This window comes from Neltuma alba, unplaced genomic scaffold (assembly GCF_004799145.2).
Source record: "Neltuma alba isolate B1F8T4 unplaced genomic scaffold, ASM479914v2 tig00006675_pilon, whole genome shotgun sequence".
NCBI classification, from domain to species: Eukaryota; Viridiplantae; Streptophyta; class Magnoliopsida; order Fabales; family Fabaceae; genus Neltuma; species Neltuma alba.
Window position 1 is genome coordinate 14842 of NW_021634540.1, and position 72089 is coordinate 86930.

The 72089-nt window shown below is 31.9% G+C and overlaps 4 protein-coding genes and 1 long non-coding RNA gene across 6 annotated transcripts in view; 1 reads left to right on the forward strand and 4 right to left on the reverse strand.

Moving 5' to 3' along the window:
* Positions 1 to 3619: 3619 nt before the first annotated feature.
* Positions 3620 to 7091, reverse strand: LOC114750902 (putative receptor-like protein kinase At4g00960). Its single transcript, XM_028939541.1, has 7 exons — positions 5922 to 7091; positions 5471 to 5592; positions 5230 to 5351; positions 4921 to 5131; positions 4540 to 4777; positions 4222 to 4375; positions 3620 to 4124 (listed from the first exon to the last, which is right to left on the reverse strand). Exons 1-7 carry the CDS (start codon positions 6731 to 6733, stop codon positions 3822 to 3824), a joined length of 1962 nt encoding a protein of 653 aa, XP_028795374.1. The 5' UTR covers positions 6734 to 7091; the 3' UTR covers positions 3620 to 3821.
* An 8554-nt stretch (positions 7092 to 15645) lies between these two features.
* Positions 15646 to 27484, forward strand: LOC114750892 (uncharacterized). Of its 2 annotated transcripts, none has more exons than XR_003740695.1 (3): positions 15646 to 15679; positions 16490 to 16552; positions 27381 to 27484. It is a non-coding gene; the product is annotated as an uncharacterized LOC114750892 (long non-coding RNA). The 2 variants fall into 2 exon arrangements; XR_003740696.1 differs by having other exon boundaries at positions 27393 to 27484.
* Positions 27485 to 50921: 23437 nt separating this feature from the next.
* Positions 50922 to 52018, reverse strand: LOC114750900 (VQ motif-containing protein 4-like). The gene has a single exon (XM_028939538.1). The coding sequence runs from the start codon at positions 51956 to 51958 to the stop codon at positions 51254 to 51256; it is 705 nt and encodes a 234-aa protein (XP_028795371.1). The 5' UTR covers positions 51959 to 52018; the 3' UTR covers positions 50922 to 51253.
* Positions 52019 to 55859: 3841 nt separating this feature from the next.
* On the reverse strand, positions 55860 to 60573 carry LOC114750904 (eukaryotic translation initiation factor 3 subunit D-like). Its single transcript, XM_028939543.1, has 2 exons — positions 58749 to 60573; positions 55860 to 56283 (listed from the first exon to the last, which is right to left on the reverse strand). The coding sequence occupies exon 1, from the start codon at positions 60484 to 60486 to the stop codon at positions 58789 to 58791; it is 1698 nt and encodes a 565-aa protein (XP_028795376.1). The 5' UTR covers positions 60487 to 60573; the 3' UTR covers positions 55860 to 56283; positions 58749 to 58788.
* Positions 60574 to 71225: 10652 nt separating this feature from the next.
* LOC114750905 (transcription factor bHLH162-like) overlaps positions 71226 to 72089 on the reverse strand; it is a 1882-nt gene continuing 1018 nt past the window's right edge. The window contains exons 2-3 of the mRNA XM_028939545.1: positions 72070 to 72089; positions 71226 to 71360 (exon numbers count right to left, since the gene is read on the reverse strand). The exon at positions 72070 to 72089 is cut by the window's right edge and continues 328 nt beyond it. Coding sequence (XP_028795378.1) covers positions 71304 to 71360; positions 72070 to 72089 — 77 coding nt within the window. The 3' untranslated portion in view covers positions 71226 to 71303. The remainder of the gene's footprint in view (positions 71361 to 72069) is intronic.

Genomic DNA, 72089 nt, shown 5'->3' on the forward strand with positions numbered 1-72089 from the left:
CAAAACATTGAGTATGTGTGAGGCCTGATTAGAGAAAATCGAGGAATTTAGCTAGGGATAATTTAGTATTTATAAATTTATATTTTGATATTTAGTCCTTCTAAATAATTACAATTTGTAAGATCCTTTTCAATAAATATTAGTTTTTGTAGATCCTTCTCTTCAATTTTCCCAAATTCTTAACTCCCACCTTCATATTTACTAATCAAAATCAAGTTTGGTACCTAAACTTCACAATTTTTTCAAGGAAAAAAATTAGGAATAACTGAAATATCACATTTTTATAATGAAAGATTTTAGCCCTTCTATTTTTTAATTCGAAAGAACTCAAATCTGTATAATTCTATCACTTAATAAACTACAAAAATCAAGAGCTGTTTCGCGTCAAAGTCCATACTCCATAGACTTGATCAATAATTAAGAGAAAGTTTCTTTATTTAATTAGAGATTGCAACTTACATTTTCCCTTAAAATTAAGGTTAGGAAGGTATTTTAGTTTTTCAGTCTCACATTTATATTTTCCATTTATCCCTCTTAACAACATATATTTTCAACCATTAATTGTTACATCCATCCAAATTTTGAAAAAAGAAAAAGAAAAAGAAAAGGATTTTGTCTTCCGCTTCTGCCCCGACGTCCCTTGACGATAAGATGAAGAACTTTCAAAGATCAATTAACAAACACAATCCAAGTGCTAACATCTTTCAGCTATTATAACATTCCCTCTTCAGCCATCAAAATAGACTTTGTTAACTGCAAAACTAATTAATGTTCTTTTGCCTGCTTTCTCAATTATCCGTTGTTGAATAGTTCTATATCATCGTTTTCCGGAAAGAAAAAAGGCCCCCTAAGAGCTAGACTCTAATAAGAAACCAACCCGAAAGTGCCCCCAGCTTACGTAGCAAGGCTTTGCATCTGGATTTTCTTAAACCCAACAAAACCAATTTGGATGCACTTAATCACTTCATTATATGATCCAAATCCCTTTTTTATTTGAGTCCAACTATGAACAACTTTTCTTCGTTGCTTCCAAGCCTGCATAACAATATGCTTGAATCATCAGTTGTCATCCCTTTATTAACTTACGATATTGGTAAATAATCTTTTTCTCGTATATGAAGATGAAGAACTTTCAAAGATCAATTAACAAACGCAACCCTAAGTATTAACATTCCCTTTTCAGCCATCAAAATGAACTCTGCCAACTGCAAAAATAATTAACTTATACTCTACTGGTTTTATTTATAGGATAAAGAAAGAATGTATTTTTTGGTCCTATTTATAGAGCATTAAGAGAAATTATTTATTGGATGTACAATTTTACTTCTCATTTATTATCGTGTCAACTTTATTTACGTGAGATATAATGTATATTAAATAAGGATAAAGTTAGAAATTATTGAAGTTTAAATTAGATTTAACCAAATTTAAGATTTTTATTGGTTTGTGTGAAATATGCTGAAAATAACTAATTGGGGTCCAGATCCTCTCAGTGGGCATTTTCTCCTTTCATCATATCTATATGCAATTATACATGCATATCTTGAGCGACGAGCATACAGGCTTGAGGTATAATTGTAATATAAAGGAAGAATTGAGTTCAAACACCAAAAACATTCCATGTTTGAGCCCCCTCTATCTGTCTCATTTCAGATTCCTCGCAGCACAAAAGCAGTCAAATGCAAACAGGGAAAACGTAGATTTTACCTGGAATAGTACCTAAGCCATGAAAGTAATTTACTTTCAGTAAAATGTTCCTTTGGTAATTTTGTTTCTGATAAAGTTTGCAGAAGATCGACGTCATGTTCGCAATTAAGGGTTCAGTGCGTTTTAAAAGCAACAAAATTAGACAGCCACGATGTAGGAAAAGTTTGCATACAGGGTGCGTTTGGATCACTGTTTGGAGAAGGAAAAGTGCTTAGGAATATGTGAAACGACGGTTTGAAGTTTTTTTGAAGTAAACGTGTTGTTTGGATTGCTATTAAGTGCAAATAAACTTATGCTATAAATAAAAAGCTAAATAAATTATTTAATTATATTTTATATTACATGATTTCTCAAAAATACTTATGTGTATTATTAGACTACATATTAGTTTATAGGTCAAGCAAATTAATTTGAAGAAAAAGAAATATAAATATTTCAAAATAATTTATTTAAATTTCCTAATCTTCTCAAATTAATTATATGTATTTAATTATATTCTATGTATGTTCAAAATTTTCGCACCAACAGATATTTTTATTTTATGATTATAATTTTAATTATTTTTTTCACAATTATCATACTAATATCATATAATATAAAACATTAACATTCAATAAATTTCATGTCTTTTTTAGTCATTGTACATCTAAACTTACATTTTTATTAATCATTTAAACAATTTTTAACTTTTTCAATGGTCTTTTTATAAGCACCTCTCCAAACATAAATCGTATTACACTAACTGATTTTTATTCTAACTTTAGTTATAAAAGTCAGGTAGACTAGAAGTCAATTTTACCTAACGCCAATCCAAGCACACCCGTAATGAATTAATGGCTCAGATCAGCTTCTGAGGGATACTGAGAAAAATGAGACGAGAGAATCTGCTCCCAACCAACTGCTCTGAGACTCAGACATTTTGTTAGCTTTGATGGGAAGAGGGGCCCAGCGGTGGGGAAGCTTCCAGGTCGATTCAATCACAAAGTCATTTACGACACCTATAAATTTAATGTGCTTTTGCCTACTTTCTCAATTATGCGTTGAATGGTTCTATATCATCGTTTTCGAGAAAGAAAACAAGGCCCCCTAAAAGCGAGTCTCTAAGAAACCAACCTGAAAGTCCCCACTAGCTTACATCGCAGGGCTTTGCATTTGGATTTTCTCAAACCCAACAAAATCAATTTGGGTGCACTTAGTCACTTCATTGTATGATCCTAATCCTTTTTTCATGTGAGTCCAATTATGGACAAATTTTCTTCATTGCCACCAAGCCTGCATAACAATAAGCTTGAATCATCGGTTGTCATCTCTTTATTAACTTACGATCCATGTTTGTAAAATTTGACGGGGTTTTATATTAGCTATCGAGGGTCTAACACAACTTTCATCTTCTATTCGGGCTTGAAACCAGTTATACTATATAGACGGAGTTCTTTTATTAACTGACGATATTGGTAAATATTCTTTTCTCATATCTGAAGGCTGGGATATAATGATGATTGCATAAGAAATACTAATATGAAAGAAAATACTTTTTGTTACAACTCACATAGCTCAAGAGGCCATATTGTGATAAATTTTCAGAATTCGAACATTGCATATATATTCTGAATTATAACCAAGAATGAAAACAAATTAATATTATTAATAAATTTTTATCCAATCATAACAAGAACATCTGGCTGGGGTTCTGGACATTTAGGTCTTGATTCCATCGTAGGAAGGGAGTAATTGGCCGGGTATCAAGACTCCTAGCTGAAATTAAATCTGATTCTCTAGAGAATTTAAGTCATGTATCAAACATCTTCAACAAGGAATCGTTGTTCCATTCCATTCTCTGTGTCAAGATTCCCAAGTACCAAACGGAGAGCCTTAGGACTTTGTTATTGTGTCGAATAGAATAAAAACCGAATAAAAAATGATTAGAATAACATTATAAAAACTAACGTCATGCATGGAAAATATCACTTGTCCCTTTAAATAATTACGATGGAATAGTATGGATAAGCGTACATACAGTATAAATTGTAAATCTCAATTTTTGTGCGTAAAATAAGAATGCTCGTCTCTTGTAGAGTGTTGAAGAAAGAGAAGAAATGAAAGCATGGTCCTAATTAACGAGGAAAGAATTCACTCATAGACACTTCAATGGTCGAGCCTGATTCCTTACTTCCACTGGTACTGGGCCCAATTCTAACGTCTAGAAAGAATGCAGGTTCCTCTGGCAATGGGAGCTGAATGGAATCATTACTAAGATAGGAAACAACCGCAGCCATTGTGGGTCTTGTATCTGGATCTTCTTGAACACATAACAAGCCAATCTGGATGCACTTGATCACTTCATTATATGACCCAAATTCTTTTATATTCGAATCTAATATCTCCAGCAACTTTTCCTCCTTCCATTGCTTCCAGGCCTATGACAATCAAGGAGAGCTAATTATCACCATTTTACAAAGTTATAGAATATAGTTAAAATAATCTTTTATATATGGAAACATTATTATAACTTACACAGCTCAATAGGCCATCAGCATGCTGTGATTGGCTATGACGACTTGTATTCTTCTTTCCACTGATAATCTCTAACATTATAACTCCAAAACTAAAAACATCTGATTTTTCAGAATATTGTCCGTACATTGCATATTCTGGAGACATATAGCCACTGAAAAAAAAAATCAATAATAATGTTTTCATACAATACATAATAAGGACATTAGTTGAGATGTAAATTTTTCAATCTCAACTTAGGAACACTTATTTTTCTTTATTCAATTCAACTATATCAAAATAGATGTAGAGCTTAAAGAGAAAAGATTTAGAACTTACTATGTCCCAACTATTCTATTTGTACTTCCTTCATTTGTGTTGATAGCAACCATTTTAGCTAATCCAAAATCTGAGATTTTTGGATTCAATTCATCATCTAATAAAATATTGCTTGGTTTGAGATCACGATGTATAATTTTGAGACGAGAATATTCATGAAGATAAAGAATTCCTCGAGCAACTCCTCCAATGATTTTACAACGCTCAACCCAATTTAATACTTTGCCTTTTTGGGAACCTGTACATTAATTTGTTGTGAGTAACTATATATGTAGAGACAAAATAAAGGTAATCTAAGTATAGGCAATTAACTCTAACATACATCTGATAGCATGAACTACAAATTTCACTAAGAGTTAAAGAAGGTATAGATTGTCAAACCAAATAGAAAGTAGTCGAGGCTTTTGTTCGGAACATATTCATAAACGAGGATTTTCTCTTGTTCTTCTATGCAAAATCCAAGCAAGGCCACCAAATTTCTGTGTTGAAGTTTGGCAATCAATAAAACCTCATTCTTGAATTCTTCTCCACCTTGACAAGAATTTTTTGAAAGTCTCTTGACAGCTATTTCTTGACCATTTGAAAGAACACCCTAGAACCATTGATGATTAGATTAAAAGTTAGGAAACACGTATACATGTGTGCTTATGTGTGTCTATGTGTAACATTTATATTGATGACATGTATTACCTTGTAAACTTGTCCAAATCCACCTTGGCCTAAACATTTTTCATGCGAAAACTTATTTGTTGCAGCTTCAATAGTGGCCAAACTAAATTGTAGAGGCTCTAAATTATTGCCTTCATTTCCAACTAGACACATAAAAAATAGTAAATGATGCTGAAAGCGACAAAAGCATCGATACAAAAGCTGTTTGGACGAGCCAAATTTTGAGGAAATAAAAATTTGTTTGAGAACGAAAATTGCTTACAGTATTTTTGTCTGAGAAGAGCGCTGCGTCTCTTCTTGATTAGACTCTTTGAGAGATAGTAGGCGACACAAAAAAATATCCCCAGACCACCAACAAAAGAAACCACAACTATCACAATAGTGCTTGTTGACTGACCTTTCCCTTTTACTGCAAAAAGTCAAAAACATCATATGCTTCCACTTCTCAACGATGACATCATTGACTGTATCCCGTAAGACCAGGGGATCATATTCACATTCTGATTAGATTCAATTTTCCCCAGCTGTCATGTTATTTTTTAAAAATTTATTTTGATGCCGAGATCAGCATAATCTTTTTCTTTAATAGACTTACCCAAATACGCATTTTAAAAAAAATCAGAAAAGCGCATTAGTTGTTCAACAAACAATTAAAATTGTTTTTTAAGTTGAATTTACCTCGAGGATCTGGAGAATTTGTTGGAGGAGGGAGCGCAGGCGGTGTAGGAGTCGTCGCTTCTGGCTGATCATCAGAGTTATTATAGAAAGGATAGAACTCATAGCGAACGTTGCAGCTGGGATATAGAACTCTTCCTCCTTGTTTTCCCACACAGCACCATGAAAGGTCTCCAATCACAGCACTCAGACATTTTCTGCAATCTTGGGATGATAGGTCAGGCGTGCACTGAAGTAGAGAATACATAGTTCCGTACCCAGATATGCTTGCTTGCCTTGTGGCATATTTCTTAGCGTCGTTGGCTGCATCGTCTGCCGTAAAGTTAAGCGTGTCCCACAATAACTGTAAGAAGCTGGGCCGGGTGGCATTGCCGGTGTTCAAGAGGCCGAGTCTAGGCCTTGTGTCTACGGTGGCGAAGAAGGAACGGTTCGAATAGCGAACCATGCACTCGTCGTACCAGATGATTGCCTCCTTCGAAACTCTGCACTCGGAAGATAATCGTTGGGTGGCGTTCACGACGCATTGGTGGCATATCGAGAGGTTGACGTCACCCCGGCACATGAAGAGGCCATAGACGGTGTCGCCGCCACCGTTGACGGTGGCGTTGGAGAAGTCAGTGTTGGCAGAAGCTAAGGAAGAGAGGAGTTTGGTTCGGTCCGATTGAAAAGCACTATTGACAGTGAAGGTTTTGTTGGAAGAGCAGTTGTGGTAAAGATAAGTGACCTGTGCCTCAGTTGTAGGAGAAAAGAGGAAGCTGATAAGCAAGAGCAACAAAATTTTGTGGGAAGCCATGACCATGGACGTTATGGTAAGGGTGAAGAAGTTGTTAGCGGTGTTCGAATGAGACATCAGCTATAGCTTGTGGAGTTCTTATTCGGTATATTTCAATTCAACGGCGAGTGGGGGAGAATCTTTAATCTCATGAGGGAGAGAAGATATTGCAGTGGCTGCCAAAGAAAGAGATGGTTGATGATGGAGAAGATCGACTTAAGGCATTGAAATTTATTTGCGGAGACTTTTCAATTTCTTGTTGGAATCCAATGAGATCGAAGAAGATCCAAAATCTCATATCGAACTCAAACATTTACCATGGTAATGTTTGAGTTCGATATGGGGGAAAATACAATAGTAAAACGTATCAAATATACAGAATTTGGGGGAAAATACTCAAGATGCAAGGCAACGGAGGAAATGAGGTGGGACGAAATGCAAGGCAGATCTAAAGAAGCTTGAGGATGGATGAAGAGAAGCTCGTCCACGCAAGTCAATGAAACCGGGGAGAGCAAGTCAAGCTTTGCTTTTATTTATTGTTTCAATTTTCAGTTGAAAAAGGAACAAAACTCTTTTAAAGATTGGAAAAACCTACGGCGATGGGGCACGGGTTCTCTGTAGAGACTGCAAAGTCAATTTGCTTTGTAAGCTCTTGTTTATTTAATGTCCTTTTGTCTTGTTCCCAAAAGGAAAAAAAAAAAAGTCCTTTTACGCTATATGTACTTTAAGCTTTTGAAAATAATTAAAATTTAAATTTTGTATCTGACTTAATTGTTTAAATTTTAAAGATCTCGTTCCTTTAATTTTTTTAAGCTATGTGTTCAATAATTTATATTTATAGTGACCGCTGATTAACATATCATTATATCTGATCTTATCATTCATGTGACTAAATACATAAATTTTTTTTTTCTAGGTACATATATTTTCTTATTAGAAGTAATCTTATTTGAGGCACTATCGAGTACTAAATGTGGACACCTCTACTAGTAGGGATTCTAAATTTGATTTGCCATGTTGTGGGATTAACTCTTTTGGCTAAACTCAATCCCATTGGTGCATAAATTTCTAATTAAATAGATAAGCACTTGTCCAACCGAAATCTCTGATGCTCGCATACAAACATGCCCATATGACAAACTCAATTATTTTTACATATTTTGATATCTTTTATATGAGTTTTGTCAACTTAATTGGTTCCTTTTGGCCTTAATTGATTATTAATTGGTTTGATATGTTTTATTTTGAATTATTATTTTATAGGGGCAAAATTGTTATATTTTGGTTTAATTGTGACTAATTGATTTTTGAGGACAATTAATGCTACTTTATCTTTGAATTTTTACTTGAAGGTTTTTGGAAGATTTTGAAAATAAAAAAACAAAAAAAAAAAGAAAAAGAAAAAAACTAAAATAATAAAAGGGGGAGCAAAACGTTGCGTTTTGCCCTCTCCCCACTAAACCTATTATTCATATGATCTTCAACGCAGCGGCGCGGAGGGACCTGTGAGGCAGGAGAGGAGAGCAACGCACACGCGAGGGAGCTGGCGGCGAAAGAAAAAGAAAAGAGGACCAGCGGCGAGGAAGAGAGAACGAAGGACCATAGCTTCACGGCAAAATCACTCCTCCAGATTCCATCTTCATTGTTCTTCATGACTGAACCGAATTGGAATTTTGGTGGAGCTGTGGTGATGGTTAGGAGCAGCTAAATCCTTCCAATTCTCTAGAGCAATGGTTATGGCTTGAACTTAGAGCTTTAAAGGGGAGTTTCAACTCTTCTAATCTTTACTTCTTTCATTGTAATTATGATTTCTAGGTCTTAGAATGAATTTTATAATGTTTGAATGGGCTGTGATGATTTATATTTGTATTGAGATTGGTTGCAGTTGTTGGAATCTTTGATTATTATTTAACATTATGCTGTGATTAGCTTTAATTTCTTTATATTGTACTGGGTCAGACTATGTTTTGAAATTATTGTGAACATTTAGTGGTAATTCAAGGTGGCTTGGTTATGGGACTAAAAATGTTAATTGCTTTTCTTTGATTCTCTTTTTGGCTAATTGTGCTGAAACAGTTTAATTGTGAATAATTAATATGCAAGGTGGCTTGGTGTTGATTATTCTAATTAAACCAAGTCTAGGGGGTGGCCCTTAGAGTCTTTTGAATTTAGCTACTCCCAAATTAATTGAAGTAATGATAGCCTTAATTATTGTGCTAGAGGATTGCTTTTCCATTTGCTGTCACTTGTTTACTCACTTTGCTTATTTTATTCATATCCATTTCATAAACTAAAAATTCAAAAATTATTTATTCATTTTGCATCTTTTTAAATTTTGCCAATTAGTCAGTTAAAAAGAAAATCAATTCCTTTTCAAGTCAATTATTTATTTTTGATACTTAGTTTGCTTAGGATTTCAAATAAAGGCTTTTCAGAGTGAAACGACTCGAATTTTATACTATATTGCATTGCTTGGATTTATTTTTGATTGGGAACCCCAAGGCGAACGACAAAGGCTCTCATCACCATAAGATCTGCTAGCGGCTCAAATTAAATTTTGTGTGTTGTGATAATTATTATATTAAAATAGATATTATTACAAAGGGTTTTAAATTTGTAAAAGTTTTATATTATTGTTTATGACGATAATTTCGTGTCAGACATATATTTGAGTAACCTCGTTAAATAAAATACTTGTTAAGTTTTTCTCTATAATATAATATAATAATTAAAATATAGATGTGACGTGAGGCTTAGTGCGGGTGATATGTATTTTTAAAAAGAATAAGTGAGATTAATAATAATTATTATTGAGATATATAAACACTCCTCCCGTTCTTAATATAGGACCTAATTATTGAGTTAGTTTTGGTCCTAAATATAAGACCTATTTCTCATATTTATCAGTTTTCTCTAAATTACCTTTATGGATACTCCCTCAACCATAATCAAGTAAAAGAGGGAGAGAAGATATTAAAAAAGATTATTATGGTGTTTTAGGAAAAACATATCACATTTCTTATAATTAACTAACTTACCTAACTTTCTTGATCTAATCAAATTAGTTAAATGAGTCTTATATTAAGGACTAGAGGAGTATTACATTACCTAGCCCTTTTTATCTTTAATTTTTGTTCTAAAGATGCGAGCATCTTCTTTGATGCATTTAATGCTTTATGAAAAATGTTTGCATGTAACTGAATTAATTTAATTACAATAATTTTGACCATGTTTCATGCCAACAAGATACATAAAAAATACTACTCAAATTTTATATTTAAATTGAAAAAAAATTAGGTTTGTTATTATTGTACAAAGGGGAGGTAGGCAAATAAACAATCAGCTAGGAATTTTCCTTGTTTCATGCCGTATCTGTATAACGAATGAATCTGGCGGCTAAAAAGTACGGCATTATGTTTATTTGTCTTATTGATTTAATAATGTTGTCAAATTTATTATGATAATTATAAGTAAGTTTAATTTCATGCAACAAGAAGAGCAAGGAACTTTTGTTCTTAATATAAGAGTTTGTTTGATTTTTATTTTAGTTTTAAATATAAGATTCTAATTTATTTTATCTTTCATATTTATTCAATTTTTTTAAGATAATTTTTGTAGTAACGGTAATTATACATAATACACTTAATTAGTAAAGATATTTTAAAAAAATACCTATTTATTATAAATAATTAATTTAATAAATTTTTTAATTTATTCAAATTAGTTAACTAATTTCGGGATGTGTCTTTTTTTTTTTTGAGCCGGTGTTTTTGGATGGAAATAAGCCCCCAGCTTCTTCGGGACAAAAGTCTAAGCGAGTTGGTTTATATAGCCTTGATTTTTGAGAAACTCATTGTCAGATTATGAAAAACTGTTTGGACCCCCCAAAAAAATTATGAAAAACTGAAAACCTTTTTTAAGAAAACATGAAAAAAAAAAAGGTAAATCTTGAAACTAGTTAACTAATTTGAATAAATTAAAATTTTATTAAATTAATTATTTATAATAAATAGATATTATTCTGGAGACGTGTTTGCACCGTGTGGACCAATAATATAGGTTGACTCGTAGGCGGCCGTTTGACTCGCCGCGGGCCGCGGGTCACAACTTTGATAGGCTGGGCTCCAAATTCCACATCTTTATGGACCGACGTTTTAGAGGCGGGTTCATGAGTTAGGCTGCCAACCCATGTTTTTTGTAAAAAAAATTTACGTTTTCAAGTATTTGTTTTGAAGTCTTTAAATTAAATTGTGAACTTTAATTTAAATTATTTTTATGTCTAATAATTATATAATTAAATTAACCCCGAACTTGTGAATATAAACATATAATCTATTTTTATAACTATTTTATAAATGATAAGTCAATAAAGAAAGGGAGAAAAATAATTTCTTAACAATAATCAAAGCCACATTTAAATTAAATAAAAATAATAAATTTTATATTAAAATTAAAAGATTTTTTTAGATTTTTTTTTAAGAGGTTAGCATGCATGTGCAAGCTAAAAATATTTGTCTCAAAACTAGTTCATTCTGCTAATCCAACCCACTATTTTTAATGGATTGAGCTGGCGAACTCAATTTCTATATTTTCCATATTCCGTAGACTTTTTCAAATATCTATTGGAAAATACATGTTCATAGTTTTTGGGTAGGGACCACAAAAATATTTAAGGGTTAAAAAATTACACAGTGCGGACTGCGGAGACTCCGTTAAGAATGACTCTGCTTTTAAAAGAGACTAGAGATGGTGGAGATTAAAAGCATGTTAGCTGTTTTGGCCAAAAGAAAAAAAAAAAGCATGTTAGCTGTGGAAAGTAATTTTCAAAATAGAAGCGTGTTGGTCATGGAGATTTTATTATTAAAACCAAGCTATATATAGTAGTGGAAATTATATATTCTTATTATCTTATTTATAAGGCACTAAAAATCTTAAACTGTATTGACTTTCTATCAAATTATAATAACTTTTTAACTTTACCCTATTTAATAAATAAACTTTTTAAAAGAAATAACTGTTTAACCTATAATAAATAAAAGAGAAAATAGTACATTCATGTTAAAAATTTAATAAAGCAAATTACAAATAAGATCAAGAAAAACTTTCTCTCTCTATCTTATAAATAAGATCATAAAAATAATTAAAAGCGGTTTGGTTGTAAAAAAAACAAAAAAGAGGGAAGGTTGCCTAAAGTGGCTCCCATGGGATCCTGGCAACCATGAAATTTTGACTTGCTAGTCCATGAAATTGAGATGACCAAATCATGTGGGGGACTCTAATGCCCCGCTTCCCCAAATACTTATTTCTTTAAATTTGTTTCCTTTTAACAGTACGACTTTTATTTTTTACCCTTCTAATTTTAAATATAAGACTTATATGACAAAATGAATTTTATATTTAGAATCAGAGAAATAATTATTGATTAAAACAGACATTTGGTTCTATAAGTTTAGCTGAAATTTCGGTTTAACCCCTTCAGTTTAAAAAATATATTTTTGATCTTTTAACATTATCATTGTTAGTCTCATTTAATGAATAATGTTGACTAAATAGTGATCTTGCAATCAATATTGACGGAACATGCTCTAAATTAATTTTTTTTTCAATATAATTGTTTTTTATAGATGTTTAAAATTTTAAAATTTTATCAGATAGCTAATTTTTTAAATGCTTAAAATTACTTTAAAATATAAAAATAATCTATCTATCTAATATACTTATGAAATCTCGTAATCCCCATTAATACTTAAATAGGTCGGGTTGCAGATCCATATTTTGTTTCTTATCGAAAATTGTTTCAGCTTCATGCATCCCTGTGTCTCTTACATTAGTTTTGCATATAATTATAGTCAGTTATTAATAGTAATTCAATCCATTCAACTTTATACAGGTCTAATATTTTTATGGCAGAATAACCTAAATTTTTATGCCTATATGCTCTCTCTCTCTGTATGTGTGCCTTATTTTTATTATAAAAGTTCTATTTTTAAAATACACGGAAAAAGAAGAATATTTTGGGGTGGGGAGAAATGAGAATTTCTTGGAATAATTGGGGCCATGAATACAACCCATATGTATATGCCTTTTTTTTAATTATTTTACTTTATAAAAGAAATGCTATATTTTAAAAAATACACAAAAAACATGAAGTAAGAAAAACATATCCTAATTGTTTCAATAAGAAGTGGTGAAGAATACAAATAGAATAACATATTCTAATTAAATTAAGTATGTATTATACCTTATATAGATATTTTACTTATTTCAAATCTAATCATATCTAGTCACACATCACCTTGTGCATTGCATCAGAAGAAATTTCTGGTTAGATTAAAAAAATTAAAATTAAAAGTATGCCTTGTTAGTATTTAATTATAAGATTACCTTTTAAATCTGCTAAGTTAGCAGTTCTGTTAAATGAAACTCATAGCATTAATATTAGAGAACTTAAAAATATTTTTTTTAAATTTAAGGGCTTAAACCAAAACTTGAAGAAAATTTAAAAAACTAAACATATATCCCTACTAGTTAGTTCATTGGATTTACCAGAACCCATGCAGAAGAAGCATTGGGCAGGAAGATGGATATGCCATTTCTGAAAATGCCATTCTAGCATCTCCTTCTCAACGACTTCAATCTGACTTCTTCTGAAGTAGAAATCCTGGCTTACTATGACCGCAACTGCACAATTAATAAAAACTTCAGTTCTAATAGCCCCTACCTGTTCAACCCTAACACTCTTTTGAATTCTCACAAACAGAATAGCCTCAAATTGTCCCTACATTAATAAAGAGGCAATCTTCTGGTATGATCAGTGCTTCCTTCGCTATTCGCATCGTTCTTTCTTCTCCACCCTCCACCAACAGCCTACAGTTGACAGCATTATTATAACCGGCAGATGTAAAATTTGCACAATTAGAAGTCCAGAAAAGTCAGACGATGCAAACCCACGTGGAGAATTAAATAAGATGTTGAAAGAAGCAGCGGTGGAGGCAGGTACACCATCAGGACCTGCAGGCATCAAGAAATTTGCAACCAAAGAAGCAAATGTCAGTAGTTGGGGATCGCTGTGAACTCTTGTACAGTGCACGCCGGATCTGTCTCCACAATTCTGTAGCGATTATCTCAATGACATGATCTAACTTATTCCAATCCGCTATATTGCAATGCATGGAATTCTGAATCCGAGCTGCAATTTGAGATTCGAAATAGACTGATTTTATTATAAGGTCAACCAGCCTCCCTCCATTGTTTCTCCTGCTCAAGGTACATAGTGTCACCATTTTTTTCTCTTTTCCTTTCCTTTTGCCATGTTTAATTTGCACGACATGTGTGAGAAAAACCAAGAGGAGAAGACGAGGGTGAGGAGATTCCCTGCGTCGTCCACACATTTGATCTTGCCGAGATTTAAGATTTATGCATCTTATGTTTTTATTTCTATACTGATATACTTCTGGCTAATTTTGCCTATTTTTTAAATTGAAGACATCATTGAATTTTCAAGAAATAATTATCCAATGAAAGTAATTGTCAAAAAAAAAAAAAACCAAAGAAAAAAAATCGTTGAATTTCAAAAACACAAATAACAGTTTACTCATGGTTAACAATAATGTTTGTTTACCTATTGAAGGATTAATTCGGTATTTACGAATAGTTAAGGCCATGACATAATTATAAACATTTTGTTTCGTCTATTAAACAGGGCTTGGAAGTCCTACTCTTACAGACTGGAACTGCTCGGTCACTGAAATCTTTACTGCCAATGATCCCTACCTAAACAACCTCAAAAGCCTCACCTTCGAACTCTCCAAGTCATCCAACGACACCAAAAACAATGGATTCTGCAGAACCATCGTCGGAAACAAGGCCGACACCGTCTACGTCCTCTTCATGTGTGTGTCGTGCCCCTCAAGCTCTGCAATGAATATGTCAATGAGGGAATCGTGAAACTAAACGCTTTCGAAGGAGGCTATCATTGGGTATGATAAGTGCATGCTTCCCCATTCCAATCGCTCTTTCTTCTCAACCCCACACACACAACCTATATATACATAACCTGGTTGGGATATGCTTAGAATTTAAACACAGGGCTTCAATCGACTATTAGCGAATACATTGAATGGTTTAGTGGCGGCGACATCGACCTCATCAGCGCATGCAGGAGTGAAAAATTTTGCAACAAAAACAGAATGCAGCTCTTCAGAATTGACAACGTTGTATAGTCTTGCACAATGTACTCCAGTCCTGTCCAACCCAAAGTGCCAAAAATGTCCATAGGATGCTTGGCAACATATCATGTCATGTTCTCCTGGAATAAAAGGTGGACAAGTCATTAATCCTAGCTGCAACTTGAGGTTTGAATCGTACCGATTTTATAATGACAGTAAAAGTGCTGTTTTGGCGCCACCTGCGAATCCCCCATATATAATAGTGGTGTTTTAGAGCCGCCCTTGTATCCCCCAACTCCCAGAGTTTCAGGAAATACAGGTAAAGTAATTCAGGATCTAGTCATCTTTCATCTTTGTCACAGAGATATATCACTACATATAAATTGATATCCTTAACTGGCTCTCAATTTTGTGCATAAAAATCTTCTCCAGTTCTTATCTGGGGCATGTAAATGCATACTCATATTAATTTACGCAGGAAAAGAGATAACGACCACTCACTAACAATTATAATGGCAGTGTGTGTTATATCCTAAATTTTATTTTAGGATTTTTGTAAAAAAAAAATTCAAAAAAAAAATATTACTTTAATATTTTAAAAAAATGGTAACAGCTTTCCATAGAATTCGGTGAAAAGCTAAAACATTAAATGAGAAGGAAGACTTTGTGGGGGGGGGGGGATTTAATGCAAGAAGAAAAATTGAGAAAGGGGTTGGAGAAGATGGGGATAAAAGAGAGAGCAGAGGCAGAAGATGAGGGTCGTGAGAGAAAGAGGAAAAGAGAGAAAGAGAGCAGATAGCAAAGAGTAGAGTTGCGGTCCTCGTGAAGGAGAGGACAAATTTTGAAGATAATTTAGGTACATAAAATTATTTCTTTTCGTCAAACTTTCTTCATGAATATTTTCTATATATTTTATGCTTTCTAATAGTAGTATTACAATAGTGATTAGAGAAAATTTTAAGACTTATATATGATGTAAGTATTAAGTTTTGATAATAGATGATTATAGAAGTTTAGAGGTAAATGAGTAGTTAATTTTAATTAGTTTAGATTTGCATATTTGTTAGTATTTAATATTTAAATTAATTTGTTTAGTTGAAAAATCTATTATATATGGCATATATCATATTTTTACCGATTAAATTTAAGTTAAATCATTTATTTGAGTTGTTTGACATATTATTGAGATTTTGATTAGTTTACTTTTATTTATTAGATGACTGGAGGTTTTAAAATAATTATTTTAGCTAAAAAGTTTATTATGTATGGAAATATATATATATATATATATTTGTGTGTGTGATAGTTATACCATTAAAGTTTTGATTAGATTATTTATTTATAAATATTTGGGGTACTATTAAATTTTTGATAATTTAGTTTTGAGGTTTAAAATTTAAATGAGATTTTTAGAATATAAAATATAATAATTCCATATTTGAAAATTTTGAAAAAATTCTTTTATTCAAATAAATAATTTGGAAGATGTAAATAAATAATTTGGCTTGTTAGAAAATTATAAGTTAGTTAAAAAAAACTTAATTTTGGGTTATGAGAGTTGTGGGAATTTAGAATAAAAATTAAATTAAAAATTTAACTAATATATATAAGCTTAATTAATTAATTAATTAGCTTATATTAATATCTGGTTATATTAATTGTGTAGATTAATTATTGGTTGAGCAAAGGATTAACCTTATGGTAATCCTTTCTATTGCTTTGGCGAGAGGTAACTACTTTCTATTTGTTATATGTGCTAATATATTGTTTGTGAGTATTTTGTTATTTTTGAATAATGACGTGTTATTTAGAACTTAAGTAAATATGTTATATCTTTTGAGCAATAAAAATTATCTTATGAGATTTTTGAAATTGCGATTGAGAAGTTTGGAAAGATATATTATTTCTATTTTATGGATTATACTGAGAAAAGATTGAGATATATTTCGTTATATTATGAATGATTGATTGTTATTTGGATTTTGGATTGAGTCCTGTTCTATCATGTGGTAAGGCTGCCATTGGTGCATATTGGTTGGCTTCCTTCGTCCTCCATAGTGAGGGATGGGCCTATATGTTTGATTAATTCTCATAGTGAGGGATAAATTTATGTTACTTGTATGTTAGCCCCTATAGTGAGGGTTTGAATGATTGAAATTATATTTCTATGGATATATCTATATTTCTTGAGAATTAATAACTGTTCCGCTTGATAAATCGCAAGCACATGTTAGTATGCATAATGAGTTGGAAAGTTTGTTACTGAGGCTTTTGTCTCACATCATGGTTTTTCACTATCTTTAAATGATAGTTCAGGTAGTGGCCCATTGGGGAAGGCTCCTGAGGCATAGTGTACGGTTGTAGCTTGTATAGCCTCCCTGCTTTTGTTCTATGTGTTGATTTATTATATATTGTTACATAGGGCTCATCTACTCTAATATTGTAAACTAATACTTTTAATTACTACTATCAGATGTGATAAGGCTGTTAAAAGGCCAGAGACCTTTAAGACTCTGCATGTGACACTCTTTTGAAAGTTTTGACCTTTGACTAATTGTTTCTATAGCTTATATTAAAATGATTTATCAGTTTGTATGTTTACAAAATATAAGTTTAGTTTAGGCTAATGGTTGAATGATATTTCTGGGTTTTGAAAGTCCAAGGCCCAAGTTAATGATTGATATTACTCGTAATATAAGTTTATTTCTTTTAATCATGATAGTCATTTTATAATTTTAAGATTTCTTCTTTTCTATCATGGTTAATCTTTTGAATAAATTGTTTGATTTAATCTAAATGGGTTTTGAACGAACGGTCGTCATAATTTGATATCAGAGCTAAAGATTCTGTGAATTGGGTTGCATTACATTGCATTTAGTGGCAATATACAATAATCTCACATAACCTTCCCTATTACTTTATGCCTGTGCTTGACGTTACTTTTTTATTCTTTTTTGGTAGGTTCCATCCTTAGGTGGGGAGGATAGTGCGAACATGATCCCGACAAACCGATAAGGGTGGGGATGAATCCACAAACTGACCTAATCAACCACTGAATCCTTTGTAGTTTAGCCAAGAGACCTTACTGCAACAGCTAAGGGAAGTGGTAGTTACGATGGTAGATGATAGGGTAAGGAAGCTGGAAAGACTTAAGAAGCAAGAAAGCTATGGAAGAGTTCAAAGAGAGTGGGCTTCCTGAGTTGTTTGTGGGTAATTCTGGAACCTACAGGGGTTTTATTGAAGGAACCAGAGAAGATAGTAGCTTGTAAAGGCGACAAGAAAAAGAAGAGACTGTGAACCTTAAGAGTGTATTGAAGGACATAGAGCGATATTACCCAAAGATTTTGATGGGGGTATGGGTCCTGATAAAGCTTAGGCTTAGATTGATGATATAGAGACAATATTCAAAGCTTTGTGGCTGTAATACCTATCAGAAGGTACACAAAGCGGTGGTCTTATTAAGGGACCAAGCTAAGAGGTGGTGGAGGAGTGTAAGCGGCATAGATAACTCAGAGATTATTTGGACAGAATTCAAACAGATGTTCTTTTATCACTACTTTTGCCCAGCCATGAGACAAAAAAAAAAAAGAAATAGCTTGTTATGCTCTTCGACAGAAGAACATGCATGAGGATGAGTTTATTGCCAAGTATATTGACCTCTCTAAGCATATTACCTACCTGCGGCAGAAAGATAACCTAGAGCGGATGGCCCGATAATTAATAGAACAAGCGAGGCCAAAGTTGAAGTAGCAAATGGCATTATATGAGTTTAAGAGTTTCAAGGATGCCTACACAAAACTCAGGATGACAACCTACAAGACTCGAGAGGTAGAGGAGAGCCGGCGCCATTCTGGGTTAGTTGAAAAAGGGTTTATTAGACCAAGTGTCTCATTCTGGGGATCACTAGTATTGTTTGTGAGAAAGAAGGATGGGAGCTTGAGATTGTGTATAGATTACAGGCAGTTAAACAAAGTGACTATCAAAAACAAATATCCTTTACCTAGGATTGATGACTTGCTAGATCAACTAATGGGGTTAGCGGTGTTTTCTAAGATTGACTTAAGGTTGGGATCTCATCAATTAAGAGTCAGAGTAGAAGACATCCTGAAGATAGAATTTCACACCAGATATGGGCACTACGAGTTTCTAGTGATGCCTTTTGGTTTGACGAATACTCTAACGGTGTTTATGGACTATATGAACAGGATCTTTAGGCTGTACTTGGACAAGTTCATTGTGGTGTTTATAGATGATATCCTGATATACTCTAAGAACAAGAAGGAACATTGAGAGCATCTTTACATTGTATTACGAATATTAAGGGATCATCAGTTGTATGCTAAGTTAAGCAAGTGCGAGTTTTGGCTTAGAGAAGTGAAGTTCTTAGGTTATGTAGTATCTGCAGAAGGAGTAGCTGTTGATCCTAGCAAGGTTGATGCCGTGTTAAAATGGGAATCACCAAAATCTATGACGGAGGTGATAAGTTTCATGGGCTTAGCTGGGTATTACCAAAGATTCATCAAGGGATTTTTTCAAATCGCCATGCATCTAATTAAGTTGACCAAGAAAGACCAGCCGTTTTTCTCGGACGAAAAGTGTGAGGCAGCTTTCTAAGAATTGAAGGCTAAGTTGACCACAGCCCTAGTGTTGACTATTCCAGATCTTATTAAATCATACACCCTTTACACTGATGCTTCACTTGAAGGTTTAGGGTGTGTCCTGATGCAGGAAGGTAAGGTGGTTGCCTATACATCTAAGCAATTAAGGCTGCATGAGGAGAATTATCCTACACATGACCTAGAATTAACTGTGGTAGTTTTTGCATTGAAGATCTGGAGGCACTGCTTATAGGGATCACAGTTTAAAGTCTTCAGCAATCATAAAAGCCCGAAGTATTTAGTAGATCAGAAAGAACTGAATAATAGACAACGTCGGTGGATGGAATTCATCAAGGACTATGGCTTTAAGCTTAAGTATCATCCGGGTAAAGCCAACGTGGTTGCAGATGCTTTGAGTAGGAAAACAGTACATGTGCTTCATATGAGTTTAGAGTAACACTACTGTTTAGAGAGATTGAGAAATCTCCAAGCAGTGCATGAGGCTCTAGCCACTCTACAATCAATTGTGGGTGACTATGAGTTTTTTCGAGACTTAATGGCTGCACAGATGGAGGATGACCGGTTATTGAGTATCTAAGAGGAAGTGGAGACCCGTGATGTGCCTGATCATGAAATTAGTGAAGAAGGAATCTTAAGGTACAAGAAAAGGATTTGTGTTCCTGATAATGAGGAAATCAAAAAGACTATTCTAAAAGAGGTGCATCGAAGTAGTTACATGATACACCTAGGGATAACCAAGATCTACCAGGACCTGAAAAAGAACTACTGGTAGCCAAAAATGAAGAGAGATGTCATGGATTTTGTATTCAAGTTTATGACATGTCAAAAGGTCAAGATAGACCATCAAAGACCTCCAGGACTATTAAAGAATCTTGATATTCCCCAATAGAAATAGGATAGTATTTCCATAGATTTCATTACTAGCATGCCAAGAACCCTAACTGGCTATGATGCGATATGGGTAATTATGGATAGATTGACTAAGTCATCACACTTCCTACCTATCAAGAGTACTTACTCCTTGAAATGATTGACAAAGTTGTATATAGATGAGATTGTTCGACTTCATGGAGTGCCAGAGTCTATCATTTCAGATAGGGACCTGAGGTTTACATCAAAGTTCTGGTAGTCATTACATGAAGCTATGGGCACTAAACTCAAATTTAGTGCTGCTTATCATCCTCAAACTAATAGACAAACCGAGAGGACTATTCATACTCTCAAGGACATGTTGAGGGCTTGCATTATAGAGACAAAGGGCAGTTGGGACACTCGTCATTAGCTGAGTTTGCCTATAACAACAACTATCACTCTAGTATTCAAATGGCACTATATGAGGCTTTATACAGGAGGAAGTGTAGATCTTCACTTTGTTGGACTGAATTGAGTAAAAGAACAATTATTGGCCCAAATTTAGTGGACCAAACAACCAGAAAGATTGAGCTGATCAAGTAGAAGTTATTGATGTCCCAAAGTGGACAGAAGAGTTATACAGATTGTCAGAGGAGACCTTTAGAATTTGAAGCAGGTGATCATGTATTTCTGAAGGTTTCACCTATCATAGGCAATGATTTAAAAACCAGACAGGACCGAACGGTCAAATTAGTTAGACTGCTGACCAAAGCCATCCCCGGCTCGTTTTCTATGGTTCAACTGTTTTGTTGGTTAAGCCGTGTTGGGCCGCTTTGAGCTGGTTGTTGGACCAGGAACCGAAGTTTAATTGAGATCGAGGTAGTTTTAAAATAAAAAAATGGGTCAATTGTTAGGCCCAGAAACACTTTTAAAAAAAAAATTGCATATCTATCCAAAAAAAAAAACCCACATTCATCCCTAAAAAACCCCTCAATCCCTGATCAATTTCATACTCACGTTGCCTCCCTGCTCTCCATAGTCGGCAAAAAACACCTTCCACCTACGGTCAAAGAGACCATCTGAGATTTAATTCTTTAAAGTCGTCCTTCTTCAAGCAAACACATTGCAGTATTGGTGACTCTCACAACTCATATTTTGAGTGTTGGCCTTAGACGTTCGATGCCCTCTAGTAGTCTGCTTTCGAAGGTATGAAATAAGTGGTTTGATTCGATTGTTTGGCATCTTGTTGACTGTAGAATAAATGAATAGCATGTATTTGATGCTTTTTGAAGCTTTTGATAAAACTGGGACCACTACTCTTTATTTATTGGTTTTTCATTTTGTTTCGATGTGATAAAACTATCATAGTTTGGGGTAGGGGACCACCACTGACCTTTAATTCGTCTTTTATGGAGTAAAAAGTTGCAATGAATTTTTCTACATGATAAAGAAACTTGGGTGGCATGAATTCATGTGACTCCTCTAAAAGTTGTATGGAATTGGGTGGGTTTCACATGACAAAGAAAATTTGGCTGTATTCTTATTTAATTCGTTTCTTATAAACTAATTTTTTTAAAGAAACATATTTAGGAGTCACAAATGCTTTCAGTGAACATTAAAGAGTAGTTTATTATTACACTATCAATCAGCATACTACCTAGATTATATTGAACAATTAAAAGTTCCTTTATGTTGCCCTTATAGATGATTATTTACTTGTATGTGCAAGTCAATCTCATATTAACTATATTTTCATATTACAGAAAAAGTCATTTGAACAAGTATCAACTGCTGTATCACAATCTGTAAGATTAAACGCAGATCCTACCTGGGAGCATTGTATTCAAGTACCAAGTAGGACGCCAAGTGGAAAAAAACATTTGAGATGTTTATATTGTGCGAAGGAATTTGCTGGTGGAGGAATTCATAGAATGAAATAACATCTTGTTGGAAAAAAAAGGGGATGCAGTAAGCTGTAAAAAAGTTTCTACTGATATTTGTTACTGATTAGAACAACATTTAAAGGAGATTGAAGAGAAGAAAAGTAAGAAACAAGATAATTATGAAGAAGACAATCTTTATAGCCTTGATGTCCCATCATTTGAAAGTGATGCTCTAGATACACAAGATGTTGCTCCTTTTCCAGTCCAAAATCCTAGGGAGAGCCAATTGAATGCTCAAAATCTAAATACTTCTCAACTTGGAAAAAGAAAGGTGACTGGAGATATAAATAACTATTTTGCTCCAAGAACAACCCCAGGAGCACAACCAGGGATACGACATGCACTTGCAGGTAAAGAACCCGTTCATAGAGCAGACTTAGGTATTGCTAGATGGTTATATGATTGTTGTATTCCCATGAATGCTGTGAATTCAGCTTACTTTCAGCCTATGTTAGATGCAGTTGCAGCCATTCGTCCTGGTTATAAAGGGCCAACTTACCATGCTATTAGAACCAAATTATTGCAAGACACCAAAAAAGAAGTTCAGTTGTTAGTTGATAGTTTTAGAAAATTTTGGGAAAAGACTGGTTGCACAATAATGGCTGATGGTTAGCAAGATCAGGCAAATAGGCAATTGATTAACTTTCTTGCCTACTCTCTAAGGGGAATTATTTTCATTAAATCTATTGATGCAACAGGATTTGGCTCAGGATTGCCCATTATTATTTCTAGGGTTTCTCTGAATTTGAAAGCAAGATACAACTTATTTGATTTGAGATTATGAAATTAATTGAATGAACAATTCATAAAAATCAATCTTTCTAGGATATTCAATATATTCTATAGTTCCTTACTGTGTCAATTTCCAATTCTTGGTCATTGAGATTCTTCAAACATAGTTAAGGATGCTCAAAATCTTTGTAACTTGTTCATTGAAATGGTTGATTTTTTCGGTACAAGAAATGTTGTTCATTTAGTACCTGATAATGCAGCTAACTATAAAGCTGCTGGAAGGTTATTAACTGATAAATATCCTTATATTTTTTTGTCTCCTTGTGCTGCACATTGTTTGAACTTGATTTTAGGAGATATTAGGAAAATGGAAATTGTGACTAACTTAGCATCACGTGCATCTATGATTACAAAGTTTGTTTACAATCATGTATATTTGCTAGCTTGGTTAAGGAAAAAAGATGGTTGGACAGAAATTATTCATCCAGGGCCAACACAGTTTGCAACAACTTTTCTTGCATTGAAAAGCATTTCTGAGCATAAACATGATTTGCAATCTTTGGTTACCAGCAAGATGTTTATAGAATCTAGATATTCAAAAGATCAAAAGGCCAAGGACGTGACTATGATTGTGTTGGACAACAAATTTTGGAGTGACTGTAAAATTGTTGTATAAATTGTTTCACCACTTATTCGATTACTAAGGATTGTTGATGCTGATGAGAGACCTTCTCTTGGGTATGTATATGATGGCATGTATAGGGCAAGAAAAACCATAAAGAATATTTTTATGAATAAAAAATCCCTATACATGCCTTATACAAGAATTATTAGAAGAAGGTGGGATACTCAACTTCGTCAACAACTTCATGCGGCAGCTTATTTCCTAAATCTTGTATTCTTCTATGACAAGCAGAATTTTTCTAAAAAACCGGAGGTCATGGTTGGTTTTCTTATGGTTTTGGATAAGGCAGTGTCATCTAATAAAACCAAGTTTGTGAAAGAAAGCTTACGTTATCAAGATCAACTTGACAGCTTTGGTCGTCCAATGGCTCTTGCCTATCTAAAAACATTATGACCTAGTAAATTTTTATATTTTTGCATTTGACTTTTCATATATCTTTTGCTATTCACTTGATATATTTATTTTTGTATTTGATGTTCAGTGTGCCAGATGAATGGTGGAAGATGTTTGGGGATAGTGCACCAAACGTTAAAAAATTAGCAATGAGGTTCTTGAGCTAAACTTCATCTTCATCAGGTTGTGAAAGAAATTGTAGTGTATTTGAAAGAATACACTCTAGGAAAAGGAATAGGTTGGAGCATAAAAGATTCAATCATCTTGTGTTTGTTCATTATAATTTTTGTTTGAAGAATAGGTATTTTACCATAAATTCCTAATTATTCCCAAGCTTTACTTCAATTTATTTTGTTTATAAGTTTTATTGTATGAGATCTTCACTTTTATTAATCTTTGACATTGTCATGTGTTTTAGGCTTTTTAACAAGAAAAGATCTTTTGATCCTATTGATTATGAAAGCATCGGTGATATTGAGTATTGGATCATGGAAGATGAGGATGATTCTTCTTGCCTTCGTTATGATGAGATAGAAGAAGATATAATTTATGATGATACAACAATACCAAGAGCTTCCATCAATCAAGTTGAGGACCTCAATGAAGAGAGAGTTAATGAGATTGAAGATGAGGTTGGATGCTCTAAAATTGGAGGGCTTGATTTAGAATCATTTCCTCAAGAACATGTTGATAGTTATAGTGGAGATGAGTTCCAAGAAACTCATGCTTGGCTTAATCAAGATCCACAACTGTTTGATAAGTCATGAACTTGAACTTCTACTTATTTTTTATTAGTGAGGTATGTTAACTTCTTGTTGATACTTGCTATTATTGATGATATGATGTTATGTTATTTTTGATGATTTCAATGTCTTGGGACTTGATATTTTGGAAAGATGTTACATAGAGTTTGATTGTACTTAAGTTATGTAAAAATTTCATATCTCTCTCTTTTATTTATAGCATTATATATGTATATAATATTATTTTTATTTAATTATTACATTACCGGTCCAACCGTGCAGACCGTGACCCACTAGCCTCGTTAGTTCAATGTCCGGTCCGGCTTTTAAAACACTAGTCACAAGATTTTGGCAGATCCATTAAGGCCAAAAAGCTTACACCTTGATTCATGGGCCCTCATGAGATTCTGGAGCGGATTGGACCTGTTGCACATAGGATTGCATGGCCGCCATATCTTTCTTGTTTACATGACGTGTTCCACATGTCGCAGTTGAAGAAGTATCATCTCAATCCGTCTCATGTTATTGAGCCTGAAGAGGTCAAGTTATAAGATAATTTGACCTATCCAGGAGAGCCAAAGTGGATTTTAGACGTTAAGAATAAACAATTGAGGAATAAGACTATCCGTCTTGTAAAGGTCTTTTGGAAAGGCATGAGTCTCGGTGATACTACTTGGAAGACTGAGGAGCAGATGCGTTATGAGTACCCTTACTTGTTTTCTTAGTAAGCACCTTGAGTTGCTTCTGTTTTTGACTTTTGTGTGTGGTTGTTTGAATTTTGAGGACAAAATTCTAATTAGGTGGGGAGAATTGTAATATCCTAAATTTTATTTTAGGATTTTTGTAAAAAAAATTTTAAAATAATAATATTATAATATTTAAAAAAAATGGCAACAGCTTTCCACCAAATTCGGTGGAAAGCTAAAACATTGAATAAGAAGGAAGACTTGGGGGGGTTTAATGTAAGAAGAAAAATTGAGAAAGGTGGTTAGAGAAGATTGAGATACAAGAGAGAACAAAAGTAGAAAATGAGGGTGCGTGAGAGAAAGAGGAAAAGAGAGAAAGAAAGCGGGAGAGAGATAGGAAAGAGTAGAGTTACGGTCCTCGTAAAGGAAGGGGCAAACTTTGAAGATAATTTAGGTACATAAAATTACTTCTTTTCATCAAACTTTCTTCATGAATATTTCCTAAATATTTTACGCTTTCTAATAGTAGTATTACTATAGTTATTAGAGAAAATTTTGACATTTATATATGATGTAAGTATTGAGTTTTGATAATAGATGATTATAGAAATTTAGAAGTAAATGAGTAGTTAATTTTAATCAATTTAGATTTGCCCATTTGTTAGTTTTTAATATTTAAATTAATTTGTTTAGTTGAAAAATCTGTTATATATGGCATATAACATATTTTTACTGATTAAATTTAACTTAAATCATTTATTTGGATTATTTGACATATTATTAAGATTTTAATCAATTGAGTTTTATTTATTGGATGATTGGAGGTTTTAAAATAATTATTTTAGCTAAAAAGTTTATTATGCATGAAAATATATATGTTTGTGTGATAGTTATACCATTAAAGTTTTGATTAGATTATTTATTTATAAATATTTGGGGTACTATTGAATTTTTGATGATTTGATTTTGAGGTTTAAACTTCAAATGAGATTTTTAGAATTTAAAATATAATAATTTCATATTTGAAAATTTTGAAACATTTCTTTTATTAAAGTAAATAATTTGGCTTGTTAGAAAATTATAAGTCAGGTAAAAAAATACTTAATTTTAGGTTATGAGAGTTGTGAAAATTTAGAATATAAATCAAATTAAAAATTTAACTAATATATATAAGCTTAATTAATTAATTAATTAGCTTATACTAATATGTGGTTATATTAATTATGTAGATTAATTATTGGTTAAGTAAAGGATTGGCCTTGTGGTAATCCTTTCTATTGCTTTGACGAGAGGTAACCACTTTCTATTTGTTATATGTGCTAATATGTTGTTTATGAGTATTTTGCTATTTTAGAATAATAATGTGTTATTTGGAACTTAAGTAAATATGTTATACCTTTTGAGCTATGAAAATTGTGTTGAGAGATTTTTAGAATTGTGATTAAGAAGTTTGAAAAAATATATAATTTATATCTTATGGATTATATTGAGAAAAGATTAAGACATTGTTTGTTATATTGTGAATGATTGGTTGTTATTTGGATTTTAGATTGAGTCCTGTTTTATCATGTGGTAAGGCCGCCATTGATGCAATTGGTTGGCTTCCTTCATCCCCCATAGTAAGGGATAGGCTTTGTGGCTTCTTATTCATCCCCAGAGTGACGAATAGGTCTATATGTCTGATTGATCCCCATAGTGATGGATAGACTTATGTAGCTTGTGTGTTAGCCTTCATAGTAAGGGTTTGAATGATTGAAATTATATTTGTATGGATATATCTATATTTCTCAAGAATTAATAAGTGCTCCACTTGACACCTCACGAGCACATGTTAGTATGTATGATGAGTTGAAAAGTTGGTTACTGAGGCTTTTGTCTCACCTCGTGGTTTTTACTATCTTCAGGTGATAGTTCAGGTGATGGCCCATCAGGGAATGCTCCGGAGGCATAGTGTGATGTTATAGCTTATATAGCCTCCTTGCTTTTGTTCTATGTGCTGATTTATTATATATTGTTACATAGGGCTCATCTACTCTAATATTGTAAACTAATACTTTTAATTACTACTATCAGATGTGATAAGGTTGTTAGAAGGCCAGAGACCTTTAAGACTCTGCATGTGACACTCTTTTAAAAGTGTTGACTTTTGACTAATGGGCTCTATAGCTTATATTAAAATGATTTATCAATTCGTATATTTGAAAATATAAGTTTGGTTTGGGCTAATAGTTGAATGATATTTCTGGACTTTGAAAGTCCAAGGCTCAAGTTAATGATTGATATTGCTCGTAATATAAGTTTATTTCTTTTAACCATGATAGTAATTTTATAATTTTAAGGTTTCTTCTTTTCTATCATGGTTAATCTTTTAAATAAATTATTTGATTTAATCTAAATTGGTTTTGAACGAACAGTCGTCACAATGTGTCTGTTACTACTGTCGTCTTGATCATGCTTTTTTGTTTCGGCTTTTGTTACTGGCAAAGAAAAAAGAGCAATAGTTATAAGGCCATTTTGAAGAAAAATTGTACGTATGTCTTTTTTTTTTCCTTCCAAAAAAGACAACTCAGTCAGCTGTGGGGGAAAACTATAATGTAGGTATTTACATTAAAATGTACATATTTTTATAGTTGCAGTTCATTTGTGCAACCATTGAAGCTACAACAAATAAGTTCTCAATTGAAAATAGAATAGGCAAAGATGGACTTAGAGAAGTCTACAAGGTAAATAAATTATGAGATCAAATCAACGTGTGTGTTTCTGTACATCATTGAAGGTATTTCTCACCCCCCCCCCCTCATTATCCAACTTATTTATGATTTCAGGGTAGCCTTCTCGATGGCAACAAAATAGCAGTAAAGAGATTGTCAGAAAATTCTAGTCAGGAATTATAATTCAAAAATGAGGTTCCACTAATTGCTAGACTTCAACATAGAAACTTGGTGGCATTATAAAGATTTTTCTTCAAAGATCAAGAGAACATACTTATTTATGAATATGTTTCCAACAAGAGCCTCAATTATTTTTTATTTGGTTTGTCCCTTCTGAGCTCATCTTACAATTTTTCAATTCTTTTCTATTCATGTTCGTGCTATCTATTCTATTTTAGTCTTTATGATGAATATATTGGCATAGTCTGTAATTTGTTTTTAATTTATAGATAAATGTATGCCATGTATCTGTCATTCATTTGTATGCTCACAAAGTTACTTAATTACTCATGGGTTCACAAAAGTCAAAAGTGTTAAATTGGTCATACCGTTATAAAATTATAGAAGGAATTGCTTAAGAAATTATTTATCTGCATCAACATTCATGTCTAAAAGTAATACATCGAGATCTCAAACTTAGCAATATTTTGTTAGATAATGAGATGAATTCAAAAATTTCTGACTTCGGCATGGTTAGAATAATTGATATTAATAAAACTAGGGGAAACACAAATAGAATTGTTGGAATATTGTAAGTTCTTTCTCTCTCTTTTTCTAACTATGTCCCTATTATTTCTCTGTAACTTCTTGTGGGCATGTGTGTATCTGTTTATTTGTATATTGCGTATGCACTTTGCTATCGAATTTAAATAATGGTACAGCATCAATATATAGTTCAAATTACTTGGTTCTAAGATTCCAATATATATTGACATACATCAAGTTTGGAGTCGTTGTTGTCTGATTTTGTAGGGTCTACATGTGTGATTTTATACGTCTATTGTAGACATCAAGTTTGACTATTTTCTACAAAATCAGTTGTTTACAGTTTTGGAGTCGTTGTTTTAGAAATTACAAGCAGAAAGAATATATATTCTCAATATGAATCTCATGAATCTCAATGTACTGGCAGACTTTTAAGTGACATAGTATAGTAAACTTTAATATTTCTCAAATGATCATCTCAAACCTGTCATCATTGTCATTATTATAAGCATCAACCAGCCATTGGAGCTTATGTTAACAATATTCTATAATCGAATTACTAATAGAGCCCTATTTTAAATGAATGATTTGCATAATGGCAGGCTTGGAAGCATTGGAGGGATGAAAGATTAATAAAGATGCTGGATTCGAATATGATAGAAGCTGCTTCACATGGTGAAATAATCAAATACATCCATATTGGCTTGTTGTGTTTCCGGGGAAATCCGGGAGCTAGACCTTCCATAAGTAAAGTTGTTCAATATCTGAGTAATGATTCAATGCAATTGCCATTTCCTCAATAGCATTCTTCATCCATAGACAAATGGCAGCAGCAACCAGCAGAGCAACAGAGGCTCTACTTGGCAACCACAATCAATATTCCATTAATGAAACGTCGGAGAGTATAATATCTCCTTGCTGGAGATATCTAGGAGACTTCAACTTTTGTTTTTCTTTTCTGATTGCATAAGCATGGTTTTATTTTTAAAATATGTGTGCAATAAGAATCAATGTTTTAAAAGCCGAACTAGAAGTTGAACCAGAAAGATCAACAGGTCATAGTTCAATCGGTCAAACCGGTCGGACTGTCCGGTCGGACCAGTAACGCAATAGTTAATTTAAAACAATATTATATACATATAATTAATATATGTGAAAATATTAAATTATTAAATAATTTAGAAATACATTTAAGTAATCTAAAATTATAGTGAAATCATTGAAAATAGACTAAAACATTATATATTTAAATTTATGTATGTTTAAATATTTAATAATATTAAAAATTATTAATTCATTCAAATCAAAACATTGTTGTAAAAGCTAGGGCAGACATTGAAACAAAAAGACTAGTGATTCACAATTTTAACACCACAAAATATGAAATTTTCAATGAAATAATACTATGTGGTTATAAATAGTCTAAAAATATCTTTGGATATTTGAGGGGGGTCTTTTTTTATTTTTCTTCTATTTTTTAATTTTTTAGTATTTTTTTAGTCATGCTAAAAAACCGTTTGGTTTTCTTAAAACCGTTCTGGTTCTTGGTCCAACTCTGAGTTTCGGCTTAATGACAGCTCAACTCCTATCCAATTTGGCTCAACCATATGAACATTTTTTTTTATCCAAATCGAGCCGTTGACAAGTCCGGTTGACGGTTCAATTGGTCAAATCGTCCGGTCCAGTCCGGTTCTTTAATCATAGATAAGAATTTGTTTATTTCAGATTTGGTTTTGTTTTTGGCCCCTTTTTTCTTCATCTGCCATCCATTAAGAGGCTCTATCATTGTATTTATGGAATACCTCAATGTTGCAGATACCAAACAGAGCATTGGTGTTTAAGAAAAAGAAGAAATAAAAGCCTTCTCCTAGTGAGAATAAAATTCACTCAATGACACCTCATTCCAGAGCATGATTCGTCTTCCAAATCAATTGGTGAGCTCCATATTCTGCAGTGCCCCAAAAAGCATGCTTCTCTAGAAGTGAAAACTGAATTGAAGCATTGCTGAGATATATATATATATATATATATATATATATATATATATATAACAATTGTAGCCATGCACAAAGGCTTTGCATTTGGATTTTATATTGAATAAAAAACAACTCTGATGCGAATGGATGCACTTAACCACTTCATTACATGACCTGAATTCATTATTTATCCTTGAATCCAATATCTCTAACAATTTTTCATCCCTCCATCGATTACAAACTTGTAACAATTAAGCAAAACTTACTGTTATAATCATCTCCCTTCCATTATTAATTAGCTTATATAACATGGTTCAAAATTAAAATAATCTTCGGCGTGCATCTGAGGTAGGATTCCCTTAAATATAAGGAGCAAGGGTTAAATTAGTTGCGGCCAGAAAATTTAGATCTCCTTCGTTCGGTGGCTGTGGCGAAACTGAGACGTGATGAGAAACATCATACGTCATCTTAAATATAACAGTGATGGAAAATGTAGCATTGAATAATAATATCAACATTGCATATATGTTGAGTCTCCTCATTTTGGTGTAGTAACATAACAAGACTTCTTCTCTAATTAATTGGGTACCAAATTGAGCCTCGGCGGGCAAGGACAAGATGCAGTGAGAGCCTTGTACGACCGAGGATAGAATTCACTTATAGACATTTTATTAATAGATTCTTTACTGTCGGTATTAATAAGCTCCATTTGGCCCTTCAGAAAGAAAGCAGGTTCTCGTGGAAATGGCAATTGAATTGAATCATTGCTAAGATATGAAACAACCGTAGCCATAGAAGGCCTTGCCTCTAGATTTTCTTGAACGCATAACAATCCTATTTGGATGCACTTGTTCACTTCATTCAACGATTCAGGCTCATTTGGACTTGAATCCAATCCCTCTCGAATCTTTTCTTCCTTCCATTGATTCCAAGCCTGCGCCAATTTAGTAAGCTTAGCTAGTTTAATCACTGCCTTTGAATTATCTTATATTAATCTCCCAAATTTAAGACGATTACCTATGAGATATTAGTGAGATAAACACATTATCATAATTAATTAACTTACATAATTTAGGAGGGCATGAGATTGATCTTGAGAGTTTGTGATCTTCCTTCCACTGATCATTTCTAATATTATTACTCCAAAGCTAATGATATCTGATTTTTCAGAATATTGTTCAAACATTGCATATTCTGGAAACATATAACTACTGAAAAAAATAAAATATCAATCATAGACTTTTTTTTTGCCCCCCAATAGATAGCAAGCAGCACACGTGGACATTTCAAGCGCTACACCGGTTGTTAATTTTTTTATTAAAAAAAAAATGTAAGCTGTACTGCCTTTTTTTTTCCGTAGCAATAGGCACCGGAAAATCTATTTAATGGTCGTTAAATTAAAAAAAAAATTTAGAAAATGAGTAGCATATATCCAATTAAATTAAATGCTTACACGCGAGAATCTCAGTCTGAACTTTGAAGCGAGACATTTAAATTTTGTATATTATTTTGAATGATTTGCAATTAAGACTTGATATTTGTTTTGCAACTTCTATTCGTTATGCACAACTTATTTTGTCATAAAAAAATTTTGGACCTCGCTCTAAAAGTGATATTTGAGACTAAACCATCACGGCCCGGATTTTGAATGGAATAAGAAAAGTCATGTTATTTAAATTTGCTTAAATTTGCTGTTCGGTCAATTTTAAAAATCTGTTTGGTACACGGAAAATGAAAAGAAAAGGAGGAGAAGAAAAATTTACAGGAGATTGAATTAAAAAATTGAAGGAGATTAAAAAATTTTAATTATTTTTTACTCTTTTACCTCTCTGGTTTTAACTATAAGACTTATTTTATAGTGTAAATTAATTACAAAGTGGGTCTTATATTTAGGACTGAAAAAGTATCTTATATCTTTTTTTATTAAAATTGTACAACCACATTTTTTTCTCAATTTTTTAAAATTAAACTCTAACATTTTTATATTTCCATTTTCTTTCTACCAAACATGTAGAATGTGCGTGGAGAATGAAGAGTCCCTGGGCCCACATGTCAGTACTGTTCATAAGTCCTACACTTGGCATTTGATTTCAATTTTACTTTCAACCTTTTCGATTGCAATGCAAATCATGGAGTAAAAGAATTTTTAAATACAAAAAGAATTTTTAAAGAATTTTGTTCAAAGAATTCAGAAGTCTCCCATCCAAAATTCTTAGGGCCTAATAAAGCTAATATTTACCGGGAAGGATCTTAAACATTATATTTTTGTTTATGGGGACCAAACACCAAAATATAAATTTAAAAATACCAAATTAGCCCTAATTAAATCCCTATATTTCCTCTCATCATACCTCCATTTAATATTTTTTAATAATCTTCTTAATTTATGCTAAAAATCTTTATAATTTTTTCTCATCAATATTTACAAAAAAAAATATTCAAATCAAATCAAAATCATTTATTACAAATCCAAAATATTTTATATATCTAAACAAACAATGAAACCAAATTATTCGTTTGCGTGGATAATGCCAGCAGTAGTTAATTTTCATTTTTGCCTTTCTGCGGCTTTCACTTGGATTTTCCTCTTGTTTTAAATATTTATTTATTTACATTTTGTTTTGCAAATTTTCAGACTATATTTTTATATAGTCAAAAAACATATATTTTTATAAATATATTTAAATGTAAATGAACATATTTTAATTGATTTCAATTAATACAATTAAAAATTTTATAAATATTTTTCTTAAATTGTTATTAATTTCAATTTCTTAAAATAATATATATTTAGATATATAATATTATTCAAATTTTTTTATACCTAAAATTTTCCATTCTCTTAAATTTAATAACTTTTATTTTTAATTATGATTTATTTTAATTAACATATAAAAAATTATGAAAAATAATTACGGAGAAAGAAATTAAAAACATGAAAAATTTTAGGAGTATCGTTGATTTATTTGATTTTTATGTTATTTGGATTTCACCCTATGTCTACCTCAAAAATGGCGTGGAACTAATTTTTTTTGGTGAAATATAAGACCAACCTGTGGAGCTCTATTTTCTTATTTGTTGATTTAGTTAGAAGTGATAAATTTTACTTTTAATCTAATGTCATTAAAATATGAAATATGATGTGTATTATAGTAGTCGACCCCAAAACATTGAGTATCTGTGAGATGTGATTAGACAAAATTGAGGAATTTAGCTAGGGATAGTTTAGTATTTATAAATTTATATTTTGATATTTAGTCCCTCTAAATAATTACAATTTTTAAGATCTTTTTCAATAAATATTAATTTTTTTTAGGTCCTTCTCTTCAATTTTCCCATTATTTTATTTGATGAGGACCTATACTCATTATTTTCTTTGGATAAGATAGCATCTAGCACCCTGATTTTATTTTTCAGATGCAACTAGTACTCTTATCTGATTTATGATGCACCTTAATATTATTATTCTGTGCTTCTAGCATCATAATCTTATTTATAGGGCATCTAAAACCTTAAACCATAAATAATATTAGGGTGCTAAATGTAACTAAAAAATAATATCTGAGTGTTTGATGTACCAAAAAAATAATATTAATGTACTGAATACATTATTAATAAAATTAGGATGCTGATATACATGAAAAATAAGATCAAGTTGGATGTTACTTTAGCATTTTTCTTTTGTCACGATGCAAAGCTTGAGTGGGTTGGGCCAAGAGGTGGTATGGGTTTTGGGAATGAAATGAGTGGCCCAAAAGGATCTTTAGTTTTTTTTTTTTTTAATAGAATGACAATTTATTCAACCAACAAAACGTTACCCATTAAAAAATCTCCCAACTCTATGTGCAGTTGCAGGATGATGTTACTGAATTTAATATTTCTCAGCAAGGTGAGTTAAGATGGTACCACCCGCCTTTGGTTTGCACGAGATTAAAGTTAATATAGATGGTGCTGTAATTCCATCTACTTTTAAAGCAGGGTGTGGGGGAGTACTAAGAGATTATGCGAGTAATTGGGTGGCTGGTTTTTCTCACGTTGTGGGAATTTGCAGAATAATGGAAGTAGAGCAATGGGCCATGTTGAAAGGTCTTAAAAAAAAGGTGATTATTGAAACTGATGCAAAGAACCTGGTGGACTTGTCGATGGATAATAGTAATGAAAATTGCTGCACCTTATTGATTAGTCAGATCAAGAAGCTCATGAGAGCCTCATGGAGCTTACCGGTGAAACATATCTCTAGAGATCAGAGTTAAGCTTGCTGATGCGTTGGCCAAACAGGGTCTTGCAATTTCAGCTTTTATGGATTCCTGTCCTGATAGCTTATGGAACATCATGGACACCGAGAAAATGGGAGCCAGTCTCCTTTAGTTATTTTTTGAGTTTCTTTAGGCTTTTTAGCCTTTTCTTGTGTCCAAAAAAAACAAAAAACCTCCCAACTCTAACTATTGACAGCAAGACCCAGCAAAGAACGTCACCGTGTAGCACCAGGATAGTCACGTACCTCACGACATTTACGCCATTGATGTTTGAACGAAGCTTGAGAATAGCACCAAACGTGCCATATGCATTTTTTTGTGCGCTAAAGCATAGGGTATTCTCTAATAGAAGGCAATCTTATTCGAAATATTGTCAAGCACTAAATGTGGGTATCTCTCCTAACAGAATTCGAAGTGTCATAGGCATTTTAAATATTGAGAACTTGAACCAACCAAATAAGAGCAGCAAAGCATAACTTGCAAGGTAAAGGCAACAAAAAGACACCCAAAAAAAAAAAAAAAGATAACTTGAGCAGCCTGAGCATGGAGAAAGCAACCATGGCACCACCCACTTCATGATTGTCTTCGGCCCTGATCCTAATTCTGCAAGACGAGCTTTTTTGGCCTAAAGCTTGTAAAACCCCAACAAAAAATGAAGGTCAATTGCTTCCCACATCTGTTTTGTCAAAACATTGCTAAAGAAACTGTTCCTGTGAGTGCTAGTACCTAGACCTTCAAGATGTCCTATCAGTTTTGGAACCTTAATTCCATCCATCACTGTGAGGTGGAATCTTTTCTGCTCCATGATGTTGAAACCAAAATAGAGGAGTTTGGCGTAGAATAGTGTGAACCACCATCCCAATTTTTGTTTTCCCTCTTATTAGAGTGAATGGTCTTATAATCCACCATCAATTTCCTTTTCTTGGTGTCCCCTTGAATGTTTGACACCTTAGGCGAGCTATGAAGATGCCCTTTCCGCTAGGAATCAAGAGATGAGATGGAGCTTCTAAAGTAATAAGGTTGACCCATTAATGCATCTTGAACGGAAGGCTGGGAATGATAATACCCTTCAGTTTCCTTTGCAGTAGAAATTGTCCTTCCATTTAATCGACTCAAGGCATGCCTTTGACCAGTTTATAACTTTGCATCGTGTACAAATGAGAGTTAGACATAGTAGAATAAACCAATCCCTAACAACATAACAAACCAAAGTTTGAATTTCTCATTAGGAGAGGTGTTTACATTTATTGCCTAATAGTATCTCAGACAGAATCAATATATATATATAAATACTTTTCCACCAAGCCACCTCCTTGAATGGCTTATTGATGGCTTCTCTCACAATTCACTATTCACAAGACATCTAATAAATAAATGAGATAAAAAAAATTGATGTATTAGGTTGTATATTAACTAGCTTCAATGCAATAAATGTATTTGGCTTAAAACAATACATTTTCTTCCTCTACATCAATCTCATTTCAAATGCTTTTCTAATCCATGAGTTTGTCTTTTTTTGGGGTTAACATAGCAATTGGTCCTTATAGTTTGCCTTCATTTTGCTTTTGGTTCCTGAAGATTCAAACCGAAGTTTTTGGTCCTTTAATTTTACTCTGTTTAAAACCATCAGTCCTTCTAATTTAAAAAGGTCTTGGTGCTTGTGTTAATGGTGTTAATGATGTTGATGTGTCTTTAACATTGTTAGTTATCGAATATATATTAGAAAACTGGTATTCTCAAATACATATTTGAGAACTGGTCCTTGGTCGTCTCGAGTATATATTTGGGCCACTTCCTACGTTTTGCTAAATTATCTTTCTCTGAACTGTTTTTCTCTAATATATATTCGAGAATTGGCCTTTAGTTTTCTTGAGTACATATTTAGGCTGCTCCTTACGTTTTGCTAAATTACTTTTCTCTGAACTATTTTTCTCTAATATATATTCGAGAATTGGTTTTCTCGAATACATATTTAAGAACTGGTCTTTGATCTTCTCGAGTACATATTTGGATCGCTCCCTACGTTTTGCTAAATTACTTTTCTTTGAATTGTTTTTCTCGAATACATATTTGAGAACTAATAGTGTTAAAGACATCATTATCATCATTAACATAAGTACCAAGTCTTATTTAAATTAGAGGGACTAACGGTTTTAAATAGAACAAACTGAAAGACCAAGTACCAACAGCTTCGATTTGAAACTTCAAGAACCAAAAGCAAAATGAAGGCAAACTATAAGAACCAATCATTGTATTAACTTTTTTTCTAATTAAAATCTCATAAAACAGATTCCTTTAATTTCATTTAAAATTTTTAAATGTTTGAAAATTTAAAAAAAAAAAAGGAAAGAGAAAAAATATATAAAACGATAGCAAGTTTTTTATTCAAAATACTCCATGTCATTGTATTCTATTTACATTTTTTTATAGTTCTCTTTTTATATCGAGGGAAGAAAAAGAGGAAGTATAGCACCATGATCGATGGAACTACGGTGACTTCAATATGTGGCAATGACACGTATGATTAACAGAACTTGGGGAAGACCAATGGTGTGCTTGACTACAGTATTAAGAATTTGATTCCTCTTGAGCACATCAATGGGAGTGTTTGAAAATCAAATTATGATTTTAAAAATAATTTTATGATATATAAAATATATATGTGAAGAAATTTATCTCAATTTGTAAAAAAAATATTTTTTAAAAATACTTTTAAAGTGTTTCAAACACCTCTTTCTTGTAAATAAAAAAAATACATTTTGAAAAGTATATCCTTCGTTAGACTAACATTACTTAAAGAGTGCATTGTTGACTGGGACAATAGACGATTAATAAAAAAAATCGTACATGTGCGGATCATTAATATCAAGAATGATCTACCTCCTCTCCTTTGGTACTTAATATAAGAATTAATTAACTAATTTGAATAGATTAAAAAATTAATTAAATTAGTTATTTATTATAAATAAGTGTTTCTTGCTAATTATATATATTAACTAGAAGCATTATTTGATTAAACTTTAACATGAATAATTAGTACAAGGACTATATTAAAAACTAAATAAATATGAGACATAAAATAGATTAAGATCTTAAATTTAGAACCAAATAGAATGTTAAAATAGCTCTTATATTAAAAAAAAAGGTGTAGTATATAAGTAATAATACAAATTGTTTATAAGGTTAAGGTATATGTAGCACCTTAAAATATTTTTTCAGGTGTATTTAATATCCCAAAGTATTTTGTAATACACCCCGCACTTTGAGGTATTTTTGAGACGCATCCACCACCCTGAAGTATTGTTTTGTGTTGATGCCGAATGCATCAAAAAATACTTTTAGATTCTGAAGGTATTTAAAAAACATACTTTCAAATGCAGGATGCACCAAAAAATAGTTTAAGGTGCTGGACGTACTTAAAAAATTATTTCAAGATACTGGATACATCATAAAATACTTTAAGACTTAAGGATGCTGAATGTATCTTCACTTATTTATATAAAATTGTATTATTAACAAATAGTTAAATACTAAACCATGGAATAATTCATCCAAAAATTCTAAACACGCAGCTGCGCATAACCAACTAGTGCAAAAACCTGGGGGCAAAAAATAATTGAAGGTCACATTCTACGAAGTGAGAATGATTGGCCCGAACTGGGCTTGGCCCAATATTGAAGAGGTAAGCCAATTTCATGAAGGGTAAGTTTGGGCCACTCGAGTTAAGACTAAACCCCGATTAGTACTCGATGGAGTTCAGTCAGATAAATGATTAAAATAGCAAATAACAACTTAGTATTAAAATTGATCAATAAGAAATCAACTAATATATTTATTAATTAAATTAAATCCAAATACTAGTTAATAAATAACTCTTAAAACAGCCGGAAAAGGACCATCCCAGGTTGCCATATTGCATACAAGTTACTATCTCTAATCATAATTATAAGACCTCGTTTGTAATCTACAAATGACGTCTTATAATTAGAACAGGAAATAGTATATAACATATGACAAGTTCTGTCCTATTATCATCAGCATTGTTGTTCCCTGCAAATCTGAAAAATGATGGAAGCTTCAGTTTTGGCGGCATATAATTACTAATAAATTATTATGTGAAAGTTTCACTAACGAAAAATATTGGTATTAAAAATTTTGGATGCTAATAAAATATTCTCAATGATTATCTATTAATTTTAATTTTTTAAAATGATAATTAGCACAAAAAATTATCATTTGTGATTAAAGGTGTTAGAATTAGATAAATGAAAAGTGAAAATATGATTTATTAAATTAAGAGACCAAAGTGAAAATTCGTGTAAAATTATTAACTTTAATTTTTTAAAATGATAATTAGCACAAAAAATTATCATTTGTGATTAAAGGTGTTAGAATTAGATAAATGAAAAGTGAAAATATGATTTATTAAATTAAGAGACCAAAGTGAAAATTCGTGTAAAATTAAAAGACTAATGGTATATTTTTGTTCATCTGAATCCAATGTCAAATTCAGAAATTACATTCTAATATCCAACTAAAGGTGGCAATTTGCCTATCAAGTGATTTTGCTGAGTGACATATAATTTGGGCAAAATCACAAAAAAATACGGGTGGCATTTTTAAAAAAAATAAATATACTTACTATTTTTGTAATAATTTTGACATGTTAAAATAATCTATTTATCATTTTGTAATTCGATAAGTATTTTTTTGTAATTTAAAATCTATATATATATATATATATATCTCTAATAATCATGGAGAAAGCCGCGACTTATTAATAATATTTTGAATTCATTTCATATTTTTGGTTTTATTTTATTTGTTATCCTATTATTTTTTGGTCATATTATTTCTTGAGTAAATTTAATAATGCGGAATGCATAGTCTTTTAAGCTCCATGCAAATTGCCAATGCCATTCTTTTTTTTTCTTAAAAAAAAAAAAAGCAACTTGTGTCGTGCAATTTGAATGCACTTAACCACTAAATACGTGGACAAATCTTTACCTCCCGCACGCAACTTGAAAAATCTTCGTTTCAATTTGTGCGGATTTTATTTTATTATTTTATTTCATTTATTATTTTTCAATATTATTATTGTCTTTTGATATTTTCTCACTTCCATTCCATTATTCAAACACTCATATCAAACAAAATTCATATCGAGATTTTATTTTATTTTATTTTTCTGACATACCAAACGTACTGCATATTTAATCTTTAATTTTATGAAATATCTTTTCAGTTTTATAATCTCAAACACCACTCATTTAAAATGATATAACAATTACTGTTATTTTAAAAATTAAATTAAATATATCAGTAGTAGAATTTGACGGTATTTTCTTAACAATAAAAGTCTTAACATTTTTTGTGTTAATGGATAGGATACTTAAAGGACTAATTTTAACAGGGAATTTGCGTCAAAATAAAAAGTCCATCACTAACTATTTTACAACATAAAAATACATTTTTGCCTATCTTTTTTCATTTCATTATTTCATACTCATTCTTTTAAGGATCCTTTAATATTACTGAATTACTCATTTAGCTCTATTTATAACTCACTTTTAACATGTTCCACACATACTAAGAAAAACTTTAAATTTTATTAACTTTCATTTAAAATTTAACAACTTTTGAATTTTATCTCTATTTAATATATGTTATATTTCATGTAAATAAAGGCAACACAATAATAAATGAATAATAAAATTATACATGAATATAAAATATTTCTCTCAATACCTTATAAATAGAATAAAATGAGTAATATTTAAGTACTGTTTGGTATGAGAGAAATGGAGAGGAGAGAGAAAGAAAAATTTTAATGAGTTCTGTTTAAAAAATTAGAGAGATGTGATTTTAAAATTTTAATAAAAATAAAAAATAATATAAAAATAAAATTAATTAAAAACTTTTAATCTCACCTTAATAATTTTTTAAACAAAGCTCGTTAAAATTTTTTCTCTACTAGTCTTATTTTTCATCGTACCAAACAGACCCTTGGGCCGTTTGGTTCAACGAAAACCTGGCTGGAGAAGAAAACATCATCAGGTCAATTGAAAAGCCGTGTTGTCGTACACTGTCAATACTTCTCAATTGTGCCCCCTACCTACTTCTGTTTTTTTTCTTTCTTTTTGCCATCTACTTAAATACTTCATTTAAGGCCCCGTTTGCATGACACTCCAAACCATGATTTGGGGACTCAAACCATAGTTTGGGTGATAAGTCACTCAAACACCCACTGGTTTTGTCCAAACCGTGGTTTTGGATCAAAACCGTGGTTTTGGAAAAAGCAGAAATTTTTTGCTTTTGGAGAAAAAAAAGAGAGTGTGAGAGCTTATAGGATATATATCTTGTTATTTTTTTTATAAACATATTTTTTTATAAACATATTAAATCTTATATTTTAAAAATATATATACATATTAATTATTTATTAATTATATTATCTTATGTATTATTAATTATGTTAATAAAAAATATATTATTAACAATTTTATTCCTTCAAATTAAAATATATCATAAAATCTATTTTTTCTATAATTATCATATTAACTTATGTCTTTTTATTAGTAATTTGTATATATAAAAAGTGCTTCTGATAACAACTATCCAAACACTCTCACTTCTCAAAATCACTTTTTCATAACATTTATTCTTTCCAGAATCTCTATTCTTCCCAGAATCTATTCTCCAAAATCATTTTTCCAAATCATGGTTTGGTTTCATCCAAACACACCCTAAATCATACATTAAAGGATCATATTTATATACATGTATATGTATATATAAAAGAAATTTTAGTGTCCTTGCGCATTTTAACGCGAACTAATTAATTAGTACTTCGAACACGTTGAGTTTGATGAAATAAAACTTTGTTTGGTACGTCATAGCTGCATTCCTTCATCGTCAATTCCTACAAGATTTGGCCAAAAAAAAATTCCTACAAGAAAATATTTCATTAATTTGATTGATAAATTAAATTTAATGGAACTTTATTAGTGCTAAAAGAAGGAAGCGTGATATAAAATTATCCTAATTCCATTGAGGTGGATTTAACACCATTAAACCCATCACATATCTATGAGTAAATCAAAGTTGGTCTAGTTGGTAAAAATTTATTTTATAATTCATAAGGTTGTAAGTTCAAATCTTATTACTTATTAGTGGTGATCCGTATCTTGTGCTTTTTGACTCTAGAGATATGTTCTAACCATGGTGGGCTATGAAAACCTAATTCATCTATTTTTTTTAATAAAAAAGTATGAAGAAGCTTGGTGGCCTAGAGTTTTTTTTTTTTAAAAAAAAAAACGTCCTCAAAAAAATGGACTCTTTCTTGTCAAAATTTTGATCAGACGTTTGTTGGATGCTCAAATAGGTTTCGTGACTCTTTCCATCATATGGGAGCCTTCGAGATGAGAATACTTTTTTTGACCTGAGGAGATGAGAGTACTTTGAGTTATTGGTTTAATCCACCTCTGTAAAATTAATATTTTTCAAAGGGGGAACCACGAAAATAAAGTATGAAAACTAAAAACAAAACATGATTAAAATAGGGATAATTAATATATAAGTCCTTATAGTTTCAACTGGTTTTTAATTAGGTCCCTATAATTTTTTTTCTTTTTATCAGATCTTTATACTTTCATATATTTTTAATCAAGTCCTCATAATTTTTTTTTTTATCAGGTCCTTATTGTTTTACTTTGTTTTTAATTAGGTCCTTCTAGTTTTTATTCTTTATTTTATAAATAATAACATTTAAAAAATAATAAATTATTGTAACAATCTTATGTTAATATTCTTTTAAATTTTTAGTTTAAAAAATATATTATTTATTTTCAATTCAAATTTTTATAATTATAAAATTCAAATTATAATAATAAATTTATCGAAAATGAAAATATGATTATAAATAATTTATATTTAAGTATAATTATTATTCTGATTATTTATTAATTACTAAATGATTATATTAATTATTTTTTCCAATTATATAATTATTAATTTAAAAATGAAATTAATTTTAAAGAATAAAGTTAATAAATAATTTTTCAAAAACTACAAAGTACCTAATTAAAAAATAAGTAAAACTATAAGGACCTGATAAAAAGAAAATAAAATAGAAGGATCTAATTAAAAACACATGAAAGTAAAAGGATCTGATAAAAAGAAAAAATTTTATAAGGACCTAATTAAAAATCAGATGAAACTATAAGGACCTGGAGATTAATTATCCCATTAAAATATACGAGTCTTGAATGGTATTTTCCATTTTTTTAAAGTTAAAAAAATCTATTCATTCACTCGTCTCTTGGGACTATCATTCTCCCTATGTAACGTGACACAACTCAGAGGATCCATAGAGCCGCTCTTCTCTTTCCATTCATTTCGCAACATCTGCAGTTAGCTCAGCATTGTTCCTATTCACTGCAACCTTCGTATTCGACCCTTCTAAATTTTAATTAGTTTCAATGTTTAATGGATTAAAATGTAAATTTACTCTAAAAAATTGTAATAAAAAATACTGTGTATTTAAAAGTTTTTTAGGCTCAATATCATCTTGAAAGTTTAAAAGCACTGCAATTTTAACCCTCACCATTAAAAAACTAATTTTAACTGTTAAAATATTAATATTAACTTCTAATATTTTTAACGGTAGGGAGTGAAATTGTTATAATTTTAAACTCTGGAGTTTTCAACACTTATGAGTGAGAACTTCAGGAAAAAATTTGTATCTTAGCCTATGTTTAATCCCTCCTTAAAATCCAAGGGTTGATCAACCTAGGTTGTCCATTGGTTTTTTTTTTTTTTTTTTTTGCTTTGGTTTACTTTGTGTTGGCTTTTAATAGGACTTCTGGTTTTCTGTGAAATGCAACTTTTCTAGTTCCTCCTTTGATATACGTCCAGCATGGCTTGTTAATTTGATGATATATTATCTTTTTGAGGCCATGTAGTTTGAATTACTTCATCCCTCATTTTATTAATTTTTCGCACAAATTATAACAATTAGTTCAAGTAGTTTACGAGCTTGTTTCTTTTAAGCAGAACTTTAAGTTTGAATTTTGAATAGTATTAAAATTATACTAATGAAAAAAATGGTAAAAGTGTGCATCTAGCATTTTAATTTTATTTCTAATATGTATCTGATATCCTAATCTTATTTCTAATACATTCAACATTTTGATTTCATTTCTCTGGTATATACAGTGTTTTTTTGTTTGTTTTGTTTTTGAGTTATGGTGCAATTTTGACTCTGATCTTATTTTTAAGGTGTAATTTTGCTCCTGATCCTTTAGTAGTGTAATTTTACCTATGATTTTATTTTTCAGGTATAATTTTACCTCTCATCTTTTTTTAAAGGTGTAAGTTTGCCTCTCATCTTTAAGTGCAATTTTAAAATTACACCCCAAAATCAAGATGAAGGTCAAAATTGCGCTATTAAAAAGATAAGAGGCAAAACTGCACGTGAAAAATAAGATCAGAGTCAACATTGCACCGTAATCTTATTTTTTTAGTTACATTCAACATTTTAATATTAAGGATACTGGATGCACTATAAATAATATAAGTGTGCTATATGCATCTTTGCCCTAAAAATTTTATGCCCATATATATAATTTAACTCAGTTGCTTCAATATATGTAGATTATTTTAAGTTTATGAATGGCTCTTAAAAACGGGATGTTGTTGTGAAGATATGGTCAAAGACGTCATGCTTGAGTTGTGTTCAGCCAGCGAATAAACTCCATGGAAGGTAGCTATCATGCTTGCTTCAAAATGCGAACATGCTAAGTTGAATATATTTAAGAGTTAGTATCGATTCACGAAATATTATGAATAATGAATATTATAATTGTTTGATCTTTTGGTGCCGATGATAAGTTGAGTAACAATGTATTGCCATCCAAAACTATTGGGCCATACACTTGGGACTAGATTTAGTGGATAGGATTAGATCCTCTCACAATATAATGAGCTAAAATTTGAATTCTTAGTGAAAATTTGCTCATATTTATTAGACTCCACTAGTGTCAGTTCGAATACTTTTAATAGGAAAATATTTTTGCTTAGTAAAATATATACATGTACACATACACATACATACGCCCACACACATACATGGGACAAAATCGAATTGCTTATATTTCATAGATAAATTTACAATTGTACGTACATGTTGTAACAACTAAAAATAATCCACTAGTAAAATAACCAACATGATCAAAGAACTTGGTTTAACATTTAAAAAAAAATAGTAGACACAGATATTTTTCTATCGGAAACAATTGGACACTAAATATTTGCATATGAATTTATATATTTAGGTATTATCAAATTATTACATGTCCAAGCACTGAACACAAGGGCTAGGGGAGTTGAAGGCAAAAGGCCAAGGGGCTCAGAACAGATCACATGGAGAAGTTTGAAATTCCCAATAAATACAGAGCGTCACCCCGTGAGGATTGAATGAAGTACACAGAAATGACACAAACAATCACATATTCTCCAACTTCAATCATAAATCACACGGACATGTTGTAGCCCCTCCAACCAACTCGTTTTTTTTTTTTTTGGAGTAAACCAACCAACTCGTTTTTAAAATCAAATTGGATATTGAATTGAAGAGGCCAACAGTGTGTGGTTCTTATAGTCCAACCAGTGGGACATAATAATTAAATAAACGTTTAATAAAAGTAATATTATAGAGATATGGAGCTTTCAGTGAAATAACACCATGAGGCCATAGATGGTATGAATATTAGATTTTTTTCAGAGTGTCAAATTTTTTTATAGGTTTTTGTTTTTTTTTTCCCAGTATTTTTCCATCAAAACCCAAAATCGGTTTTTTTTTTTTTAAATGTTTATGATCCCAATTTAATTTTGGGTTTCAATTTAATTAGGATAAAAGCCGACCTGGACCTATTGTAATCTTATTTTTTTAAAATAAGTAATAATTTTAATTAAAAGTTAATTACTTTACCTCATTCCCATGTTTTTATCAAGTAGTATGTTTTTGATAGAGACTTGTGTGGGTGGCACGATTTTATGCCACTTACTGTTGCAATTTTAATTCACTAGCTTTTATATTATTTAAATTGTATATTGATATATGTAAATTGGATAACTTATTAATAATAATATGAATCAATATAAAAAGCCTTCCTTTTGATTCAGGGTTAAAAAAAATTGTACTAGTAAATTTTTTTTATAAAAAATTTTGAATTTTTTAACAATGGTTAAGCTAAGTCTTTGCACAGATCAGATTCATACTGCGAAAAAAGCCTTATGTGGGCCTGTTGGTTACAATTCTGGCAGGCTTGGCTTATTAATGATGAAGAAGTCTTTAAACTCAACGACGATTTAATTCTAATACAACCTGATTTAATCATAAAAATAAATCTTTTACCCAAATCAAATCACTAGCTATTTTGATTGATGCTCGGTTGAACTGTTCAATTCAATCTGGTCCGATTTTTTAATCACCACCACGCATCCCGAATGACGAATTTTCTATTTCAACTTGATAAGAAACATGAAAAAAAGAAAAAGAAAAGACAAAGAGACACGAAGAGTGGGTTGTGTAAATACCATGTTTTGTGGCTTTAGGAACCATTGCCATGCACGCTTTCATCATCACAAGTCCCTTTTCCATTCGGCTCTTGCGGTTTCGGTCTCTTCTGCTTTCGTTTCAGTCAAAAAAGGATCACTTAAAAGTCTTAAATTAATACTACTTTTGGTCCTAATTATAAAAACCAGTTGACTAATTTGAAGAGATTAAGAAAGTAAGTTGAGTTAGTTATTTGTCCTAAATAGATGTTATCTTTCCTAAAATATCCTTACTAATCAAGTGTATTGACTAGAACTATAATTATTAGAAGGACTATCTTAAAAAAAATTGAGTAAATATGAGAGACAAGGTGGATTGAAGTTTTATATTTAGGACTAAAATAAAAGTCAAACAGAATCTTATATTAAAGACCGGTATTCAAAATCTCCCACGTATACCCAACTGACTATTCCCTCATCATTCTGTTTCAAGACTTCACATTCAAGCCACTCCCCATGTCACGTGTTCATTTTAATTTAAAATTTATTATTTTAAAAAATATATATCGACAATTAACTAGGCGAAGGACGGGAGGGGAGAGAAATTATTTTTAATGATTGTTGTTTGATTTGGGAGAGGAGGGAAGAAGAAGAAAGGTAATTATGAATAGATAAATATGTTTTTATTTAAAAATTTATTATGCTTCTCTTTTTTAATATCGAAATCTTTTACGTAATTTAATTGATTATTAGATTAATTTTAATTTCTTATTTTATTAAAAAATTTAAATTTTACAATAGATATCAAAATTTTATTTTCGTCTTATATAAAATAAATAGAAAATTTTAGTTAAATAACTTCAGAAATACAAAAATCCAGATCAGGGTCTTGAATATGAAAAATGACAACTCAGTACACAAGCACCAATACTCCCCCAGCCCCTTGTCCTTATAAGAAGCAATATTTGGTCCTATATAAAAATCATCAACTAACTTATTAATGGTTATTGTGCAACTTCACCCTTGTTATTGTAGAGTTACCTGCAAAAACATAAAAGTAAAATAAAACAAGTTATAAACTTGGTTCGAGTCTTGCCGGTGGATACTATTTTTGGGGAACGTAAGTGCAAAAATATAAAATATAAATAAGCGGAAAATTAAATGAAAGGAGAAAAGAAAAGTTTAAAAACTCAAGAACTTGATGCATTTCGGCTAACATCAGGCACTGCCTATTTATAAGTAGTAGTCATTTGAATTCTTTGAGAATTTTTCGACAAAAGACTTTACTAACTCACACTCATACACACATACTCTTCCGATCCTATTTTGTAGGACAGAGAGAAAAATATTATTGGTCCTATTTATAGGACATTCAGAAATTTTTTTATATAGATATATAATTTTACCTTTTATTTATTATTATGTTGCCTTTGTTTATATGAGATATATTATATATTAAATAGGAATAAAATTAGAAAGTTGTTGAAGTTTAAATAAGAGTTAATGAAATTTAAAGTTTTTCTTGATTTGTGTAAAACATATCAAAATGACTTACAAATATGATCAGAAGAGTACATGTTATATGAGGTGAATTTTTTTAATGTGAGACTCTTTCCTTTTGACACACTCATATCAAAACACAACGGTTATTGATTAAGAGGGTGTGTTTGGGGAATAAATCACCCAAACACCCCCCAAAACCAAAACCATGGTTTTGACTCTAAAACCATGGTTTTGGAAAAAACAAATTTTTTGCTTTTGAAGAAAAAAGGGAGAATGTGAGAGCCTATATGATATGTATCTTGTTATTTTTTTATAAACATATTTAATCTTATATTTTATAAATATACATACACATTAATTATTTATTAATTATATTATCTTATGTATTATTAATTATGTTGGTAAAAAATATATTATTAATAATTTTATTCCTTCAAATTAAAATATATCATAGAATCTATTTTTCTGTAATTATCATATTAACTTATGTCTTTTTTTTAGTAATTTGTATATATAAAAAGTGCTTCTGATAACAACTATCCAAACACTCTCACTTCTCAGAATCACTTTTCTACAAAATCTATTCTTCACAGAATCTATTTTCTCCAAAATCTATTCTCCAGAATCACTTTTCCAAACCACGGTTTGGTTTCATCCAAACACACCCTTAGTTTTAATAAGCTCACCAAATCATGCGTTCTCTATCTATATCATTTAAGTTGACGTAAACTTAAAAAAATGATTTTTTTTTTTATGATAGTTTAATGTTTTAACTGTGATTCTTTAATTTGTAAGAAAAATCGTTTTATAATAAGAATCGGAGGAAGCATGAGATTTGAAAATGTTATTTCTTAAATATTATGAATCAATATGTTTTTAAACCGTTAAAACTATAATAATTGAGTTACATTAGATTAAATTTTAAAAATTAAATTTTAATTGGGTCAAAATTCTCTCTCTCTCTCTCTGTTTTTTTTTGGTCTGAAGTCAAAATTCTCTCTTTTTATATTTTACAGAATATATGTGTGCGTGTGGAATCCAGATGGACATTGAAGCGTCCTACCAAACTCAACTGAGGTCCCAATTTTTGAAAAGAAAGTTAGAAGGTTTAAATGGGCAGAGGGTACTTATTCCATTTCACCCATTAACGACACCATTTAATGCTCTCATCTGTGTCGTCTTGTTACTTTTGGTTGACTTTCCATCTCTGTTAGCTTCCATTCTTTTTCAAATCTGAAATATCTTCGTCTTGTCAATTCCCTTCTGATTTCAACCACTCCTTTCTTCTCCATCATGTTGCGTTTTCGTAAGCTGCTTTCAATCGTGGAACTTACCAGAACAACATCATTTTTATTTTTCAAAACTGAATTGATGGCTGAACTTAATTGACAAAGACACTTACTTAATGCTCATTGACCAGATTGGAAGCAGAAACAAGTCAAATTAATCACAACTAAATCAACATACTTATCAGATTTAAATTAAATATACATCTTGTGCAGCCAAAATTGTGCTCTGAAGTAGGATCAAGCCAACTTGTTCTGACTTTAAGTACTACGAAATTCACAATAAATTTAAATTTAAATTTACATAATAAACAGATAAAAAGAGATTCGGATTTCCCTTTGTTCTTGACAATTTCTTGACAAATTGAAAGCTCATCAGAATAGTAAAGCTAGTCTTCTTGTACTATTTATAAGATAAAAAGTGAAGATTTTTTTTGCTTCTATATTATAAGGCACGTTATTCAATTTTCAATATAAATATACTATTTTATTCTTCACTTATTTTTTAAAAAATATATTATATAAAAATAAAGTTGAAATGTTATTAAATTTTAAAACAGTTAATAAAATTTAAGTTCGTGTTAAAATTTCGGTAAAACATATTAAAATAAGAGTAGGAGAGTACATAAAAGTGGTTTGAGAGCGTTTAAACTCACATTTATTTTATGGTGCAAACTATTTCTCCACTACTAATTCATGGAGGCCCATAGTAGAAAACAATGTTTTTTTCTTTTTAAAAAAAAAACAATTAGAAGCACATAGAAGTAATATGATGATTCTCTTGCTTCATCCCTTAGGTCTCACACAACGCAAAAGGTGAAAGTGTTCAACCCAGAGAAATTGTTCATAGGTCTACTCATCTAACTTGTGGAAGATGCTCAGAATGTGAGATTCAAACATAGGAATTAGGATTTTTCAAGTAACAGACGGAGCATTCCATTATCTGGTTATGTATGAGTGGAAAATTCTTTAAATAACCAAAAGCATACTTTTTTGTGGAAGCTAATCAGAGATGGATTTACCAATGTTAAACTCCACACAGATTCTTTCAGAGTTTTGTATCTACTTTTAGTAAATAGTGGTATAAATCATCCTTTCAGAACTGAGATCACTGGGGCTTTTTTTTCCCCCTGCTGGGATCTTGAGATTCCATTATATGAGTAGCAATCTGGTTACCTTAACCTCTTGAATGATTTAGCTTGATCTGCTTTGTTCTTATCTTCAAGCTTTTGTAGGTTAATATTTACCTTGTATTAACTTTCCAAGCTTTGTTCTTGCCTTTCAAGGAGGAGGGAGGGGAAAAAAAAGAAAAGCCAGACGAAAGAGTCAAGATTCCTTCCCCTTTCTTCTACACTTTGGTCTCACAGCCATCCCCAAAAGCTCCTTTTACCCAGAAAATAATACTTTATTAATTAAATTATTAGTTACAGCAAGCAAGTTAATGAAACAGAATTGGATCATAGAATTCATATCTGCATTAATTGGAGTAAATCTACTGCAATTAATAGCCACCCCTGAATTCAAAACTCATGGTAGAATTCGAATAGTGGTTCAGTTAATGGACATTTCAGAATTCTGTAAACTGAATCAGCATTCATGACAAGGATCAAAGCATGATTTTACATACAATTGAACTCAGATTCAGCCATTCTCTTCATATAATCAAATTACAAATCGATGTTTCCCTTTCATCTCTCTCATTCTTTCTCGCTCATCAATGGCCTCCTTGATATCTTAGAAATTTTGAACAAAGTCCAGAAATTCCCCAGAGATACAGAGATTACTCAGGAAGAAGTGGTTGAAGAGGAAGAACCTGAAGCTCTCGGGGATGTCGTCGGAAACAGAGGCAGCAAACGCGGTTCAACGTCCCTCGGAGTTGTCGCCGGCGAAGGATGTAAGTAAAACCCTTTCTCTTTGATAGCTTTCTCTTCGGCTTCTGAATGAAGAACTGGGCCGGTTCGGTCGAATGGGTCGGGTATGAGCGGCGTGACCGGACTGAGAGCCAGAGAAGGAAAATCGAGAATGCTCGGCGAGAGAATCTCGGGTTTTCGGGGCGAGAACCCGGAAACGTTGGGCGAAAACGAAGGGATCAGAGGGCTGATCTTGAGATTCTTACTGAGCGAATTCCTTCGCTCGTAGAGCTTGAACCCTGAGGATTGCTGCTTCTTGGGCGTGGATTTGATGGGCGGGATCGCATGAGATTTTGCCGGAGACGAGTCTGAGGTGTTTGCAGCGGAGGGTTTGGAGGATCCGGTGAGCATTTGGACGACTTGCTTGAAGGAAGAAGTATCGGCTTGGACGAAGGTAGTGGGATACGGGCTTCCCGGTTCGGATCTGGTAATGGGTTTGGGAGGGTGAACGCCATTGTTGATGTTGCTGCTGCTAGTGGTAGTTGTGCTACTGTTGGAGCTGAGGCTGCGAGGGGAGGGAAGGAGAGAAGAAGGGCTCGGAATCTCTGGGTTGTTACATCTTGGGGACATGGAAGCCATAGATGAGTTTGTTTTAGAGAGAGAGAGAGGGAGAGGAAGGTGAAGTGGGGGATGAAAGTAGAGAAGGAGATGAGAGTTTGTTGCTTTGCGTGATTTGGTGTAAAGAAATGTTTTCGTGAGGACCTTCAAATTCTCCGCTGCTTGACGCAATCTCCACGCGCCTTGAAGGCAGTTGTGTAAAAAGCAAATACATTTTAATAATATATAATTATCAATCATTTTTAAGACGACCTTGTACCACTTGAACTAGGCAAATAAAAATAAAAAAGAAAATTACACTCAGGTCCTACAAAGCACAATTAATATAAAAAAGGTTCCTCGAAATTACGAAATGATTCTGAAGTCTCCAGGGACCTGTGTGTAATTAATTTTAATTATGAAATTACGTAGTTACCCCTGTTAATTTGAACCTATTTACAACCTCAACAGTGGCTGTTAACAACCTGAGAAGAGGTGGTTAACAACCTTAACAACGCCTCTGGCATTCCACAGAGTGAGTTGTCATGAGCACTGCCGAGGTTGTCAATCACGTCTTCTCGGGTTGTTAACAGCCACTGTTGAGATTGTAAACGAATTGCTACAATAAAATTAGAACCTATTTACAACCTCAACAGTGGCTGTTAACAACCCGAGAAGAGGTGGTTAACAACTTCAACAATGCCCCTGGCATTTCACAGAGTGAGTTGTCATGAGCACTGCCGAGGTTGTCAATCACGTCTTCTCGGGTTGTTAACAGTCATTGTTGAGATTGTAAACGAATTGCTGCAATAAAATTAACAGGGGTAAGTAGGTAATTTCACAATTAAAATTAATTACACACAGATCCCTAGGGACTTCAGAATCATTTCGCGATTTCGAGGGACCTTTTTTATATTAATTGTGCTCTGTGAGACCTAAGTGTAATTTTCTCAAAATAAAACGGCGTGACGTTAAATTTAAAAGGTGTTTGAAAGTACTCAAAATATTTTTTAGAAATATTTTTTTATAAAACGAGATAAATTCTTTCACATGTTTACTTCGTATACCGTAAAAACATTTTTAAAACTATGATTTTGCTTTTACCCAAACACCCCTTTAGTAGTTAAAAGGTTAGTGGATGGATTGAGATCAACTCAGAGTCAAATTAATTATATTAAAATAATATAATTTAATTAAAAATAATAAAAATATAATAAAATTAATAATTATTAATAACAAAATATAAGAAAATATAATAATAGTTTGATTATAACAATAATAAAGTACAACAATATTAGAAATTTTGATCTTTACGATTCCTCAATAACAAAAATTAATAACTATAGATATCAAAATTATTATTAAAATTCATTGAAATTTATAGTGACAGCGATATTAGGGGTTGAATAAGAAAAAATAAAACTAATAGAAACATAATCATTCAAACTAATTTATTACTGGTTCAACTAGGTTGATACTGGTTTAATTTCAGAGCGGTCCAATACTCAAATCAGATCAGACCATTGACCGGTTTGCTAGTTGAGCCGGCCAGTTATGTTTGGTTTTTTTTCCTTTGGAACTAAGCACTCCTTGTAGGTATTATTATAAGTTTCAAATAATTGATTTATGTGTAATGAAACATTAGTTAAAATTAGTTAAAAATAATAAATAAATAAGAAATATACCTTTATGTTCAAATATGTCTTGATAAGAAAAATGAGAAAAAAGGGTAAAAAAAATGTGTGCGAAAATGTAATGAAAGAAAGTGAAACAAAAGAGAGAATAAATGACTAAGAAAAAAATTAGAATAAAAACATTAAATATTAAGACAAATCCAATTTAACTCTTATAAAATGGACCATACTTTTCGTCAAATTTAAAGTTTATAAATAGTACAAACAACAAACTATTCCAACGATGACACCATCCACCATGCTTAATTGAAGTTGAGTTTAAAACTCACATTGATATACATTTTTTGGGCTATGCATATATATCTTTTTATTGGAGGCATTTTTATTTGAGACATTATGATTACTGAATACTTCTCTTAACGAGAATTCAAATTCTAGTTTGTCATATTATAAGAAACTAGTTTTTTTTTTATTAGACTCAACTCCTGTTGTTAACTTGCATTGATATACTTGCTTGTATGCCCGCATAAATTGTATAAACAATTTTTTTTTACCAAGTATAAATCAGTATTTTGTACTTATGGGAGAGGTTGACTATTGGGGGTAGGGGTTGGTGCACCCCAAAAGCATTTTTTTAAGGTATTATTATCGAAATCAAAATAAATCTCATTTTACATACTTACTTCATATGTTATAAAATCATTTTTAAAACTATAATTTAGTTTTCACCTAAATATTCCCATATCGCGAATAATTGTCCACCATGAAAACTATTTAAGTAGGCATAACTGTCACAGCCTACACTTGAGAACTTGTTTTCGGAGCTTGAAATGGGGAAAGCAGTAATTTAGCGGAACTTGCTTGCAAGCACAACAGCAATTTTTACACATAGAATGACCGAGTAACGACAAATATATGAAAGAACTAATTTATTAATTAAGTTAAATAGATAAAGTTTAGAAAATGAGTTTTAACTCAATTAAAAATTTAGGAACTAAATTATACCAAATTTCGAAGAATTCAGTCATAATTAAATTAAAAATTAAAAAATCAGAAGATTAATTTTTCTAAACAATTTCAATAAGCCCATTTTCCATGCTTATTCCTCTTTCTGTTCTTAATCTCTTCTTCACTTTATGCAAATCGCAGCATTACGAAATTTTCTTGCGTTCTTTTTTTTCCCCCTTCCACTTTGTTGTTCGGAAAAATTATAATAAGATCTTAAAAAAAACAAAAAAAAACAAATCTCAAAAGTTATTATTTTTTATTTTGAAACTTATCATTACAAACTATTTAAATTGTTATTGAGATTTTTTAGTAATTATTTTTTTCCTTGAAACCCCATTATAATTCTCCCTTGTCGTTTTGAAGCTTAGTGAACTGAGCACAAGAAACACGCCTAGGTTATTACAAGCCACGCAACTAAAGACACTCATTTTTTTGCCATAAAGCCTAAAAATACACTTACATATCTCCACCAAGTTTCATTGACAATTTAGGTGATGATCTCGCAATTTCAATTTTTACAGTAATATATTCTGAAAGTAATACCATTTTCAGTCCTTAAAATTTGACATTATTTTAATTTTGATTCCTGAAATTTAAAATTAGTAATTTCAATCCCTAAAATTTAACCTAATTTTGACATAAATTCCTTAAATTTGAAATCAATAATTTTAACATCTAAAATTTAATTTCATTTTGATATTAATTCTTGTTTTAGGGACTAAAAACATTGTTCTAAAGATAAAAAATCTCTCACTGTACAAAAATGAAATCAAATTTCAAAAATCTAAATCACCTATTTTAAATTTTAGAGACTAAAACTAAAATAAAATCAAATTGCAAGGATGAAAAATAATACTACCTCTCCTCCTTAATATAAAAACTAGTTGATTAGTTTAAATATATTAAGAGAATTAATTAATTATTTATAATAAATAGATATTATTTTTTTTTCAAAATATCATCGCTAACCAAATATATTAGTTGAAACCACTATGAGTACAAGAACTATTTTGAGAAAAAAAATAAATAAATATAACAAACAAAATGAATTCAAATCTTATATTTAGAACCAAAATAAAAATTAAACTAATTCTTATATTAAAAACCGAACATCATATTAAACCTATAATTTTTTTAGGTTAACTTTCTATGGAACACATTAGATGGAGTTGTGGAAAAAATAATAATAAAATGGCCTTTTACCTTTTTGAACTTGAATCCTCCATCATGTCTTTTATATGTTTTATATTCACTATTTATAAAATTGCAAAACAAAACATACCAACAAATCGCCCAAACACTTTTGCAAGATAAATGTAATATTGCAGATTATCTCGAGAACAGTTCCTATAGCCAAAGTATGAATCTAAACTATGTTCAATAGGGTAAGTTAGAATAGCCAGATCATACATTGTGATCGTAATCCCAAATGATCAGTGAGGACAACGCGTTGATGAGACATTGATTAAGCGTTATGATTCCACTCAAGCGTGCTACTGAACACTCGCAAACCACAACTGCCAGTAACGTCCCTAAAATTTACATTTAAAAAACTGGGGAAACAAGAATAAAGAAAAACCACAAGCCTTACTGTTTTCTCAAAATTTTTGGTCCAAGAAAAGTCTACCGTACAAAAATCTGGGGAAAGGTCAAACCAGTTGTAAGTGCAAATCTGCTTCCAAGTTGATGTTCAGGATCACATAAAAACGCTTGACTCGCAACCACCTGAATTCAACACAAAACATTTCTTTGATAAATAAAATACCCAACTTCTGCGTAACCAATGCACATGAAAAGACGATCAAGTGCATGCTTTGACCACTGATCAATAATCTATGGATGTTCACAAGAAAAAAGCAAATACAAGACACAGGATACAGCATCAAATGTCTAACCTATAAAAAGCTAATTCCAATTTGTGCAAAATGCTTCATGAAGAAATATTAACCTAATTTCTTAAACACAAGCAGTTTGGTTTGGCTTCCCTACAGAACAAAGCATGCGCAGATATATGTGTGAATCTCTATAATAAGAAATATAATGATATATTAGTTTCAAATTTCAAATATAAATCTTAATATTACGACGCTTCATATGCAGGAGATTAGTAGAAGCTGATTTGCAGTGAAGTTGGGTTGCGGGCAGTTCTAGCTTCACTCATTACTAAATACAGAAGCTGGAATCTTAATGGTAAGAAAATGAGAAAACTTGAGAAAAAACTTTAGCAGAAAATGAGAAGTTGGGTTGCGGGCAGTTCTAGCTTCACTCATCTCCAGTGCTGATACATAGTTTTGGGAATGCTCACTAAGAAAAAACTTCAGCAGATTGAAGATTAGCGTATGCCATTTCTTATCCCCACCATCTCCCCACACCGCCCCCCCCCCCCAAAAAAAAAAAAACACAAACACAAAACAATCAACATATCAATATCCCCATATAATATAAAAAGCTGTAATATGCTACATTATTCACAACCTAATGAATAGTACAACGTATTCATTATATTTCATGCAATGTACAGGAGCAACGCGTCTACTAAACAACCCCAAGCTTTCTTTTTTGCTTGAAAGTAAACTAATAGTTGTTATAGACTTCCAAGGTTGGTTCAATGAGTTCATCAACAATTGTCAATGAAAAAATGTGCTGGAGACCTTCAACCATATTAACTTCCTACCTAAATTCCTAGTTTCTCTGTAACTTCATGCGCGTGCGCGCACAAACCAGCACACCAAAGTATAACTTCACATCCTAAAAAGCCACGAAAAGTTAGAGGTTAATTAGGCATCACATATTTTATCCATAAAAGGCATCTTATAGGACTACCCCTCAATATAAGCCCATAAAACAATTTAAAGTTTGGAAGGGTAAGAACATCTGGATTCTGGTACCTTAAAAAATAAATAAATAAATAAATAAATAAATAAAGGAATGGATAGCAAAGAAGCACTTCGCGCCCCTTCCCCAACAAAGCACTGATTCCTGTTCACTATTGATCAGGATGGTAAGGAGGTGAAACACTATTTTTCACCATCTGAAACCTTTGCCGTATAAATTCTATATCTCAACATTTTCCAAAATTCATATTTTCACTACAAAGTCATTGCACAGTCAAAATACCTTCTCTTAATTCATGTATATTTCACTCTATTCCATCCCTCAATTTTGAATACATAATCATCCTCGTATTTGAATTTTCATATAACAATATAATCCCTTCCTTTATGTTAAACATTGTTAGCTTTCGTTTGACAATAAATCCTTTCATTTGTTGCTTCTATTGCAACAATACACTCACTAGAACAACCATAAATAATCAAATTTTCCCAATTCTGTTTCAATCCCAGTGACTGTGTGCATAAAGATGGAAATATGAAAGAGCCCATTCTTCATTGGCATTTTATGTTGGATGTTAAACAAAAAGAACTATACTGAACTTTGATGTCACTTTTATTAGAGCTCCAAAGACAGGGGGGGATGGAATATGTCAAAAATTCAACATTTCATTATTAACCTTCCAGAGGGAAGATAAATTGACTAAACCATTCCTTATCTTTCTCTTTGCTTGATCTATTAGAACATTAGGTATACTGCTCCAAAAATTGCTTAGAGGACAAGCCACCAGACCAGAACAAATAGCAAGCTCTCTAGAGCAAAGAAAGAGACAGGTATCACCCAAAAACTTAGGGTCTCTACTAAAAATTAAATGCCAAAAGACTTTGTCATGTCACAAATGTTCCAGTGACTAGATCTAGGCAATCCAAAATGATAGATTGTATACTAAAACACACATTTATATGGCTGTGCAGCCATAGAGAACATGTACTCTTAGCCCAAAAACCAAAATGAGCTTCAGAGAATATCATTCGGAAGACTTTGATATAGAAGTAATCCTTAATATAAAGTCCTGCTTCATCAAGATGACAAAACTATTCCCAGCCAACTCCTAGATCCCCCATAGATGCGAGGTTAACAAATTTCTTGAACAAAAATCAACATGCAAACCTTATCAAAGATCCCATCAACACATGAAATCTAGGCTCAAAGCATGACCTACACTAAATTGCACAGGAAGGCAAACTGCGACCCCAAAAAGCAAGATTGACAGAACACATAATCACATTGCACATATCATACAAGGATGTAAAATCAATTAATATCATTAAAAAGGGGAATACGAATAGATCATGAACCTGTAGTTCTAGATAAATAGAAACATCACATAATCACCATCTAAGCTTGACCATCAATCTGCTTGTCTTCCACATCATTACTTGTGGTAGTTGCCTCCCCACCATCACCACCCTCTGTTGGAGGTTGAACTTGTTCCTCCTCAGGTAGTGGCTCCTCCACATAGTCATTCTCAAATGCATCAGCTGGAACCTCATATATCCTTACTTGAGGCTTAGATGGATCCTTCACCAAAACATACTTACCCTCATTCAATTTCATGCACAAGTCCACAATAGACTTCACAATTCCCCACATATTAGATGTGTTCAAATTAATTTGAGTCGCAAAATCTCTGGGTTTATAACCATTTACAGCCAAAATCACATGATTGAAATGATCACGGGGATGGACACGAGAGACGTAACCCAACTTCATCATATCTGCACTTGCCAACAGAGCTTGAGCAGTCCACTTAGCCAACTTATTTGCGTTATTCTTCAGCTCTGTCGCCAAGACTGCACCTCTCTGTGTCTCCAACTTCTGTCTCCAATCAACGCCAGAATATTTGGGATCAAATTCATTCAATGCATTCAAAGTAAGGAAGGACCTCTGGTTGTTCATATCAACAACACTCTGAACTTCACACCTCGCAACGAGATACATGTCATCATCAAGCTTCCACCTCCTATACCTATATGCCACAGAAGCAACCTCCTCACCCTCATTTGCAAAAGGATTAGGCTCATCAAAAGTCACCTTTTTCCCATCTCTGATTAAAACTTGTTGCGAAAAATTCTGATTAATATACGCTGCCTCAACGCTCAATGAGTGGGCAGAGTTAATATCATCCTTAGCCTCAGGCAGTGGTTCCTGCGAGGTCTCGTGGACGGACAGCAAATCCAACTGTGATCCATCCCTCTTATCAAAAAACAACTTGTTCCCAACTCGCTGAATAACAATATCCCATGAGTAAACAGACCTGGGCGAGCACATGAGTGTTGAGAGAATAGTATCAGTGGCGAAAACCGTCGCTTTGTCCTCGTTAGCAAGCCTTCTGATCACTGGGTCATCAGTGGTAGTAACTTTGAAAAAGTTCTTATTCTTAAACCTCTCAAGACGACGTTCATTCTTTGGAGTGGTTCGATCATACGACCTGTCATAGTACTCGAGACCACCACAGAAAAGAAGGTCTTCGGGTTCAGGAACAGCGAATGACAGCTTTGAGAAAGTTGAAAACGGTATCTGGTCCAACATGTTCCATTCGGGCTGAATATCCACAGAGGATTTGAAGATCGCGGCTTCACGACGTTGGGCATTAGCGTTGGATCTGTTGAGATAGTAGAGCCGGTCACGGCGTGCCCTCTCCTTCTCAGCCTCACGTTTTCGGGCCTCCACCTCCTCGTCACGGCGCTGAGGGAGTTGCCGCTGCTGGTTGAACCGCCATTTAGGACCAAACTTGGGTCGTGGAGGGGGCTTTCCATCGACGAGGCGGAAGGAGGAATCATCATCGGCGGAGGCAGGGAACGAATCGTCGATGGTGAAGTCGAATACGGCGTCAGCCGGGTTCTTTGGTCTTGTCGGGTTGTTGAAGTTGCGGGTCCAGTCAGCAATTCGACCCAGTTTGTCTGAGCGAGAGAACGGGGCGTAGGGTACATTCGCCGGGAGGTTCCTGGCAGACGATGCGGCGGCGGCGGCGTCAGGCGGACCCCATCCGTCTGGATTGAATGGTACGGCTCCGATTTCAAGACTTCCAACCATTGCTAGGAACGAATAGGGTTCCGTACGAGATTGAAAACACAGAATGAAGATGAGAGAAAAACCCTAGTCCATCAGTGAATACCCGCTTTCGTTAGGGCCTGTTTGGTTTGAGGGGAGGGAATGGGAGGGAGGGGAGGGAGAGGTAGGAGAGGGGAGGGGAGATTTCATCCTCACCTTGTTTGGTTTGATTAAAAAGGAGGGGAGGGGAGGGTATTTAATGATCCCTTGTTTGGTTCAAGGAGAGGAGGGGAGGGATAGTAATAATCAATTTACCATTTTACCCTTATATATTAGTTTATGTTTTTTATTGATATATTATATAAATTAATTTACATCTTAATTTAAATTATATAATTTAATCAAAATTCAGTCTTATCATGTTAATATGTGTATTAAAAAATTGGTATAGTAATTTTTCATTCTAATTAATCTAATAATATATTTAAAATAATCAAATTAACAAATTTTATATGCTCTAAGAAAAATGAAATTTTATTTTCTTTAGGCTATCTTTCTTTTCAGCTTTAAAATATATTTAATAAATAATATATTTATAAAAAACAATTAATTTTATAATATTATAATTTTTTATTTAAATAATTTTTATTTTTAAATAATTTTTATAATATATTTTTAATTATAATAATGTATAAATTTTTATTTTTTTTACTTAGGATAATATATTTTTTATTTGAAATAAATATTATAATAATATATTTATGGGTAGAAGTAGAATATTAAAAAAAATCATAAAGGCATAATGGTTCAAAATTTTAGCTCCCCTCCAAAAACCCCAAATTTGGAGGGGAGCCAAAATGGGGGGGAGGGAGGGGAGGGGAGGGGACATTTTAGCTCCCCTCCCCTCCAAAATTTTTAACCAAATGAGGGGAGGGGCTCCCCTCCCCTCCCCTCCCCTCCAACCAAACACACCCTTAAGGCGGTCCGGATATGGGACCCATAATCACATAATATAACTTTTTTTTAAAAAAAATGAATCATGGCTTTTTTTTAACCAAAAAAAATGAAAGAACCACGGCAATGGTTGCCCGACTATAAGGGGGTGTTTAGATACCCTAAAAAGTACTTCTCATAAATACTTTTTCGTAAATTGAGATAAACTCCTCCACATATTTACTACATAGACGGTAAAATCACTTCTAAAATCATTGTTTGGTTTCCATCCAAACACCCCCTAAGTATCATTTCTCCCTCCCTTCCTACTCGCATTGTCCCTTTTAATTCCATCATGTAAATCCTTAATTTAAATTATATCTTGTAGTACTGTTCCTATTATTGCTTTCATATTGTGGGATACTAATTCAACAAAAAGAGAAAAAGAGAAGAGAAAAATGAGCAACAAAATAATATATGAAAAAAAAGAAAATAGAAGGAAAATTGAAAAAAAAACAGAAAGAGAGGAAAAAAAAAGTATCACACCAATTTCTCATGCTTAGCAACACGATTGCTTGTATATATATGTTTTATGACAAATTTAAGATGCTACTCATTCTTTTTACATAAATAATAGTTGCCACCCCTCAGCATCCATGCGGCCCTGTTTTCAACATGACCAGTCGAACAGACATCTTGATTATTGAATGCACATGTATGTGGCTATAATTGGAATTATCTACAAGCCTATGATAAGCGTCCGTCTAGGATGGTTCAAGAGAAAGAACCCCATAAAGGTGAGATAAGCAAAACAAATATATTTATGAGAGATTCCCTTATGTTATATTCTTTTATCCTCACTGTTTTCATATTGTGATCTCTTGGCGCTATTACTCTATAGCTTTTGCTTATTTGAAGGGTGTGATTAGTTCGCTCATCACTTTCATGCTCGAATATAATTGATTCTCTTAATTGTAGATATTTATGATTTGAGATGATTTTATGATCTACCACTTTGCCTAGGAGCGCATTATTTGAGGAAATAAAGAGATTATATCAATCTTGAGTTATTCAATTCAAATGATAATAGAGATATGTGTTATCACTGTCACGTTCTTAGAATGCTTCACTTTATAAGCAGCTAATAAGATTCTCAAGCACCAATAAAACTTAAGGAGCTGAGGTACGAAGAACTCAAGCTAGCAAATGTTGAAAGTTTTATTGAAAATGTCATGTAGGGCATCGTGGATTGAGTTGAACTAGTATAAAATTTGTTGTGTTGTTTTTTTTTGTCTTCACCTATTACTCCTATCAAAGGAATGAGACATGGGAATCCTTTTTATCCTCATGCTTCTACTACCTCTGGCCTTTTTAATATAAGAGACAATTGACTAATCTAAATAGATTAAAGAAATATGTTAAATTATTTATTTGTAAAAAAATATATGTTATCTTTCCTAAAATTCTCTTGCTAATCATGTGTGTTGGTTAGAACTATCATTTGATAGAATCTTTAACATGTGCAACTACTACAAGGACTACTTTAAAAGAAATAGATAAATATGAGAAACTAAATGGATTGGGATCTTATATTTAGGACCAAATTAAAAGTTAAACTAGCTCATATATTAAAAACCGAAGGTAGTATATCTTAGCTGCTAACATGTTCTCAAACTTACTCAAACACTACAAGGATGGTGGAAAATGTAGGGGTATCAAGAGGTGTTAGATATTTAGTGCTCACTTAAAATAACTTATAAGTAACTTTTCAATATTAATTTACAAAATATGAAGTAAGTATGTAAAAAGAATTTTGTCTCAACCTACGTGGAATATATTTATACGTGATTTCTAACTCCATGCCAAACATGACTTTTTTCATTACAAAAAAACATGTGATTAGCGACGAAATTTAGCGATGGAATCAAATTAGTGACGGAATTTGTTCCGTTGCTAATTCCTCTATCACTAATTAGCCACAGATTAGTGACATAAAATTCCGTCACTAATTACATATGAAAATTTTTCGTCATTAGTTACTAACAGAAATTTCTGTCACAAATCCACCACGTAATTCCTCCTCAAAGGGACTTCTCCATGGCTCGAACCAGGGGCCTCGTCTGTGTGTGCGTGCTACTTTACTAGTTGAGTTGCAATAGACCTGTTAACTTATTATACAGAATTGTATATACAATATTCTTTTACACAAACAATTACATATATTATTAAAAACTAAAAATAAACTATATGATAATTTTAATCATAACAATTTTAATGACAACATAATTTTTACATATTTGTTTTACTATTTATTTTATAATGTTTTATTTTTAAAAAAAATATTTTGAACATAATTTTAATTTCCGATGACACTAATTTTGAATTTTAAATCATAAATAATTTTTTCATAAATATGTTTTTTAAATTTATTTTTTAATTAACATGGATAAGATATATAATTTAATTATATATGTATTATATTACGTTATATTATATTATCTATATGTATTTTATATATTTGATAAAAACCATTTACAATTAGTATAAAAAAAATCTTGTTATTCAAAAAATAGCTACTATAATAAAATCTAATAAATTATTCTGTATAAAAAATTAAATGATTTCAATATATTATGATAAATAATATTCTCCTACTTGTATATGTATCCTATATAATTTATTTTCTTAAAATTATTTGTATATACCATTTGTTTTTGCATTGAAAACCAAAATCAATCTATATCATTGATATTAATTATATCATGATTAAATTTTATTATTTAATGATTGATATTCAAAATTCACTTCAATATTAGTTTGATTTATAATCATAAATTGAATTGTTCATATAAATTTATTTTTCGGTTTTGAATTTCTATCATATATTATATCTTTTAATATGTTATACATATGATAAAATTATTTCATTCTTATATTAGTTTGTATAAGAAAGTTGTTAATATTCTTATTATATTTTTTAATTACTATTAATAATTAAGAGGAATTAATTTTAATAAAATATAAATAAGTTTTCTTAAAAATTGTCTTCCTGTTTTCAGTATATACCTAATGATGACATGAATGATGACGATACCTTCATTAACACCAACTCCACAAATATATCAATTTATTTTACAATTAAACAAATATTTAAATCATTATATTCTTAATTATGTTAGTATAAAAATTGTTGTAAGATTATAATCTAAAATAATACAATTTAAAATAAGTGACGAATTAGCAATGGAATTGTGACAAAATAGTATTAGTGACAGAAACTTCTGTGACAAATAATTTAGTGACGGAATTAGTGACAGAAACTAGTGACGGAAATTTTTCATCGGTAAAAATCTTATAACTAAAATTAGAGACAGAAATTTCAACAAAAAAATTCCGTCACTAATTCATTGCTAAATATTTACTTACAGATTTTTTTGATTGATTAGTGACTGAATTTAGCAACAGACAGAAATTTCATTGCTAATTTGTCGGTAAATTTAGTGACAAAATTTCTATCAAAAATTAGCAACAGAATAATTTTCTGTCACTAATTCTGTCGGTAACAAGTTGTTTTTTTTTGTAGTGTCTATATGTGAATATGCTCCGGATAAGAAAACAACAAAGGTAAGTGTGGTCTTTACTCACTTGTCCTAATTTTCTTCATGATGATAAACTTGTTCTAGCATATTGCTCCCAATGACCAAGAAGGTTTAGATATCATACTATCTTTGGCCTTTAATATTAGAATTAGCTAGTTAACTAATTTGAGTAAATTAAAAAATTAGTTAAGTTAGTTATTTATAATAAATAGGTATCGTTTTTCTAAAAATACTCTTGTTAATCATGTATAATAGCTAGAATTAATTATCATTTGATAAAATATTTAATATGTGCAACTATTATAAAAACTACCTTAGAAAAAATAGGTAAATATGAAAAACAAAGTGGATTGAAATCTTATATTTAGAACCAAATTGAATGTCAAGCTAACTTTTATATTAAGAACATAAGATAATATTTAATAGCAATTCACCAAAAAAATATATTTAAATATTTAATAGCAAAACAATTGTGTAGGATATTGAATTCGAGTTCTCTTCTGACTATGTCAGACCTTGAAGACAAAGTACATTAATCTAAACTCATTTCTATTATCTAAAAGCCTTACAATACATAATGATTTTTGTGACTTGAAGTGAGATAAAGGGAAAGTGGGAAGAAATGACTTGACTTTCATTAATGATATATGATGGTATACACACACATTAATTCAGATATAACTGAATAACAAACTTTACAATTCAACTTAACAAAATGTTAATCTCTATCCCACACTTGTCATCCCCACCTAGCGCAAGTTGGAGCATGAATGTTTTTCATGCCAAGCTTGGAAATGAGGTCATGAAATCGTGAAGGGTGCAGGGGTTTTGTAAACACATCAGCAAGTTGATCTGACATTCGAACAGGGAGCAAATGGATGATCTTAGCTTGCACTTTTTCCCTGATAAGATGACAATCCAACTCTATGTGCTTTGTATATTCATGAAAGGTAGGATTGGCTGCTATTTGTATGGTAGATTGGTTGTCACAATATAACAGTGTTGGATCAATATGAGAAACATTGAAATCAATCAACAAATAGAGTATCCACTGCAACTCAGAAGTAGTAGATGCTAGTGCCCGATATTCTGCCTTTGAAGAAGAGCGAGAGATAGTAACTTGTTTCTTTGCCTTTCATGAAATTAAGGAAGAAGCAAGAAAAACAGCAAAGCCAGTTATTGAACAACAAGACTCCAAACAACTAGCCCAATCAAAATCACTAAAACTTCTGAACTTGAGGTCTAAAACAGAGGAGAAAAAGATGCTAGTACCTAGAGAGAATTTAATATATCTAAGAACACTGTGGGTAGCTTGTAGACGAACATCCGTAGGGCTAGCCATGAACTGACTAAGTTGCTAGGTTGCAAAACTTAACTAATTAAGGTTGTGAGGTAGTCAAGTATCGTAATCTGCCAATGAGTTTTCTATAGACCTGAGGATTATCTAGAGGCTACCTTTTAGTTTTTGAAAGCTTCAAATGAGGATCCATTTGGGGAGGATGCAAGCTTACAAGCCAGATAGCCAATATCTTTAAGTAACTCAAGAGCAAGCTTCCTTTGGCAAAGAAAAATTCCTTCTCTAGAGCGGGCTAACTCTAAACCAAGGAAGTATCGAAGTTCATCAAGGTCTTTTATTGTAAAAGCATCATCTAGCTTCTTTTTAACAAAATTAATTTCGGTCATAAAATTTCCGGCAAGGACCACATCATCAACATAGGCAAAGATCATAGTAAAAGAATTAGAAGATGCGTTGTAAAATAAAGAATGATTAGAAGGGGACTATGAAAATCCATAGGAAATCAAGGCAGTAGACAGCTTGGAATACCATTGACAACTTGCTTACTTTAGTCCATAGAGGGACTTCTGCAACTTACAAACCATGTTGGGCTTAGAAGGTATAAAACTCTAGGTAGTTCCATATAAACTTTTTTATGTAAATCACCATGAAGAAAAGCATTATTTATATTAAGTTGATGTAAGGACCATTTTTTGGTAGCAACTATAGATAGCAATAAATGCAGTGTAGTCATCTGAGCAACAGGACTAAAAGTATCAAAGTAATCAACTCCTTCTGCTTGGGTGTAGCCTTTTGCTACTAGACAGGATTTGTACCTTTCTATTTCACCATTCACCTTGAATTTAGTCTTATACATCTATTTACAGCCAATAGTTTTCTTACCAGGTGGTAATGTAGTGAGAACCCAGGTTTGATTCTGCCCTCAAGTGCATAGATTTCTGTATTCATAGCATCCCTTCAGTGTGAATGTGTAACAGCTTGCATGTATATTTTAAGATCAAGGATAGAAGTAATATTCAAGACAAAGTTTTTATAACTAGAAGAAAGAGATGAATAAGATAGAACAAATGAAAGAGGATACCTCGAAGCTCTAGGATCAAATTTGGACCTATCATGTTGTAAAGTAGATACAAAACAGAGGGAACCAAAAACTTTGAAATCACAATAATTAAGAGGGCTTAGTATTATAAAATTTTTCAAAAGGTGTAAAATGCTTAATGATGGGAGATGGGAGTCGATTAATAATAAAGACAACATGTAACACAATAAAAGACCAATAAGCGATAGGTATATTTGATTGAAACAAAAGTGCTCTAGAAACATTCAAAATGTGCTAATGTTTACGCTTAACAATACCATTTTGTTGAGGAGTTGCTACACAAGATTTTTGATGAATGATGCCTTTTGAAACATAAAAACCAGGCATAGAAAACTCAAGTCCATTGTCAGTCCTTAAAATCTTAATAGAAGTAGAAAATTGATTTTCAATCAAAGCTAAAACATTCTTGAGTTTAGTTCTAGTATTTGATTTACTTTTGATGAGAAACAACCAAGTATAGCGGGAGTAATAATCTATAATTGTTAAAAAATATCTATGTCCTTGAATAGAGAAAGGACCCTAGATATGAACAGGTATCAACTCAAAAATTTTATTACTGGAAGTATTGCTTACAAGGAATGAAAGCCTTTTTTGTTTGGCAAAATGACAAGTATCACATGTAATCAAATGAGGATTACAATTGAAACTAGAAAAATGTTTATTCAAAATTGAAAAGGTAGAATTGGATAAATGACCCAACCATAAATGCCAAAGAGTAAAATTTGAATTAGAAGCTGTGGAGGACATGTTGATATGAGATTTGTGGGTTGATGGTAGCATATCTACATTTAAAATGTATAGCCCCTCGAAGACTTTAGCTAAACCAATCATCTGCAAAGGTTGGAGTAAGTGTATCTACCAAGAATGGGAATAAAAGGTTAGAAAACAATGTAGAAAAAGAGTAATTTGAGAAATAGAGATAATATTGAATGTGAAATCAGGAAGATACAAAACATTAGTCAAGATTAAAGTGGAGGAAAGAATGACTGTCCCTGAGAATGATGCAATCAAGTGAGATCCAGTAGGCAGACTAACAAAAATTGGGAAAATAGACTGATAAGAAGAAAATAATTCAAGGGAACAGCAGACATGATCAGTTGCACCAAAATCAATAATCCAGGCAGACAAATTTTTAGAGGAGGCAGAAAGAATTTTACTTGAAACAGGAGATAAAGTGGAAGCAGAGAAATGATTAATAGAGGAAGTAGAGGATTGAGGAGGATTAAGGAGAGTAAGAAGACATTGGTACTGAGCAGCAAATAATTAGGGAAGAATAGCAACTGTTGAAGAATTTGGAGGAAGAGACACAATGATAGAAATTTCTTAAGCAAAGGTAGAATCATGAGTACTTAATTGATGCACCGTGGTGGGAGAACTAGCCGAACGAAACTTGAAGCCAGGAGGAAATCCATGTTTGCAGTAGCAAGTATCTTCAGTGTGTCGAGATTTACCACAATGGTACATTGTTTATTGGTAGCTTGCTTAGAACCAAAGGAGGTAGGACGAGAAGCCTTAGCCAACAAAATCTTGGAATCGGGAACTATGTGAAGCTCTTGTTCTTGTTAAAGGACAAGGGAGAAAACAGGATTAAGAGAAGGGAGAGGATCAATGAGCATTATCTATGACTTAACAGATGAGAATTGCTCATTCAAGCCTTTTAAGAATCGAATAACCTGATCCTCTTCATGATGCTTGAGAGCAATTTCTATAGAACTGCAATCACAGGGCTTGAGTGGATGGATGTTGAATAGTTAATCCCATAGAATCTTAAGATGAGTATAATACTCATTTATGCTCATATTGCCCTATTTCAACGAGTAGACTTCTTCCCGTAAATCAGCAACTCAAAAAAGATTCGATTGAGAATAACACGACTTCAGATGGCTCCAGATTTGAAGCCTTATCAAACCATAAGATGCTTCTGGCGATAGTCGGTGACAGGGATTTGACAATCCATCCTTGAACAAGATTATTACAACGCTCCCATGTAGGATATAGTGAATTTTCGGCCAGTGATGGAGTGATGGAGCCATCGACGAACTGCAATTTATTCTTTGAAAGTAATGCCATTTTCATTGATTGTGCCTAGCCGTGGTAATTTGAACCATCTAGTGGTGGAGCAACAAGCACCAAAGCCGGATTCTCACTAGGATGTATGTAGTACGGGCTGTTTGGGTCAATGACAGGGGAAGAAGATTTAGAAGAGGGGGCCATGAAAAAGTGGGTTTGAAAGAAAGAGGAAAAGAAGGTTGAAGAAGAAAACAAGAAAAGAAAGAAAAGCCAAAGACAGGTGGTGAAAAGAAAATTAGGGAGAGAATGATGGAGTGGGTCGTGATACCATGTGACTTGGAGTGAGAAAGGGGAAAGTGGGAAGAAATAACTTGACTTTCATTAATGATATATGACGGTATACATACACACTGGTTCAAATATAACTGTATAACAAACTTTACAATTCAACTTAACTTAACAGAATGTTAATCTCTATCCTACACTAGTCAGTTTTGGAAAGGTATTTTCTCCTCAGTGCATCTGATCGTTTCTAAGCTGAAATGGAAAGTTGGATAAATAGTGCTAATCTTTCTTTAACTCACTTATCTTGGTATTCATCTAATCATTCTCACATTCACATCTAATCTTGGCATTCATCTTGGTAAGGGACCTGATCTTGCCAAAAAAAAAAAAACTCTTGTTGGTCTGCTTCTATTTGGAATGAATCTCTTATTCGCACCATTTAGTAACCAAAATTTTAACCTTATCCTCAATATCACTCTTTCTCTCACTGCACAAGAGGATGGACTCTGGGAGCTTCTGTTAATGGAGAATACATTGTTAAGGAAGATTTTAAAAATAATTGTAAACCAACTCATCATCAGGTCGCTTAGCCCCTTCGCTTTTGATGCAATGTGGGGTTCCTATGGAAATCTTCTGTTTGTTTGGTGGCTTATTCATCAAGCTTCGTTTTGTGGTTGATATATACTCTACGATATATATCATTGTCTTAATAACACTAGTAATGTCTTTTTGGCCTCCTTGATCTAGAGATTGTTAATCATCTAATCTCTTTCACAAATATTATGAGATTTTGATGATAGTATCAACAAAAATCCAAAAATGGGTTGTTTGGGTTAAGGTGCTGGCAGAACGTTCATGTTTATTTGTGATTTTATTTTTGTGAATACCAGAAGAGGGTGTTCTTTTAAGAGCAATGGCAATGATTCAAGCTCCTGCGGGTAGAATTAAAAAGATTGAATATAATCTTAAATTCACAATCAGTAAATTTTCTCTGTTTTTTTTACTTCAGCAATTTGTATGTCATCCAGCCACATCATAAGGCTGCCTTCTATTTGATAGTAAGAGATTCCATATCATTCTATGCTAGGAATGCATTAGATTCGGTTTTTTTCAAACCAACTTTTTTGACATCCATTTTAGCCAGCTAGCATTAATCTTATTCTTATCCCCATTTTGTGTTTAAAAAAAAAAGGATTAATGCAAACTTTGGTTCTTCAAGTTTATCTTCATTTTGATTTGATCCCTCAAGTTTCAAATAATGAGTTTTTGTCCCTCAGGTTTTTTTTATTTAAGACATTAGTCCCTATAATCCAACAAAAACTTAGACTATTTTGTCTCTTGAGGAACCAAAATCTATCATTTGAAATTTAATAGATTAAAACTGAAATGAGGACAAACTTGAGGGACTAGAGATTATATTAACCCAAAATAATTTGTTCAAATTGAAAGCATATATGTTGAGAATATATAACTATAACTATATATATATATATATATATATATATATATATAACAAGCATAGGAGATTCAACAATTTAGGCCGGCTGGTACATAAAAAACAAGATTAAATTTCCTTTAAATGTTACTTATCATCAGGTAAGTGTTCAAAATAAGCTATTCCTATAGAAAATATGCACTACAATCTCTTTAATCTCTCAGATATCATTGCAGCAACGTTGACGGATTCCTCTACCTGAAAAATAATGGAGAAAAACTCATGAGCAATATAGGATAAGACTAATTAACTACAAGGCATTAAAAATTAGATCGGTTATTCAACTGATTGAAACAGTGATTCAAGGTTTGGTGATCTAATTGTAGTTGAATTGGAGTCAACCCAATCATAATTAAAATAATATAATTTAATTAAAATATTTATATACAAACGTGAAAAAGAGTAATACTTAAATAAGAAAAGATGTTAATCCACAAGTAAACTGAACATTCATATTTAAATGACGCATAACTTAACAAAATAGAGTTACTAAAGCATAACTTTGACAAACTATTACTTTTTTTCCTTAAAAATTCAAAACAATGTTGTTTCAGGCATGACGATGGGGGGAAAAAATCTAACCCAGTCAATCCATCTAAAACTCCTAATCAAATTGATCAAGAAACTGGTTCACCAATTGACTGGTTTGACTAGCTAATATGAGTTGGATTTTAATACTATGATTAAATGTAATAGCCAAAAAGTGTGAATTATCTATAACTATCCAACCAGGTAACAAGGAGAGAAATATAAAGAGTGGTAGGTTCCACCTAGCTATTATGTGAGAATCATTATCGTATCTATCTCTCTAGTTGTACAGTTACGCATCCAACTAGGAGGAGTATATATTGCTCCAAAATACATAAAATATAAGCCAAAATTTTAATTGAAATTTAATTTTGCTTACCTCACAGTGTATCGTATGAA

Bases quoted from the DNA above. Each gene is read 5' to 3' on its own strand.
- LOC114750902 (XM_028939541.1), bottom strand. From the start codon at position 6,733: ATGTCTCATTCGAACACCGCTAACAACTTCTTCACCCTTACCATAACG. The intron at 5,593-5,921 runs GCTCCCTCCTCC...TCAGTCAACAAG, and splicing joins ACGACTCCTACACCGCCTGC to CACTATTGTGATAGTTGTGG. The intron at 4,376-4,539 runs GTAAGTTCTAAA...TTTTTTTTTCAG, and splicing joins AATAGAATAGTTGGGACATA to TGGCTATATGTCTCCAGAAT.
- LOC114750900 (XM_028939538.1), bottom strand. From the start codon at position 51,958: ATGGCTTCCATGTCCCCAAGATGTAACAACCCAGAGATTCCGAGCCCT.
- LOC114750904 (XM_028939543.1), bottom strand. From the start codon at position 60,486: ATGGTTGGAAGTCTTGAAATCGGAGCCGTACCATTCAATCCAGACGGA.